The 72,089-nt window shown below is 39.9% G+C and overlaps 3 protein-coding genes and 1 long non-coding RNA gene across 9 annotated transcripts; 1 reads left to right on the plus strand and 3 right to left on the minus strand.

Annotated features, from left to right (window-relative positions):
- Positions 1-4,036: 4,036 nt before the first annotated feature.
- On the plus strand, positions 4,037-5,996 carry LOC120104417. Of its 2 annotated transcripts, XR_005506849.1 has the most exons (3): positions 4,037-4,728; positions 5,249-5,491; positions 5,577-5,996. It is a non-coding gene; the product is annotated as an uncharacterized LOC120104417 (long non-coding RNA). The 2 variants fall into 2 exon arrangements; XR_005506846.1 differs by having other exon boundaries at positions 4,037-5,491.
- A 2,808-nt stretch (positions 5,997-8,804) lies between these two features.
- On the minus strand, positions 8,805-17,054 carry LOC120103915 (poly(A)-specific ribonuclease PARN-like). 3 transcript variants are annotated; one of them, XM_039130290.1, is made up of 7 exons: positions 16,604-17,054; positions 14,468-14,598; positions 13,779-14,107; positions 12,417-12,530; positions 11,571-11,694; positions 11,109-11,373; positions 8,805-10,148 (listed from the first exon to the last, which is right to left on the minus strand). In XM_039130290.1, exons 1-7 carry the CDS (start codon positions 16,981-16,983, stop codon positions 9,320-9,322), a joined length of 2,172 nt encoding a protein of 723 aa, XP_038986218.1. In that variant the 5' UTR covers positions 16,984-17,054; the 3' UTR covers positions 8,805-9,319. The 3 variants fall into 3 exon arrangements, with proteins under 3 accessions (XP_038986218.1, XP_038986214.1, XP_038986220.1); XM_039130286.1 differs by having other exon boundaries at positions 11,571-11,697; XM_039130292.1 differs by lacking the exon at positions 16,604-17,054 and having other exon boundaries at positions 11,571-11,697; positions 13,779-14,088; positions 14,468-14,597.
- A 1,261-nt stretch (positions 17,055-18,315) lies between these two features.
- Positions 18,316-50,371, minus strand: LOC120111926 (probable ribosomal RNA small subunit methyltransferase B). 3 transcript variants are annotated; one of them, XM_039130295.1, is made up of 19 exons: positions 50,159-50,371; positions 49,962-50,045; positions 49,716-49,870; positions 42,215-42,328; positions 41,871-41,936; positions 41,274-41,357; positions 41,091-41,177; positions 40,882-40,973; positions 40,731-40,791; positions 38,229-38,288; positions 26,347-26,407; positions 22,762-22,869; positions 21,774-21,892; positions 21,105-21,176; positions 20,778-20,863; positions 20,499-20,595; positions 19,607-19,757; positions 19,166-19,266; positions 18,316-19,083 (listed from the first exon to the last, which is right to left on the minus strand). In XM_039130295.1, exons 1-17 carry the CDS (start codon positions 50,343-50,345, stop codon positions 19,614-19,616), a joined length of 1,677 nt encoding a protein of 558 aa, XP_038986223.1. In that variant the 5' UTR covers positions 50,346-50,371; the 3' UTR covers positions 18,316-19,083; positions 19,166-19,266; positions 19,607-19,613. The 3 variants fall into 3 exon arrangements, with proteins under 3 accessions (XP_038986223.1, XP_038986221.1, XP_038986224.1); XM_039130293.1 differs by having other exon boundaries at positions 41,091-41,357; XM_039130296.1 differs by lacking the exon at positions 42,215-42,328 and having other exon boundaries at positions 41,091-41,357.
- Positions 50,372-54,359: 3,988 nt separating this feature from the next.
- On the minus strand, positions 54,360-57,296 carry LOC103712872 (disease resistance protein RPM1-like). Its single transcript, XM_008799564.2, has one exon. The coding sequence runs from the start codon at positions 57,294-57,296 to the stop codon at positions 54,528-54,530; it is 2,769 nt and encodes a 922-aa protein (XP_008797786.2). The 3' UTR covers positions 54,360-54,527.
- Positions 57,297-72,089: the final 14,793 nt, after the last annotated feature.

A 72,089-nucleotide genomic window follows, 5' to 3' on the forward strand; every position in this document is an offset into this window, starting at 1 on the left:
ATCTTTCAATATACTTATGAAGTAAGATTTATAAAAAGCATGATATGATTTATGAACTCTCATATTGCTATGTATGACCTCCGCCAGCGGGTAACAGTAGCTCGGTATATGACCCCCGCCAGTGGATAATAATAACTTGGCATACGACCCCTGCCAATGGGTAATAATAGCTCGGCATATGACCCCACCAATGGATAATAATAGTTGGTAAAGGCCTTGCCGTGGAAATAAGAGCGGCCATAGTTGCACTACCATCTGAGAGCACGGATTTTAAAGTATGGAATAATGGTAAAGTTTTATGATGCATAGCTATATTTATGAACTCGCGTGATTGGACATACATTGCTTTATGACCGTTTTGAGTATATCATCTATGAAATACTTTATTTTGCTATAATTGTTATCTTTTTTAAATGATGCATTGGCATATGTATTATTATACTTGATCCAATAAGATAGTACATGGTTACTTACTGAGCCGCATAGCTCATATAATCTCTGTTGTTTTTTTTCAGATATATAGGGTTGCTACGAGCAGAGAGCCCCTAGATTTTTAGTTTGGAAAATTTATTTTGAATGTATAAATTTAGATCTCTGTACGGTTCTATTTTAGAAAAATACTTTATAAATGAAATGTTACTTCTATATGAATTATTAATGAGGCTTTGTGTTACTATGGGAAGTAGCTGGCGGTAGCACGGCTGTGTCACAAGCCTGATCCGGGGCGTGACAACTAGTGAGACCATTCATTTTGCCATAAGTCTGGATTAGTGTGTGAGTTGAATTTTGGATAAATATAAATTATCATATTGAAGAGGTACCCAAAGTCCTGATAGTGATCTTCATACTTCGTATTCAACATTATTGCCAAACTAGACAAGCCTACATCACATTCACAACCCCACAGAAGAAACTTTTAGAAAATTTTATTTCAACCCTAATGCCACTGATAACATTTAAAAATTAAATTAAGATTCTCAGTGCATGTCAACATTGCTAATGGAACAAGGATATTATGTATCTTGCTAATTCATGGAATAATTATAAAAATGCTTATGCTGCCAAATTTTGGGTAAGAAATTTGGTTTATCCTATTATATATCTTTCAAAATCAAACTTCATTAAGATACTTTTCTCCCTACTTCCATGAGAATTGTAAAATAATACTGTGATGTTATTATCAATTATTTTTTATAACAATAGCTATTAATAGTCATTGTGTCTTTATTTAATATTAGATAAACCTAATATAGCTAGAGTAGATATTGATAAGTATCCGGTACTATTTCCATTTCAATAGAAAATAATGACTATGGAGCCAGTTTGTTATTGAAATCTTGCAAAAAAAGAAAAAAGAAAATGAATGGCCATCATCATTTAATCTTGAGACAAACATTGATAGTGATCTTCACACTTCATGTTCAACATTGCTGCCAAACTATTCAAGCCTACATCGCTTTCACACCCCCCGCCAAAAAAAAAAAAACTTTTGGAAAATTTCACTTATTGTACCATAATGCCATTGATGACATTAGGGGGGCATTTAGTAACCCCAACAGGATCACCACAATGATCTAAGATCCCCGGTGGTTTGAATATTGGGGTGATTTGATCCCTGGTGATCTAAGATCAATGTATTTGGTAGATCATGGTCCAGTGATTAAAAATTTCTGGATATCCATGAGTAACTTGTTTGGTATGGTACGGGGATCCAAGATCACTGATTACATAATACCACAAATACCCTTGATATATCTTAGATGGATTTTTTAAGTATTTTTAATTCTCATGAATTAAAAATGTAAGTCAATATACTAATTCCTGTAATAGCTCCATAATTTTGTCACATATTCTACTTTTAGTAACCCTTATCATATATTTATTAATCATATAAAATATATTATAATAAAATTTTAGTATATTTATCAATATATTAATTATTGGTATATTCTATAAAAATATATTTATTACTCCGATAAATTATTAATCTTATAAAAATATGTTATTTTCATTATAGAATTAATATTTTTATTTATACTTATAATAGATTTTTTTAATACTAATAATTATTTTGATTAAAAAATAAGGTAAATAGGAGTAATATAGTAATATATTAAATATTTTCATTATATAAATATAAAATATAATAATATATTTATACTAGAATTTAAAATTATCCTTCAATAATAATAGGATAATAATATGATTAGTAATATATTATAATATAATATATATCATTAATATAATATATAATATCAACATAATAATATATATATATATATAACATTGACATAATATATTGATGGTATATTGATATATCAATTTTTTTGCTAACTTGAGGGGTATTTTTGTCTTTAACTTTCAACCCAGGATCACTGCCCTGGGGTGATCTTGGATTTCCGACCTCAAGGACGGGTATCCCATCACCGAGTTGGGGGGTGATTTGAGGAGTGGAGGTGATTTAAGATCACTGCCACGTAGGATCACCGTGGTACAACCAAACGTGGTGATCTCATCACCTTCACCCATATCACCCTTGATCTTAGGACAATCACCCCATACTAAATGCCCCCTAGAAAATAAAAATTAAGATTATAAATTCATGTCAATGTTGCTGACAGAATAAGATGGTGTTATCCACAAAATATGAATATATCTAGCTAATTCTTGGAATAATAAAAATGTTTATGGTGCGATATTTTTGGTAAGAAATCAAACTTAATGAAGATACTTTTCTCCCTATTTCCATGAAAGTTGTTAGATGATATTGTTCTGTTATTATTAACTATTTTTATTATTATGTTACCTATTGATAGTCATTATAAGTCTTTATTTTAATCCTAGATAAACCCAATTTAGCTACAGCAGAACTGGATAAGTAACAACTAATACTATTTCCATTACAATCTTTCACCAATGATTATATAGCGAGTCTTCTAGTGAAATCTTTTGAAATAAGAGAAAAGAAAACAAAAGGTGGCCACCATTAAATTTTTTGGTAAACATAAATGATCGCCCAATATGATAGATATCTTGCATGACTTGGCATTCAATATTGCTTCCAAATTATTCAAGCCTACATCACTTTCACACACACTCCCCAGCCCCAAGAAAAAAGGTTTTGGAAACTTTCATTTGAACGCTAATGTCATTGATAACATAAAATAATAAAATTAGGATTCTCAATTCATGTTGATATCGTTAATAGAATAAGATGGTATGATCCGCAAAATATGAATACATCTAGCTAATTCATAGAAAAATAAAAAACGTGTATGCTGTCATATATTTTTTCAAAATAAGATTTCATGAAGATACTTTTTTTCCTATTTACATGATAATTGTAAAATAATATCATTCTAAGATTATTTATTACCTTTTATTTTTTAAGTATCTATCTTAACCCTAGATAATCCAATTTAGCTAGAGACAAATAAGGAGGCATTATTTCCATTATGCTGTCGTTATTAAAATCTTGTGAAAAAGGAGAAAGAAAACCAATGGCCACCTCAATCCAAATGTGAGGGTCACGAATTTTGTTACATGGAAGTTGGCCCATGATGCAACATCTGACTGCTTCCTCGTGGAGTCCGAACAGGGTCCCCCACCTGGCAACCTGCGACAATCGGTCACCATCACAACCTCTAATTTTAGCCCACCATTAATGGCCTCCTTCCCCTCCCTGCCTTCTAATTAAACCCCCCCTCTGGCCAAAAAGGCCGTTTCGGGAGCGCATTTAAAGGCTGCCAACCCATAACCGTAACCAATTCCGGATGGTCTCTCTCTCTCTCTCTCTCCCCCCACGGCTGCCACTGCCCACCTGCGACCAAAAACGAGTCAGTTGCATTCTTTTAGCACCCTGGGCAGGACCACCACTTGACCGGTTTTAGCCGGTTATTTTCTGACTGTAAACCGTCACCACCTCTCATCAGAATGTCTATATAAGAAGGGCCTCCTATATGGCCATTTTAAATTGTAAACCAGTTCTAGCCTCTCATCAAATTGTCTATATAAGCATCTCTATCTCTCTCTCTCTCTCTGTATGGTTCATGTGACTTGCTTGTCTATTTGGCTGTTTCTTTGGTTCTTTCTTATTCTTCCTCTCTTTCTACTTTTCTGTTCATTTTGAATAGTATGGTGGTGGTGTTTATTTGTTTTTCAGGTTTTTCGTTCAAAACATCATTGTTTGATTTTATGTAGTTTTATTAAATTCCTTGTTGATACATACAATCAAAATAAGAATGTTTTTGTTTTTTGAGAAAATGGTTCTAACCACTTCAAAACAACCAGTTTTCACTTTCATGTCTTTAATTAGTTTTCCATACTTTAAAACGTTTCTTTCTTTAGTTTATATATATATATATATATATAGCTAGCATCTCATAGGTTAATCTGTATAAACATGGAAAGATCTTTCAGTACATGCAAACGATTGGGTACTTCGAAACAATATTTCTTTCTGTTAATCTTTTACTTGCAGCTATTATGATTAATCTATATGAACATGGAATGATCGAACGTTTCAGTATAGAAAAATGGTTGCATACTTCCTTTTGTGAGCAGAATGATGGCATCGTCTTCAAAACTAATTTTCTGGAATATTCTCTATTTCCTCCTCTCTGGTTTGGAAATTTTAAAGATTATGATGTAATGGTATGTTACTTGTTGGTTTTAGTCTAAACCTTAAGAAGTCAACAATCGCAGGGGAGTTTCCGCAGCATTCACAAGGTAAACAAAAGTTTTCACTAGTAGATTAGTTTCATTCATATTTATTGGCATCCATGCATGCATGTATACATACATAACAAGCATATAGTTTCCTCTTTTTCTTTTTCTTTTTGATAAAGAGCACATGGTTTTACATCAAACGTTTAGATGAATAGAAAACTAATGTAAAGAAAAATAAATATACACATGCATAACATGAAATTCATGTTCATATTATAAGCATGAACAATATATATATAATAGAGATACGTGGATTCCTGCACTTAACCCTGACTTTTCCATAAAAAAAAAAAAAACAAAACAACTTTGACTGTGGATATCTTTCCCTTGGTTGTGGTGATGTGTGGGAATAGGATGGGTTTGTTTCATGGTCTCTATGCATTAACCTGATGGCTGCTTCAATGAATGTACTTTAAATGCCTTTGATGTCAACTCTTAATTCAATATGTGTCATGCATTCCACATGGATGCATGCATGTCATTTTCCATATTTTGATGGTGGTATAACTTTCTAATACAGGATGCAAAAGGGTGGAACCCTAGATGAAAGAAGATGACAGAAGAGAGAGAGCACAGCCTGACATTGGCGAAAGAAGCGGGTTCGCTCTTGGGGGGATTGTGCTCTCTTCTCTTTCTGTCATCACCGTCTCTAGAGTTTTTGCCTGCGCTTTTTCTGAAGCCTTAGTCTTCTTTTGGTGCATATCACTTCCTGATATCAGCTGCTTTGCTCTTGCATTCGCAGTCATCCGATCAAGGACTCGAGGTGAGGATTTCATCAAATCAGTCCCTATTTTTGTTTATTGCAGTGGGTTTTCTCCGGAAACGTGTATTAACTCTATTTGGGATAGTCTTGGGCAGGTGGAAAGGAAGCCTCCATGGCTGCAGTCCCATGCGATAAGTTGGTGGTGGTCGTGTTTGCTTGTTGTTTGTTCTTCTTCTTTTTTTCCCTCTCTCTTATTTTTAATGAAAACAAAAATAAAATTAATATTTGCTATCTTGCTTTGATAGAAACTTTTGTTTCTATAATTTATTGATCTTCTCTTTATTTCTCTGTAAAAGCTGAACTGAGCAAGGTGTATTAATTTGTTAAAGATGGATCTGTGAAGGTGAAAATGGGAAGCATCTACCAATGGAGACATGGAGTTGGTCGTGTAGTTTTAAGTTTTTATCAGTAGCGAGTTAAATTCCTCGGATTGGGGTTATTCTCAGGTGAACTTGTGCATGTCCAACTTTTTATATATCTTATTGCCAGATTAATGTCTCCCAAAGAAAAAAAAAATAGAAATCATGTAAAACTGCAAGTACCGTACATACATATGTACGTATATACATATATGCAGATGTACAAACCCATGCATACGCGCACATATGCACATACCTACTACATTTATACGTAATATATATATATATATAGCTTATGATGCTACATCGACTTTAATATAGAGAAATTTGATTCATTTTCTATGTTGTACTAGATTAGGCCTGGTTGACATCATGGAAGATCTCGATCCGACCACAAATAGAATTTGAATGCAGACTTTAGATCCAAACCAACTGTTTATATTAGGTTATGATGAAATTTCAGGGGCACTAAACCTATTTCCATCCCCTAAACAAGATTTATTTCAGTCAAACAGGCTTAGTTTGACTTCATGGCCCAGTTTAGAGCCATTTATGTTCGCCACCTCAACTTGGTTGGCGTCCAAGTTGAGGATAGTCACAATTTGTTAGACTGGGGTAATTTAAATAACTGGCACAAGCCTTTGGTTTATTAATATATGCATTTGTGAACTTGTATACCGCGATGTGTAACATTTAAAAACTTTATGTTTGGCTATATCATGCAATTATCATCGCTAGGATCGATCATTTGTTGTGAACTGTTTCAGAAAATCCAAATGATCATTTTGCTAACTATATCTAACAGTGGATGAAGGTGATGTATAAAGTTTCGTCCAACACTACCATGGTAGATTCCAGATGGAAAACAAGACATTTTAATGAACTAGGTTGAAATCTTGAACGGCCAGTAGCAAAACACAGATCGCAGTTGAAACTACAAATAACCATCAGCAACTATTTGTGGTCTGCTTTAAATATACTAGTCGACATTATGGTGATTATTTATATGTTACATCAACATGCTATCTACTGCAGGAATTTTGGACTTCGGCATTATTAGAAAAAATGTTATGCAGCTGCTTGTGGTATTAGTACTTCAATATTCTAAGGTGATTCGTAAATATAATTGTTGCATGTTTTTTATTGCTACGCGCTTCAGAAAGTATGAACTACTATCACAAATGCATCTCCATAAGGATCAATGCTTGGAACTGAAGATCTGAAAACTAATTTGCGGCCATATGGAGATCCCTGTATATCAATGGCATGACTGCAATACTGCTTTTATGTGCCATGGAAAGCTAGTTCAGTTGCTGACTTGCTGTAAGCTTCGCAATGCAGAAAATCTGATCGCACTCTTTGCACTAGATCATGCATGGTCACGCGTTTTAAAGCATGTTTGGGCGGTCCTCTGCATGCAAAAGACTCAGATGGTCTTTCAGGCAAAAGATCCAACACAATCCCCATTGCGAGAAGGGGAAAATATTTTGGCTTCTAATCGAGCTTAAGATGGACATGATGGCATCTTAAACCCACCGAGTCATGGAGGATTGTAGCTAGGACTACTTGATTTGGGCAGGACTTAGAGAGCAAATGACTTTAATCTCGAGAATAGAAGTCGATTATTTACCTATTCACCTTCATCATTTTCTGAACAATATCATCTGTTACACAATCCACTATATATACTGATGTCAGCACACATGCAAATAACAATAAATTTTGTTAAATTTCTATGAAAACGTTAACTAGAAATGTTGATTCAAATCCTATAGGCTGCAACTGTTGTACACGAAGATCAGATTTGTTTCATCCTTGACAATCCAAACTGCACTTAGAAATGTATGTCAGAAACCAGAATGACCACTCAATTAAGATGAAAGGCTCTTATACAGTGTTCTTGAGCTCATCCCTAGTCCTTGAATAGCATAATATGCCCAGTACCTATGCAGGTTTCATCAACTTCCTATTCCACATAACTCTACTAACCAAGAAAACCACCCTCATGCTCCTCAGCCTGGCACTAAGCAGTTAAACCGGCAGTCATATCATCCTCTCCTTTCAGTCCAGCAGCACCATCCTGTAGCTCTGTCATATGGACAAATTTGGTACATCTCACCAGTACAGTGGTGTTGAGGAATTTGAGCATGCTGCTTTTGAAAGTATCCAACATCTGTACAATTAGCTGCTCATGTTCAAGCAAAGCATCATGTGCATTGGAACAAGCTTAATACTAGTCTCTGCAATAGTAAATGATATTTCCCGCATGGTGCAGCAGCATTCACATTACCGCATTTCGTAGATTGTTGATTGAAGTCCCGAAAGCGCTCCTTTTGGGTCTCTAACTTGAGAAAGCCACAAGTACATATAATGAAAAATAGTGCAATTTTAAGGCCTCCAAGCACATCATCATAAAAAGGCAGAGTACAAATACACGAAATGAAAAATAGTGCACTTGTAAACCCTCCAAGCACATCATCATTAAAAGGCAAAGTCTCATATCTGATCTGAACATTAAACACATGATATCAAAATATTGCACCAGTTCTATCTAAATATAAATAGTGCATCCCCATATTTACAGAATTTTTTGCAGCAAAAATACAGCACATACCTTGCCGGCAGCTACTCTTTCAATTGTACAGGTCCCCATTTAATAGCACAAAACAAATTATCTAACCGGGAAAAACTTTTGAGGCTTCCTCGTTTCATTGACATTCATGCATGGAAGATTCTATCCTAACCAGCCTTTATGTTCATGATTCGTATGAATAATGGTGGAGATTAAAAAAAAAAAAAAGAAAAGAAAGGGGAACAAGCCAATTACATTCCCATCATAATATGAGCAAAGGTAGAAAATTTAATTCACCAAAATAAAAGGTACAAAATTATGATTGCCAGAAAACTTATTGACTGTAAGGTAGACAATGAGCAATTACATTCCCATCATAATATGAGCAAAGGTAGAAAATTTAATTCACCAAAATAAAAGGTACAAAATTATGATTGCCAGAAAACTTATTGACTGTAAGGTAGAAAATGAGCAATTACATTCCCATCATAATATAAGCAAAGGTAGAAAATTTAATTCACCAAAATAAAAGGTACAAAATTATGATTGCCAGAAAACTTATTGACTGTAAGGTGACTCTAGTTGTAGGGCAACTTTTCAACATTGTTGCAGAAGGATAGAGATTCAAGAGACTGACGAACTGTGAAAAATGAAGCTCCAAAAGATAAAACCTACATATCTGAAATTCCACTTACAAATACAATGCCATAGTTGATAGAGATCTTTGGTGAATGCAGCAAAAACCAGCACCACCTTAGAGAGTAAAGGCAATCAATCAAGAGTGACATTTCCATTCTACAAATGTCGCCCTCAATTTGTTTGATAGTAATACAGTAGACAATCAGATAATCACTGGCAAATGGGACCAAAAATGTACTGCAGCCTGTCTATGCGATATTACCGTGTACTTCTGACCTGCTTTTCAAATAATAATTTGGAAGCATGTAAAGAATCTAAAATATCTTCACATGAAACTTGGTGATGAGATTGCCTTTTGGGATCATTTTTCTTTCCAATAACCTGTTTCACAGCAGGTGAATTGTCTCCTGGTGTAATTTCACTACTACTGGCAAATTTCTGGGTTTCCCCACTCCCATTTTCCACTTTGGTCTTCCATCTAATGCCAACTGCTTCAGCTTGATCCACAAACAAAACCTTTGATATAGAAGAGCCACAAATGTCCCTATAAGTCTCATAATTGGCAGCATGGGTGTTGCCACCTTCCAACAGCTTTGCAAGAGGGTGCAACACTGATATCGGGTCATCATTGCTCTCCAAGTTATCCTTCAAAATCAAAAACTCATTCACTAAGTCCTCCTTGCTGAACTGAATAAGCGCAGCAGTTGAATCCACAAAAAAAATCAATGTGATGGAATCTGGACCAAAAACTTTACACACGCATTCCTTCAAATCCTTGGGCTTGATATTGGATGGAAATCCCCAGACAAGGACAATGTTTGAAAACACTATCTGAGGATATCTACGCTTGTAACTTGAATCAGGATTCTCAATTCCTGTACTCAGATCAATGACTGTTCCACTGTTCCAGCTGGGGTATAGAAGATTCATATAGTTCTGGATCTTATCATTTTTGGAAAAATCGATTGATGGTGAGTGGAGTTCAAATTTCATGCCCAAGTGACTGCATGCCTGAGCAAAGACACATCCGGTCATAAAAGCATCATACCCTGCTTCATGCTTGGCACCTGAGTTAAAGCAAGATGACCTGCAGGAGATACACAAACAGAAACCCAGAATTTTTACTTTTTCAATTTTGATTGATGAACTCAGGAAATGGGGCAATCAGAATATTATGATTACAAGTTGACTGAGCTGTACAACTAATCAGAAACCTGGAGAAAAGCTATCAAGTAGGCTGGTTAGCTACAGAATTAAGAGCACAACACAGGTAGGTCATTGGGCTATTTTATCTTTTCCTGTTGCATTTTGCATGACTAGTCAAAAGCACTACAAGAAAAGACATTTAACTAACAACTCACCTGTTAATAATATAAAAGCAAATAGAAAAACAGACACTATGCCTGCATCACTAGGCAACTAGATTCCTTCAAAACTATAAGCACAGGCTTCTCAGTGAAGCACTGTGGAACAAAAAATTTTGTGTCTGCTATGTCTTATAAAGTAGTAACTGTTCAATCTCAACAAGTTAAAAAAATGATCTCCTGCAGGTATTGTTTTAACTTTTTCCATTTGGCTGAAAAGAGAGCAAGACCGCATAACACAAGGCAAGCCTGTGAAAATCCGATTTGCAGCCATACAACTAAGTTTTCTACAGAAATCCAGAAACAAAATTTTCTTTTTCCCCTACAATGAAGAATTGTAACAAGTAGATGCAAGAATGGTATTTTAATATATATTTTTAAACTGTTATTTTTGGTAAACATTGACTTGAAGCTATGGCCAAATGAAGGTCATTGTTACTTTGGGTCAAAATGAGATGACAGGGCTGAGTGTGTGCACTTTATGCCTTTTCAGATTCAGATTCAATGTGAATAAGAACGAAAGAGGGGGAAAAGAGTAGAACAAATACCAAATTCATAAATGCCAACATGCACTAAGGATCTAGAAGTAAGTACCATCAATAATATAAGCAGTTACATGGAACTTGTGCAACGGCTCTCATAGAATGAGAAATATTTCCACAAAGTGAGCATGAAAAGTATACCCGGTTTCATCTGCTTGCACCTCAACTTTCACATATGAATTAGAAGCAACATGCAGGGATGGAGAGGAAATCCTTGGGCACAACAGCGAAAAAATGGAAGAGAGTGATTTGCTACTCCTTTTCATCAGGTACTGAATTACATGGCTGGAGTTCACGAGATGCCTGGTATCAATTATGCGTGGGAAATTTTTGTGCACAGCTAATGCAAATTCGACCATTGATGAAGGGAGAGGACCAAAAAATTTGCAATATATATGTGCAATATCTGTTTCATGTGAAAGAAGCGACTGAGAAAGACATGGTAGATACATGTTTATATATAAAAATAATTTGAGAAAAACGGTAACAATGCTACCACACATGGGACCATCCCCCAGCTTACATGCTGATGAGAGGTGGCAACCAACCGAACCCAGTATTGTTGGCAACAGGTGCAAAAACAGTTATATAAAAGAGACGTACCTAAAAAACAATTGTGGCCAACAATCAGTTTTTCTTCTGATGTGAGAAGATCTATAACATGGCGAAATCCCACAGCTGACCTAACCCGTGCTTCTGTATTCCTGAGTAGATCTTCTTGGACCTCCTTCTGTGACATAGGAATGCCAAGTTTTACTATATTTGTTATGCAGAAACAAAGAAACAGATTTAGAAGATGGGGTTCCTAAAAGCAGTTGCCTTCCTTGTCCTACATAAAGGAAACAACTAACAATATCACCATTAAACAACTACTTGAAATAATTGGGCTTTTCTTTAAATTAATAGTTTCAATTTTCTTATACCATCCAAAATAAGTATAGCAATCTTTAGATTAAGGTAGTATAATGTTCAGCATATGAGAACACTAGCTCTTAGTTTTCAAGACCATAAGGTTCTTGCTGGGCCTTATTTTTACTTTTTGCAAGGACTACATTGGCAACATCAACAAACATGCTCAATTCACAGGGGGTCTAGTAGAGTATTTGTTTTGTATCAATTTCATAAAAACAATCATTGTGACACACAACGAAAGAAAATCTGACACCAATTTCTTTTCAATGATGAAATAATAGAGCTTCCAGAGTCCAGAACATATAGAAATTTCATTATCTAGAAGAGTAAATTTATAATTTTTCATGGATTTTTTTTTTTCCAGCCAAGTTCTCTACCATGCAAAAACAGAAATTTAACTGTGGAACAACTAAAACCATATAACCTGATACTGGCTGATCGATTTGGGAATTTGGGACTAGAGATGGAATGGGAACAGATGTAGTTTGCCAGCTTATAATAAAAGCCAACTACTTTGCATTCTTTTTTGTATCATACCCTAAGAGATGCCTTGTCCTCCTCAGAGTCTGTGTATACTACTATCTTTTTCCACATGGCATTTTCATCAACAGAACGGACGTATACAAGGTCTTTGAAGTGCTTTCTTAAAACCTGTGGACTCAGAAACAAATAGTCAGCAGAATACATGATAATACATATCAGAATATAAACTTAACCTGCTATGATGTTACAAAGAAAGGAAAAACAAAATTTCTGCAATCCATAGCTGGTGAAAATGAATAGTTGATTAAGTAAAGAATTCATAGGATTTTAACTGTTGCTCAATATCTTGGTATCAGCATATTTCTTGAATTTCAGGTTATTCATTGATATCTGGTTTTACATCCATCAATCACCTAAAAAACCTCAGTGATTGGAATGATTGTAATAAATGATAGGGCAGGTAGAAATCTTTGTGAGTTAATAACATCTACCATCAGCTTTTACCTCAACAACCACCATGCCCTGTATTATGTCGCTTTCCTTCCATATTTAATGCAGTAGTGAATATGATGCACATGCTTGCAGCGAATGAGTTGGGAAAAGTTCATAACATATCCTGCACTTCTGCAAAAATAGCTGCAGGCCCATTTGAGTTTGATATCTAATCTTGTGATTGGAGTTGGAAAGATGAACCTCATTTTTTAAAATTGGAGATGAATCATGAATTATGCATCAAGGATTGTAATCAAATGGGCATAACTTAAAAAATTCTGAAGCCTATTGCCATCTTTCATCAGCATAATTCAAATCACAAATTAAATCATAAACATCACCAGATATTGTATTGGTGAAGATATGAACCTGATGGATTCCAATTTTATTTGGATCAAAATCAGATTACAGAACTATGATTTTGTTTTTCTGGATGTGATAGAATAGGCTGAAATGAAGACCCAAATTCATCAAGCCAACAAACGAAAAGAGCCCAGCACATATAGCAATTTAATCTAGATGCAAAATTACATCACTGAAATACTTGGCATGCAATCTTGGGAACATATCATGTTTGAAATTAGGATGAACTGGCCATCCTAAAACCTGGACCTTGAAATTAACAGCCAAATTGATATCATAATCAAGAAAGAAATGCAAAATTTAATTTTGATGGAAATATTAAAATTGAAGAGAGAAGTGCAAGTAGGGTAAGTCAGAGAGTGCTGGAGAATGGAGATGCATCATATAGTGGGTAGCACTAGAAAGACTATTCGGTAACAAGTTTTGAAGATTAACATCTGGACTAGAGGGATAAGAAGTTCTCAACAGAACTAGAAGAAAATAAGAATCACAGAGACCTGTTCAATTCTTAAAGCCATGTTGATCATCAAAGTAAATAAAATGTAAAACAAAATTCATTACCAGCCGAATCAACTTCAGTTGGTGGGAGCTGAAGCCATCCAGCAAAACTGCCGGACGCATCTTAAAGAAAACTGTCTGAAATTGCATTTTATTGCTATCAGAATTTTCTTCCAAACGATAGTTCTTGGCTGGACTCTTTATTAATTCATCACACCATTGGTGGAATCTGTTCTTCATCCGTTCAGTGAAAATAAGATCAGCAGTTCTCAATAATGGTATTTCTACATGCTCTTCCAGGTTATATAAGGAATTATTGAATTCATCCTTGTATGCTGAAGATAAGGTCTGGAGAGCTTCTGCCTCTTGTGCTCTGGATAAATAAGATATTCCTGAGATTATCCAAATGTTGTAAATACATGAAGAACATAACCATTTAACAGTATCTTGGTAATGAAGACTGATCAGGTGTATGACCATAAGAACAATATAATAATTAACTACAATTGGGTCAGAAAGATCAACTAATACATATATGGCACTAGCACACTCGGAAATAGGTGCTTCCAAGCCACTGGACACTCTGATGGTAGACCACATATCATTAGCCTCCCCAGTAACAATGACAGAAACTTGAAGATGCAGAATGCAAGCAAAGATGAGCATCATTAATATATACTCTTAATTGAGACCGTTATGCTAGCAATGCATACTAAAAACTATCTAAGAGCATGGAGCAAAGTATTCCAGACCTTCATGTATGCATGCATTGAAATCAAATTGATATTTGGCGAGAAAGTCTATTGAAGTTGTCTGGCAGAGAAATTCATATGATGGTCCATCGACTGGAAGTTCCTTCCGAGGAAATACATAGAAATTGTGCCTGCCAAGTAAAACAAGGGAGAATGGTAATCATAAAAGAAAAAATGCCATCATAAAGATACATACGTACAAAACATTAAAAAAATGGTAGCAATCAGAAAATTTATTTCATCACCAATCAGTTAACTTCCTAATGAAGGCTATCAACCTAGTAACCAAACATGCCTATTGATGATCAATAAATAAGTCACCACTGACTAGAATAATCCTTATGCGAATCATGTGGGGGAAAAGAAAGTAAAAGATCCTCTAAAGAACAGAAGCATAACAAGACAGAAAAAAAAAGAAGATAAAGTATAAATTCGCACATAAAAGTAAAAAAATGTAACTCTACATAGCCGACCTAATTCGTCAAAAGCACTTCACGAGGAGTGATGTAAGACGGTCATCCAAAGAAAACAAATACTAGGAAAAAGCAGAGCTGAGAATGCTTAAAAACAAAACAATTTTGGTTATAGATTATTGAATTATAGCGTAGAATTCGCTAGATATCCCCTTGGAATGTTTCCAGCCATGGAGAATAAGGAGACTCTACCAAATGATAGCAAACTTTTAAGCTGCCCGCAAAATGTACCTATGTTCCTGAGTTGCATCAGCTGGTGAATAAGGAGATTGAACAAAATAATAAGATTCATAAAAAAGTTGTTGAATGTTGTGCTTTAGGTTTGCATTTTGGCTTATAAATTGGTGCCTCAAAGATAAAAATATGTTGGTATGTCAAGAAATGCCTTCTTTCCTCTTCATCTAGCCATCTTGACTCATCCCAATAATACAGAAACCTAGAAAGGTTGCTCCTTGGTAATTTAAGCTCAAACTGAGTGACCAAGTAGCATTCATGGCAGGCCCCACATTTTGTGTTAAAAGATTCCTTGGTTCAAAATATCAACACCAATTCAAACGGTTGAAAACATATTTTGAGCCAGTTGCAATGTCGAACTTTGCCGGGCTAATTGTTGATCCATAAGCCATCCATTAAACGAAACAATAATTGCTGCTTAAGATTTAAACTAAGCCTTAAAGCTAACCTGTGAAATTATAACAATTTAAAATTACAAGAAGTCCTCAAAGATATGCCTACCATAATCCATGAGTCCCTAACATGCTGACATAATCAATAACCCCCCCGATCCTGTGAATTGGATCAGATGGTCTTTCCCTCCCTCCCTCTCTATGTCTGTGCATTTTCATGCGTGTGTGCATTATTGTATTTGTCTCCCTCCCTTCTTGCATTCAGCCCAACAACTAACAATTATTATCCCAATTGTTTGACATGCCAATCAACAATAAGTATTAGAATATGAGCAGCACTTAGAACGGTTGACATATGATGTGACAGTACTTCCATTACAACGTCCTTCAGTAAGAGAAATCAAATATACATGCAAAATTTCGAACATTCCATTGATGTGACTATGACATTCTATCCGAACTGTGTAGTGTCATGTTCAAATCTCACAAATGCCAAAATAAATTTACAATGGTATTGATTCCGTGATGGAGGATGTCTGAGCAGATGTAAAAGGTTTTCAAAAGCAATGCTAAAGGGACCTGCATCGCAAAATAGCAATTTCTATCACTAAATAATTTATAATTGTCTTGAAATTTCCTACCTACATTTTAAAAAGGTTTTTAACTGTTAAAGAACAGATAATTTTTTATGCAATGCAAGAAACAACGAAAAGAACTACTCTTTGGTTTCACATCAGCAACAACACAGGGATTACCATTCCGCTTATGGGCTAATAGCAACAGTAGCCACCGGAATAGCCTCTAAATCCGTCAATTAAAGCTTCCAGCAGTTTATTTGCTGTTAAACAATATCCAAAGCTTTTTTTTTAAAAAAAAAAGAAAGAACTTTTTGAATAACAAGCAAAATGCTCCTTCCTACCCGCAAATCCCAGTTTTCTCTTGGTTGCAGTTGTACCGCCAAATAAAGTTACACTCCAAACCCTACCTTACTAAAAGCCAAAACCCTAGCACTTGGATTCAAGGAGAAAATAACTCACGGGTGCGCGATGAAGGAGCCCTTGGCCCCGTCCCACCGAAAGGGGCAGACCCCGAACTGCACCACGGCAAACTTCTCCGCCGAATCCTTCACCTTGAGGTACCGGACGTCGGAGCGGTCGAACTCAAACGCGTCCCTCCACGGGGCGCTCGTGATGCCGGTCATCTCGAGATCGATGGCGACAAAGTCCGCCTCCCGGACCCGGAGCCGGAGGTCCTCCAGCGCCGGCTCGAAGTTGGACTTCGTCACTTTCTTCACGGCCACAGCGGTGGTGGCGGCGGCGGCGGTGGCGGAGGAGGAGAAGCGGCGGCAATGCACCGGGTGGGAGCAAGCTAGGGTTAGGGTTCTCGAGAAAGCCGAGATCAGCCATCGGCTCCTCATTTCCGCTGCATTTCTCTTCCAAACGCGGGAGAGAGAGGGGGAGGGTAGGGAGAAGAAGCAATCCGGGGACAGCCGTCGTCTAATTATAGGGTTTGACTCCGGTGTTTTTCTTATTTTATTTTATTCTATTATAATTTAATTTAACTTATTTTATCTTATTTGAATTTTTGGAATATTTCTTTTAGTACATATATAAAGATTAGCAACCATTTGAGTAATTTAAGAGAGAGAGAGAGACATGGTAAAGTCCAGTTTATTTCGAAGTCAGAATCCAAGAGGGAGACAAATTAGAAAGAAAGATATAGATTCTAATTTATTTTGGGGTTTTTATGAAAAAAATACTATGTGCAATAATTAAAGATGAAAAAGATAGTGAGGTAATTATATTTTTAAGATACATAACATAGGAATTTTGATATAAAATTAGATAGATGGAATCAAAATAGAATATGTTTTAATTTCAAAACTATCATTTTTATACATAGTATAGCCATACAAATTAAAAAGAAAAGGAGCATGGCCATAAATCTGGTATTCAAGTTTATACAGGCAATGAATAATCTCAGTGTTGAAAAGTTTGATCATTTTTTTCGGTCAAATCAAATTACATAAAACTCCTGCTACAGATGATCATGTTAAACATGCTAAAGATTAAGCAAATTCTTATAAAACAAATAAAATACAATGCTAGTTCTGCTATAATTGCATTCTTATGAAAAAAATATATATACATACTATAAAACATACATACTTCTTTTTCATATTCAAATCCTTTTACATACATACGGAGCCATAATTAACACTCTAGCATAGGTATGATTGGGGCATTTAAATATATAGAGAACTAGATCTCCATAAAATCTAAGATTTTAAAATATGATGCAAATATAACTAAGGGTTTCCATGGCCAATATTACTGCTACTTAGTGGATGACATGATACAAGATGAATCAACATTTTGATTTATCTTGGCCGAGATGTGAGGGCCAAAGAAAAATTTAAAGAAACAAAGAGAGATTAGAATTTAACTAGTACATGATGATTGACATGTTGAACTGTCCTTTATCGCCAACCATCATTGAATTGGTTTCAACATTTAACAAGGAACTCATGTAACTTAGCATTGGAGGATCGAATGCATCCTCTGTACTTTTTTAAATGTCAAACCCCTAGGTGGAATTTTATACACAGAAGGTCAGGGATATGTGAAGCACCAAAACTGATGTCAGATTTCTTTGGCCATCGTTTGGTTGCAGAGTTCGTGTTTCAGAAACAGAATGTCATGCTCGTACCAAGGAGATCAAAAGGATTGAGACATGAAACAGATACGCATCACCTGAACAAAAGCATGTTTTTTTGTAAAAAACAACAGTTTTACAGAATGCGCTCAAACATTAACCGAGGAAAATAATCTGCAAAAACTCATTTCTAGCAGACTTGACATCACTAGACACTAGGACAAACAAGAATCTTAGTCAAAGAGTGGCTACAGTGGTCAGATCATCCAAGAAATGTGGGGTTCCGAAGGAATCAAATCTTCGCACAAGGGCTAAAGCACAATGGGGCACCAAATTAGTGATAGTACCCTTCGAGCTGGAAACATCACCCATCAATTCCAACAGTGTTTTGCCATTCAATCAGGTTTTTGGTCTTTTCTATTGATAATAACATCATCTCATGAATTTTACAAATGTATGGCATCTTAGTCTTAATGGCAAAGCTGGTGTCTTGCTCACAAACAACTTTGTAGAACATCATGAACAGAGTTGATGCTTCCTGGACTTGTTATTTGACTAACTTTCATAGGTTATCTTAGTGAAACTGTTGCTTTCGCATCAAGAGATTTTAGAGATGAAAGCCTCTCATAATTTCAAGGGCCTTAAGTAGCTGTCAAAGAATTTTGTGAAAGAATCATCAATGTCATCTTCAACAGCTGTCATTGCTGGCACATATGCACCTCTTCTGATCTCTTTCTTGATACATGGCAGATCAAGATATTCCAATGCTTCAGTTTTCCAAATGCCTGTTTGCCAATCATGAAGTGATGGAGCATGCATTCATGACATTGATGGGGCATTACTCACCGGAAAAGGTCTATACCTGAAAATATTAGGCAATGGTGAGATGATCATTTAAGTTCTTATATTTTAAAAGAGATCAAAATGAACATAGCTATCAGCACCTGGTTGCTTTGTTTATTTTTGGCCGTCTCCACTCCAATAATTGAGCACATTTATCCTCCCAAAACATGATGATTTGGGGATTCTGGAAAATTTCGCTTACCTGAAGTGGAAAACAAATAAAAGCTCAATAAAGACTAGCAGTAGCGACGGAGCTGCTGCCTAAAATGACTATGAGATGCTTCAAAGTTTCAAACACATTAAGAAATATCAGCAAAGCTGAAAAAATAATTGGAGGTCAGGCTTAACTAATGGATGTGAAATTCTACATGAAATTTCATCATGTGGAGATGACCACTGAGCGACCTATGTCAAAGAGACATATGCTGGAATCTTAATCAATCATGTATCACTCATGTATTAAGATTTCAGGGGAAAATATAAGGTATCTTCTTGCTTAGTAACCAAGAACCATAGGAAATATTCAGGTACGTGGCTCTTACAGGGAGCTTAGCATGGGTAGTCCAAGGATCGAACTAGCCGCGCTGCAAATGACCCATCCATCCTATGCTTGACTGGATTTGAGAAAAGGAAACCTTTATCCGTAATGAAATCTGGAGGCACATATGGATGGACAGGATGCACAACAAATTCCTGGAAAATAGGTATGCAAAAAATGACCAATCAGCAATGATATGATATAAATTCTGAAGTCATACATCAAACCTCAATCACTTGCAGGATTGGGAAGAAAGGGGAAAAACACTTTGATTATTTCGAAAAGAACATAAATGATGACAGGAAATATAAACTATAGTTAAACTAAAACCAAATACTGGATAATGGATATAACCATGATCAAATAATTGCCAGCAATAGCGCCAAACTCCATCTAAAACTCATAGATTAAAACCATTTTCCAACATGACATTAACAAAAGCCTTACATTAATCAGCAATCAGATGGTCAGACAACGATCAAATGTTTTTAACAGGTGAATGTACTCAGAGCCACCTAAATTTGCTGCTTACATTACTAACATAAAATACAAGTATAGTCAGCCGTGTTTTTTCAATTAAAATGTTCAGTAAGAAACAAACCTCAAATCTGATCCAACTTCAGAAAGTTGCCAAATCAATTATAATTCTCCAAAAGAAAAAAAAAAAGAAATGTTTTTTGCATAGACCCTAACACATATGTTCCGCACAAAGAAATTGGCATTGAAAAAAGTAAAGCTCAATACATCCTGCAGGGTCAAGTTGGAATAAAGGCAAAACTCAGTATTCAGAAGATACAAACAGAAGTTTGTACAAAACTAAAAATGCATTTATGAAGTTGTTGACTATTGATGCTACAACAAAAGATACTCCAAGTGGTGCAGTTAAGAGCCCATACGGGATGCCTCTGAAGAAATGCTGCAACCCGCTCCTCATTTTCTTCAGGATCAATGGAGCAAGTACTGTACACAAGTATCCCACCCGGCTTCACCAACCTATGCATGCACAATGTGATGTTAACAATGTATAAGAGGAGTTGCTTCCATTGGAACTACTCCAAAAATGTCAAACAAGTAATAGACTGGGCGCATCAACTGCTTAAAAGATGCAGCGCACAATAGAATCTTTAATCATATGCCAATTTCAAATATAGAAGTTTAAAGCCAAGGATCCTCACATGGAAGCTGCATCAAGAAGCTCGTCTTGCAAATGCTTCAACTGCTCTAAATCTTCTAATTGTCTATTCCAACGTAAATCCGCTCTCTTCACAAAAAAGGCAGGGAAATCTCATCAAAATTCACCAAATGATATATATATATATATATATATATATATAGAGAGAGAGAGAGAGAGAGAGAGAGAGGTTACTGAGACTGGACACTTCTAAGAAAACAACCTACCACGTCTTTTATCTACTTTTGTCTCATTGGAAAAATAAACTGCTTTGGAAGATGACAGTGCATTAGTGTTGCCAAAAAGGAGAGCTGATAATCAAAATAACTACCTTGGAAAGAACACCTGTTCCAGAGCAGGGAGCATCCAAAAGGACTTTATCAACCTTTACATTATGCTTTTCCTATAAAAGAGGAAATTATCCATGCTAAAAACTAAAGGAAAAAAATAAAAAGAGAATGGCAATCACATCACATCATCCTAGATGGTTTACTCACAAGAAGAAACAGGAAAGAAGATAGAACAATAGTTTTTGAATTTTCTCATTTAGCAAAATCATATTCTGCATTGGATTGGGTGGCATATAGGTGTCAAAGGTGATGTGAAATAAAGTATTTGAACATAACATGTTAATAAAATGGCTGTTTGCTGTTAGAATCAGCAAAAAAAAGCAATAACCCTTTGTCCACTTGTGAAATAATTGAAACAAAATATAACATGTAGAGCAATTATAACAGTGAAAAGGATGGCAGGATGTCAAAGCAAATGATTGTCAACTTAAAGATGGACCATCGAAAAATTATACCAGTACTTGAAGAAATTAGAAGATGAAGCCAAGCTTCCAATCAAATCACTCAAAATAAGATAGATAAAACTTCATATTACAGCATTAAATGTCATAATCCTTTGATACAACAAGCAACTAATTCTGGAATTGAGATTATAATTAGCTCTTTCAACTTGTTTGTCTAAAGTCTAAACTCTGACAACCATTACTTACAGCATATAATCGAAGGTCAGCATGGGTTGTAGTGACCACATTAGTGACATTGAGTAACTTGCATGCCTCTTTGAGAATCCTTAAGCGACCTCTATTTATGTCAATTGCCATTACCGTACCTGCACCACACAAGGTGTCTCTGAAAATCAAGTTACTTCACTCCACGGTAAGACCATATGCATAAAAACCTAATGTAGAAGATCAACATGGCTGCAAGAGGAGGCAAGCTATATGTCAGATTAAAGGTGATCCACCATCAACAAAGAGTGAAGAAATATCCAACAGAAGAGTAAGATACTAATATAGTTAAATAGCTTGGCACATATTCTTCTTCCTGTTATAAGGGCATCTAGATATAACAAAGAGGTAAACAGTAAGGATTTTGAGATTTCATGTTTCATGTTTGCTCTGACTTCAGTTCTACTTGAATGGCTTAAACCATTACTAAAATAATATCAATGTGTCAGTTCATCTCCAATTGAATAACAGTTTCCCTCAGTCTCCCTCTTTTTATATTTTGGATGCATCACCACATTACAATATGTCTAGTAAAATCTTTCACTACATTCTCTTGTCAGAGATGAATATAGCAGAAATGGGGAAAGCATGTGATTTTCAATGTGTCATAAATATGTGGAATAAACTCTCTAGCTCAAATACAAATCCCATTGGCTGCTTTCCTATGAACATTATAGATCTTGAATTAAGTCACTTAATTTTTCACAAGATATCAAATTTAAATATCAAATGAATATAGCTGTTTTCAAAATGCTGATTATTCCTAAGTGAAAAACAGGAAACTGCAGAAGGATACAGAGCTAACAAAACTTAGATAAATACACTAAACACAGGAGCAGAATAAGCAAGGAATTTAAACTCATACAACAAATTACTATTTTTTGTCATTCCAGCAGAATGCACTTTATTTATCTAGACAGACAGCAACATGAGCACTTGCTAAACCAAAACATTTCCAGTTGAAGTTAACCTTTGCCTCTCAGACATGACGCCATGAAAAGAGTCTTTCCACCAGGTGCTGCACAGCAATCAATGATGGCATCTCCTGGTTGTGGGCCTACCACAGACACCACCAGACCTGCATTAAGTAGTTGATCATTAACAGAAGGAATCTGACTATATCCCCGAACAGGTCCTGAAGCTTCATGGAAAGTTTTGAAATATCAAAATTCATACGAGACAATCATGTACATGCAAATTTGCCACTCCACCATTCAGGCATCAATCACCATACAAAAAATGAGAAGAAAAATCATAAATCGGTATTTTGTGTTCATCTCAATCTCCAACAGAGTCAATCAAAATCAAAGCCAGCCTTCGCAAGAAATATGGCCCTACAAAAACTGTAAAGTGTGATAAAATAGATGGTATGGTTGTAAATACAACATACTTAATCCCATTAGTTGTGGTAAACTTTAAATTCCTGACCATACATTGCTATAGAGGCCACATCATCTGGATGCGGTTTAGCCTACAGTTCCTGTGAGCCTGTGAATCAAATATGACCGTCTGATAGACCATTCAGAGGTCCATGTGAATCCCATCTGCCTCAACTCCCATGCAGATGCAAGTTGAGGCACTGACATTATTCATGTAGGACTGTTGGATATGATCCTAGACCCCTTCCAGCCACCATGTTGAGTTCACAGGTTTGCAGGAACCTGCAGGCTAAGCTGCAGCCACATCATGGACCAATGCAAGCTATTTCAGGTTTAAGACAATTTATTTAAATATTCTGGAACCAGACTGCAAATCTGATGTGTCTAATATAAAGAGTTCAGCAAAAATTTTGAGAATTTGCAGGAGACTTATATAAATAGAAGAAGAGATCTATAATTTAAATTCTCTCTCAGAAAACTATACTAGTACAAAATTATATAGTAATAAATAAGTTAACTCTAGATGAATCTCAGCAGCAGCTTTAATTGGCAACTTGAGGCATCACACATAAAGTCCTGAATTAGAATTCAGCATCTCTTAGTTTCCAGGTTAAAAACTTCAACAGTCTATTCACTCTTCAAAACCTGGGTGTGCACCAAAAGATCAAGAAACTAGATAAGTTTTTTCTCAAAATAAAGTTTCTTCAGAACACTCCTCAGAGGGATGATAAAATGCAGTGATGAAGGACTCATTTCCAATCTAAAAATAAGGGTAATAAAAAAATAAGGCGTCTCAAAGCATGAGGCCCCTGCCAATGTGGGGTCTAGAGAGAATCAGATGTGTGCAGTCTTATCCCAATGCAAGAGGCTGTTTTCATGTTTCAAACCCGTGACACTCGTGTCATAATGTAGCGACCTTACTATTGCGCCAAGGCCCACCCTCAAACTAAATATAGGCTTTAATAAGAAATCTTATTGGTACGAAAGCTTAATTTCAAAAGGCCATATAATGCCCACAACAGATTTTACATATATTTAAGCCCGGATGTCGGGGAACATATGTCAACCAGGTCCATTCAAGTTTTAAGATCCACAGCTTACTGATTCTCAAAGACATATAGCAGACACATTGGGTTTCCAAAAAAAAGATGTCAGCTACTCAATTCTCAATGGAAAGATCATAGTTCACTGTAGATGTGGGAATCAATAATCATGCTAGATATGGTACACTTCCTCCTGCAAGCTGGTAACATGGGGATCTCAATATAAGGTACCACCTTGTTTGCCATTGAAAATAAGACAGATGACAGCCATAAAGGCATTCACAAGCCCTCACCTTGCACCAGATAAGAAGGTGCCAACCTTTTTGCCATGAAAAAGATCACAGGTGGGAATCTACAGTTTTCTAGGTGAGAGTACACTTCTTTATCTCATTGGGAAAATGTAAGTGCTGCAGGATGGAAAGATGTGGAACTCAACAGAAGGTACCAATTTGTTTTCCATGGAAAATATGCCAGATAATTACCATATAGGTAAGCACAACCACTCACCTCAGACATCCACCCACCAGCACATATGCAAAGCTATTTGGATGTTGTAGTGCACAGACATGCACAAAGTAGAATATCAGAATTGCTACAGATTCCTTTCAATTCAACAACCTCTAAAGATGCCATGCAACATGGACTTTTTAACTCCTTTAAATTGTATAGTAAAGCATACTATGGGCCATATCTCGTAAGTTTACTAAAACAAGGTGAGAATTAATGCTCTAATTACTCAGAAATTTCAGAATGCCCACCACATCACCCTTTTGGGGGCATTTGGTATGGGGTGATCGTCCTAGGATCAAGGGTGATGTGGATGGAGGTGATGAGATCACCGTATTTGGTTGCACCACGGTGATCCTACGTGGCGGTGATCTTAAATCACCTCCACTCCTCAAATCACCCCCCAACTCGGTGATGGGATACCCGTCCTTGAGGTCGGAAATCCAAGATCACCCCAGGGCAGTGATCCTGGGTTGAAAATTAAAGACAAAAATACCCCTCAAGTTAGCAGAAAAATTGATATATCAATATACCATCAATATATTATGTCAATATATATATATATTATGTTGATATTATATATTAGATTAATGATATATATTATATTATAATATATTACTAATCATATTATTATCCCATTGTTATTGAAGAATAATTTTAAATTCTAGTAGAAATATATTATTATTTTTTATATTTATACAATGAAAATATTTAATATATTACTATATTACTTCTATTTATCTTACTTTTCAAAATAATTATTAGTATTAAAAAAATCTGTTATAAGTATAAATAAAAATATTAATTCTATAATGAAAAATAACATATTTTTATAAGATTAATAATTTATAGGAGTAATAAATATATTTTTATAGAATATATTAATAATTAATATATTGATAAATATATTAATATTTTATTATAATATATTTTATATGATTAATAAATATATGATAAGGGCTACTAAAAGTAGAATATGTGACAAAATTATAGAGTTATTATAGGAATTAGTATATTGACTTACATTTTTAATTCATGAGAATTAAAAATACATTAAAAAAAATCCATCTAAGATATATCAAGGGTATTTGTGGTATTATGTGGTTAGTGATCTGGGATCCCCTTACCATACCAAACAAGTTACTCATGAATATCCAGGGATTTTTAATCACTGAACCATGGCCTACCAAACACATTGATCTTAGATCCCCGAGCATTCGGATCACCGGAGATCTTAGATCACTATGATGATCCTGTTGGGGTTACCAAACCCCCCCTTTCTGTTTATATCTTCATTAGACTATCAAAGTTGAACCAGAATTGCAAGATAACATGGTAAAGAATTGACTAAGATGGTATTAGTATTTGTCAGTAATCCAATTAAGAATTCAGATTTGTGTTGGCATGTCAACATAAAGAAGAGAAAGACACGAGATAAACCATATCGGAATTATGACTGGGAAATTGAAAAGGACTGTTAATAGTGAATATAGTTTTTGTGGCTTTTTTTTATGGGTTTGTACTATACAAATTACAAAACATTCTGCAAAATTGCAAAGAATAAAAGCTTTTATGTTGTAACCATTTTTTCACAATATATAGGATCTTATTAGGGAAAGCACTGACCAGCACTCTCATCCTGAACCGAACATATTCCGTCTTTTAGCAAGCCAGCTTGTATTACAATCTGAGCAGAAGTAAATGAAAAGAACTCAGAACCCACAATGAACTTGCAAAGCCAGATCCAAGCTGAAAAAACAATTAGAACTATATGATTATATGGGAACTATCCGTACAGTGTCCAACGGAAGTATAGAAGCATACATGCATTGTTGCCCAAGGTGACAAGCCAAGAGGGGGGGGGGGTGAATTGGTTTCTTCTTAACTTTAGTGCTTTTAAAACTTTCTTAGTTAAATGCGATGGATGCTTACTTAGGTTATTAGAGTGAGTTAAACTAATGCAAGAATAGAAAGTAAAGCAAGAGAGAATGAAAGCACAAACACAATCCAAACACAACAATATATAGTGGTTCGGTGCTCTCCTTAGCACCTACGTCCACTCCCCAAGCGTACCCTTGGGAATTCACTATAATCTCGCGGATTACAGTTGGATTGTTTTCCGGGCTCACAATCCAAAAACCTTGTTGGTTTTACGGGATCACCAACGAACCTATACAACTTTGGTTTTCCGGGTTCACCAAAAACCTTGTTGGTTTTGCGGGCTCACCAACGAACCTTTACAACTTTGGTTTTCCGGGTTTACCAAAAACCTTTGTTGGTTTTGCGGGCTCACCAACGAACCTTTACAAAGTATTCAAACAAATGAAAAGAAAAGATTTAAACTCCTAAATGAGCATATAGAACAATATGAGCAATGAAGAAGAGTTAGAAAGAAATTATCGCTTTGAAGTCGCTTGGCTCTTCTTTGTCAAGGAAGCTTCACTCTTCAATGGGGGAAGGAGCTCTTGATGCCTCTTTGAATCTGCTCAATCCCTTTCTTTGATTTTTGAATGAAGCTCTTGATGAAGAAGATTAGGGCACTTTTGTATTCTTGTGTATTCTTTGATAGACCTCTCAAAAGATATTACTCTCTGATGAATAGTGCCCCTTTAAATAGCCTCCCACCTTCTTTGGTCAAGCCCCAATGGTTAGAATTCAAAAACTAGCCGTTACTGACCTTGGGAAGGACAAAAAGTACATCTGCAGAACTATCCGTTACTGTTCAGACCGTGTTTGGGTCGGCTCAACCTGTCCTTGGGTCGACCCAACTTGGCCTTGGGTCGACTCAAACATTCCTTGGGTCGACCCTCTCAGAGAACACAGAAACATGAATTTCAAACTTCCTTCACTTGGGTCGACCCAACCATTCTTTGGGTCGACTCAAAGTTCACTTGGGTCGACTCAACTTCTTCTTGGGTCGACCCTCTCAGTAATTCCAGAGAGCCATTTTCTGTCTGTCTTTCTGTCTTCCATTTGGGTCGACCCTCTCAGGGTTTGGGTCGACTCAAAGTTCACTTGGGTCGACTCAACTTCTTCTTGGGTCGACCCTCTCAGTAATTCCAGAGAACCATTTTCTGTCTGTCTTTCTGTCTTGCCTTTGGGTCGACCCTCTCAGGGTTTGGGTCGACTCAAGCTTGGGTCGACTCAACCACTGTGTGGGTCGACCCTCTCAGTAAATCCAGAGAGCATTTTTCCTTTGCATTTTGAGGTTCTTTGGAGGTTGGGTCAACTCATGCCTACCTTGGGTCGACCCAACTCACTGTTCATTTGTGCTGTTTTTGCAGGAGTGTGCCAGATGATTCCTTTAAGTCCCGGGGTCGACCCAATCAACCTATGGGTCGACTCAATTCACACTTTGCTGCATTCTCAAGATTAGATCCATCCAAATGAACAAGACCATATATATATTTTCAATTAAGCATATGTACTGAGAGTAATGAACTTATAAATGAAGTATCAATTTAACTTATAGCATGCTTTGGATAATTGTTTGTTAATCATCAAAATAACACTATCATCCTCAATCTCCCCCTTTTTGATGATTACAAAATAAAGAGTATAAGCCTATTGATACTTGTCTTTAAAATCAGTTTATAAGAGGGATTAAATTTCTGAATTTCAGCTTTTCATATATACTTGTGAAATCTCCCCCTTTATCATCCAAAAGTTGCCAATTTGACTTTTTGAATGGCTCCCCCTTTCATTTATAATTCATTAGCAATGAAACTTCAAAAATTTATGAGTTTCAGCTTATGTATCGGGGTGCGAGAGGAGCGTGCCAAATTCTGAATTTATATGTGCCAAATTCTGAAACTTGATAGAAATTTTTGATTTTGTGATTTTCATTGTTGCAAATTGCTCCCCCTTAGATATATAAGCTTTCTTATATGATTTTCAATTTATTTGGCCATTTATTTCTCTTTTCTTTTCATAACTTCTTTACTCACTCTTTCTCACAAAAGTAATACTCTTTCTTCTCAAATGAAATACTCTTTCTTTTCTTAGAGTGAATACTTTATCTTTTCGTCTCCCCCTTTATATACTCTTTCCTCTTCTCCCTTTATATACCCTTTCCTTCATAACTTCTTTTATATACTCTTTCCTCTTCTCTTCTCCCCCTTTTTGTCATCATCAAAAACATAGATATGGGAAAAGATGCAATAACGAACAAACTTCAAACTTCATTGATCAAAATAGGAACATTTTCATATATTAATGCTCAAAACGATGAAAAGTACAATGTTCCACAATCAAGATTTAAAGGTATAAGGGAAAGATAAGATACATAAGGGAAAAAGCAAGATACATATAAGAAAAGGCAAGATACATACGAGAACTAGATTTCTAGCCTAGGCTCTAAACATAAATGCTAAAATCAGCCTAGGGAGAATCTAATGGCTGGGATCTAGTCCTCATCCGCCTAGCATAAGTGGCGAGGGGAGGTCGAGCCTGGTGAGACTGGGTCTGGCGTGGAGCACGTCGAGCTGGATGACTCTGTGCCGATATCTCTGACTCAGCAGCCTGTGGCACAGAAGGTCCATGTGTCTCTCTCTCTCCTGAGTGCTCCAATCTGCTGCCTCAGATCACTGATATCAGCAGACATGACATCCAAGCGGGCGTCCAATCGGCTCGTGAGCCCGTCAGTAATAGTCCTCGCCTGAGCTGACATGAGCTCTGTCATCCTGCTCCAGAAGTCATCCGTATCTGTCGGAGGAGCAGATGACGATGGTCCAGCCTCTGAGGGTGCAGTAGGATGATCCATAGGCTCCTCATCCTCACCCTCTGGTGCCTCTCCCTCTGGTGCTTCACCCTGAATGCCTGCACCAGTATGTATCCACTGCCCGTTCACTTTCTCATAACCCATGCGTATGAGTGACCGTGCAGTGTACGTGTCTGTGGGTTGCAGATTCTTGAATGCTTCCTCCTCGAGAGGTAACCCATGCTGACGGAAGATCAATGTAAGTATCATGCCATAAGGCAATGATACCCTGTTGCTGCTTATTACCTTTCTCATTTGCCTCAATATCATGGCCGGAAGATTTAGGGGAATCCCCCTAATCATGCACTCCATAACTGCAAGATCTCGTTCTGAGATGAGATCGAATCTCCCGGTCTTCAGAAATAAAATTCTATTTATCATATTAAGCAACAACCTCATCTCGGCGGAAAGAGAACTAGCTATTACCTTCTGAGAGAAATCGAAGTTCTCATTTTCCATGATCAGCTGAAGAGCTCTCATTTTGTTATCTGATCTTTCCGGAATAGCTCCCGTGCAAGGTAGGTGTAGAAGCTCACTCAAGCTCTCCTCGGATACACGGATCCGAACCCCTCTAACATCTGAAACAAGCCCTCCCATACCAGTCTTGAGGAAGGCGTAGAACTCTTGGACTAACCCGGGGTATATCACCACATCAAGGGAGCAAAGATACTCCCATCCTTGTCTTTGGATCCATTCCCAAATTCGAAATCCTTCTTGGTTGAAAAACTCCGAATGGATCCTTCTTCCGGTAGTAACCGGCCTCCCCGCAAATCTTGCAAGGAGCACTGAGGGGGAAGGAGGAGGGACCTCCGCACGTGCCTCACGTGGTGGAGACACGGGAGAAGGCTCGGTAGGGCGCCTTTCCTCTTGTTGGACTCGGCTCACTCTTCCGGATCTTTTGGCTACGGCTCGTTTGGGACCCATTTCTCCAAGATCTTAAAGAAATCTACTGTTTGGAGGAGTCTAGTGGAGATTGGAGAGTAGGGACAAGGATTTTCGGAAGAAGACAAAGGGCGAACAGTGCCCTAGATGAGCTCTCGGGCCCCCTTTTAACAGTGGGGTCCCGACGTTGGGTCGACTCAAGAATTTTCTTGGGTCGACTCAACGTTGGGTCGACCCTTGTTCTGGGTTGGGTCGACCCAAGTGCAGAACTTGGTTTTCTCTCCCTTTTTGCTTCTAAAAAGTTTTCCTCGCTTTTAATCCTTATAAGCTCCTTATGGGACATTGATACATGAGTAAGAAATTTATAGACAATAAATTTGACTCATGTTTCATGGGATTTTTGAAGTTAGAAGAATGTATCATGAGACTACTAACTTCCTTTCATATTCATTCAATAAAAGGATCACATATACCTAATTCCCTTCTGAGCATACAGAATCTATCTTCACTCAGTGATTTTGTGAATATATCGGCCAATTGTTTTTCCGTGCATATATGCTCAATGCATACATTTCCATTTTGCACATGATCCCTAATGAAATGGTACCTTATTTCTATGTGTTTGGCCTTAGAGTGCTGAACTGGATTTTTAGTGAGATTGATAGCACTCGTATTGTCACACTTAATAGGAATATTTTCTAGTTTAACACCATAGTCCTCTAGTTGTTGCTTGAGCCATAATACTTGAGCACAACAACTACCAGCAGCTATGTATTCAGCTTCGGCTGTGGATAGTGCTACTGAATTCTGCTTTTTACTAAACCATGATACTAAATTGTTTCCTAAGAATTGGCATGTGCCACTTGTGCTCTTTCTATCTAATTTGCATCCGGCAAAATCTGCATCTGAGTATGCAAGCAAATCTAGACATGAGTCTCTCGAGTACCATAATCCAATGGTGGTGGTTCCTCTTAAATATCTAAGGATCCTCTTAACTGCACTTAAATGTGACTCCTTAGGATCCGATTGATATCTAGCACATATCCCTACACTAAATACAATGTCGGGTCTACTAGCCGTAAGATAGAGCAAGGATCCAATTAGTCCTCTATAGAGCTTAATATCTACACTTTTCCCTTTTTCATCCTTGTCTAGCTTATTAGTGGGATTCATTGGAGTGCCAATTCCCTTATGATTTTCATTACCAAACTTCTTCAGTATTTCCCTTGTATACTTAGTTTGATGAATGAAAATACCTTCTTTGGTTTGTTTGATTTGTAATCCTAAAAAGAAGCTTAATTCTTCCATCAAACTCATCTCAAATTCTCCATGCATTAAATCAGCAAATTCTTTGCATAGAGTATCGTTAGTGGCACCAAAGATTATGTCATCTACATATATTTGTACCACTAGTAGATTTTTGTCCTTTCTTTTGAGAAATAGAGTTTTATCTACATTTCCTCTACAAAAGTCATTATCAATGAGAAACTTACTTAGTCTATCATACCAAGCCCTAGGTGCTTGCTTTAATCCATATAATGCCTTATGCAATTTAAACACATGATTTGGTAATTCATGATTTTCAAATCCTGGAGGTTGTTCTACATATACTTCCTCTTCAATAATACCATTTAAAAATGCACTCTTCACATCCATTTGATATAATTTAAAGTCCATAAAGCATGCAAATGCTAGAAGTAATCTTATAGCTTCTAATCTAGCTACAGGAGCAAATGTCTCATCATAATCTATTCCTTCTTCCTGATTGTATCCTTTAGCTACAAGTCTAGCCTTATTTCTTATAACTACTCCATTTTCATCTAATTTATTTCTAAATACCCATTTTGTTCCAATTACTGAATTATGCTTTGGTCTTTCAGTTAATGTCCATACATTACTTCTTTTAAATTGATTTAATTCCTCTTGCATGGCATTTATCCAGTTAGTATCTTTTTCAGCTTCTTCATAAGTTTTAGGTTCTAATTGTGAAACAAAAGCAAGATAATCATTTAAATTCCTAAGAGAAGATCGAGTTCTTACCCCTTGAGATGGATCACCAATAATTAAGTCTTTGGGATGTCCATGTGCATACCTCCATTCTTTTGGCACGTCTTGGGGTTGTGGTGGCACGCAATCTTCTCCCTTATCTTGATTTGGCACGTCATCTATATTCAACTTTTCAAAGTCTATAATTCCTGTATCATCATCAACAATACTTTCTTTCCTAGCAGACTCACTATCAGACTCATCAAATATAATATTGACCGACTCTTCCACTACTAAGGTTCTTTTGTTGAATACTCTGTATGCCTTGCTAGATGTGGAGTATCCTAAGAAGATACCTTCATCTGACTTGGCATCAAATTTACTTAAGTCCTCCTTGCCATTATTTAAGATAAAACATCTACATCCAAATACTTTAAAATATTTTACAGTTGGTTTCCTATTGTTCCAAAGTTCATAAGGAGTTTTCTTAGTTATAGGTCGTATTAAGACTCGATTTAGAATATGGCAAGAAGTGTTTATAGCTTCAGCCCAAAAGTACTTTGGAAGATTTGACTCGCACAACATTGTGCGTGCCATTTCTGCCAATGTCCTATTTTTCCTTTCAACAACCCCATTTTGTTGAGGCGTTCTAGGTGCTGAAAATTGATGTGATATTCCATTTTTAGTGCAGAATTCCTCGAAGTGTTGATTTTCAAATTCCGTGCCATGATCACTTCGAATTGCTACCAATGTGAGTTTCTTTTCATTTATGATTTTATTGTATAGTTTCAAAAATTCTGAAAATGCTTCATTCTTATGTGCCAAAAATAAAACCCATGTGTACCTTGAAAAATCATCTACAATAACTAGTCCATACTTCTTCCCTCCTAGACTTGTAGTTCTAGTAGGTCCAAATAAATCCATATGTATGAGTTCAAATGGTCTAGTTGTTGAGACTACATTTTTCGATTTGAAGGATGACTTAGTTTGTTTTCCCAATGAACAAGGTCCACATATTTTGTCTTTTTCAAAAGTCAATTTTGGCACATCTTTTATTAACTCCTTCTTAACTAGTTTTGATATTAATTCCATACTAGCATGTCCTAGTCTTCGATGCCAAAGCCAACTAGTTTCATTTTTCTTTTCTTCATTAGTAATTAAGCATAAACCATTTTTCTTGCCTAATTCTTGAAGATCTACTAAATAAATATTCCTTTGCCTTTGTCCTACAAGTACAATACTATTATCTTTAGGATTTGTGATTATACATACAGATGCTTCAAATGTAACTTTAAATCCTTTATCACAAAACTGACTTATGCTAAGAAGATTATGTTTCAAACCTTTAACTAATAAGACATTTTCTATAAAAACAGATGGAGCAATGAAAATTTTACCCTTTCCAATGATATACCCTTTACCATTGTCTCCATAGGTTACTACTCCACCATTCTTTGGTTCCAAGGTGACAAATTGATCTTCGTCACCAGTCATGTGTCTTGAACAGCCGCTATCTAGATACCAACGTTTTTCAACTTTGTCAGCTGCAAGACACACCTGCAATCAAAATCAAGAAGAAACTTTAGGTACCCAAACTAAGTTGGGTCCTTTAGGGTTAGTACTCCATGTTCCTTTTGGAACCCAAACTTTTTTGAATTTTATCTTTTGATTATTACTTGATTTGTTTTGACTAGACTTTCTAAAGTTACATTCATATGCTCTATGTCCTAACTTATTGCAATAATAACAAGTAATATTTTCATTTTTAGCTTTTACAAAAATATTCTTTAATAATTTTTGTTTCCTATTTGTTTTATATCCTAAACCGGCCTTATCATATACAGCTTTTTGGCTATCAAGAATCAAATTTAATTTGGTAGAACTAAGAGTAAATTTATCTACCAAAGTTTTATATTTTTCAGCATCTTCTTTTAACTTAATATTTTCAGCAATTAAGTTCTTGGTTTCATTTTCAAGTTTCCTACTTAATGTTTCGTAGTTATGAGACAGTTTTATCTTATCTTTAATGAGAGATTGATTTTCTTCTTTTAGAGCTTTGTTTTTATTAATTACTTTCTTATGTTCTTCCATGAGTTCTAAAAATGCATCATGTAATTCATCAACAGTAAAATCACAGTCAAGTTCAGAATCTACCTCATCGTCATTGGCCATATGACATATTTGGGCCGTGTCTTGATGATCTTCGTCCTCCGAACTTGATTCCTCACTCTCACTCCAATCGGCCATAAAATTCTTCTTTTTCAATTTTCTTGCCATCCACTTCAAATCTGGGTAATCTATTTTATAATGCCCGGGTTTGTTACACTCATAGCAAATGGGAGTTTCTTTCTCCTTTTCTTTGTCCTTACCCTTTTCTTTGCTTGAGTTACCTTTAATGAAGGGCTTCTTTTTATGGAATCTATTCTTACCTCTCATGAATTTTCTGAATTTTCTCCCAAGCACTGCCATCCCTTCTTCATCAATATCTTCATCATCATTTGAATCTTCCGATTCAGTTTGTTGTCTAGGGGTGGTAGTCTTTAGGGCAATAGGCTTTCTCCTCTTGACCTCATCTTCTGAATTTTGCCTCATTGTCAACTCATAGGTCATGAGTGATCCTAGAAGCTCCTCTAACTGCAGTGTGTTGAGGTCCTTTGCTTCTTGAATAGCGGTTACCTTGGCCTCCCAATTCCTTGGTAGAGACCTGAGAATTTTACGCACCAAATCAGAGTTAGAATAAGACTTTCCTAAACTCTTAAGCTCATTTATAATATCAGTAAAACGAGTAAACATATCAGTTATGGACTCAGTAGATTCCATTTTAAACAGTTCATACTTGTGTACTAATATGTTTATCTTAGACTCCTTAACTTGATTGGTCCCTTCATGTGTGACCTCAAGTCTATCCCAAATTTCTTTGGCGGTGGTGCAAGTGGATATTCTATTAAATTCATTTACATCTAAAGAGCAGTAAAGTATATTTACAGCTTTTGCATTTAACTGTGCTAATCTTCTATCATTTTCATTCCAATCCATTTCTGGTTTGGGTATGATAGTGCCCTCTATGTTAAGTGTGGGTGTGTGAGGTCCTCTAGTGATGATTTGCCATAGTTCATAATCTGAAGCTTGAATGAATATCCTCATTCTGGCTTTCCAATATGTGTAGTTTGTGCCATTAAATAGAGGAGGTCTATTTGTGGATTGTCCCTCACTCATTGCACATCCCACTTGGGTTGTCATGATCTTTAACTCTTGATTGTTAGATCAATGAGTACTATTAGAGCACCTTGCTCTGATACCACTTGTTGCCCAAGGTGACAAGCCAAGAGGGGGGGGGTGAATTGGTTTCTTCTTAACTTTAGTGCTTTTAAAACTTTCTTAGTTAAATGCGATGGATGCTTACTTAGGTTATTAGAGTGAGTTAAACTAATGCAAGAATAGAAAGTAAAGCAAGAGAGAATGAAAGCACAAACACAATCCAAACACAACAATATATAGTGGTTCGGTGCTCTCCTTAGCACCTACGTCCACTCCCCAAGCGTACCCTTGGGAATTCACTATAATCTCGCGGATTACAGTTGGATTGTTTTCCGGGCTCACAATCCAAAAACCTTGTTGGTTTTACGGGATCACCAACGAACATATACAACTTTGGTTTTCCGGGTTCACCAAAAACCTTGTTGGTTTTGCGGGCTCACCAACGAACCTTTACAACTTTGGTTTTCCGGGTTTACCAAAAACCTTTGTTGGTTTTGCGGGCTCACCAACGAACCTTTACAAAGTATTCAAACAAATGAAAAGAAAAGATTTAAACTCCTAAATGAGCATATAGAACAATATGAGCAATGAAGAAGAGTTAGAAAGAAATTATCGCTTTGAAGTCGCTTGGCTCTTCTTTGTCAAGGAAGCTTCACTCTTCAATGGGGGAAGGAGCTCTTGATGCCTCTTTGAATCTGCTCAATCCCTTTCTTTGATTTTTGAATGAAGCTCTTGATGAAGAAGATTAGGGCACTTTTGTATTCTTGTGTATTCTTTGATAGACCTCTCAAAAGATATTACTCTCTGATGAATAGTGCCCCTTTAAATAGCCTCCCACCTTCTTTGGTCAAGCCCCAATGGTTAGAATTCAAAAACTAGCCGTTACTGACCTTGGAAAGGACAAAAAGTACATCTGCAGAACTATCCGTTACTGTTCAGCCCGTGTTTGGGTCGGCTCAACCTGTCCTTGGGTCGACCCAACTTGGCCTTGGGTCGACTCAAACATTCCTTGGGTCGACCCTCTCAGAGAACACAGAAACATGAATTTCAAACTTCCTTCACTTGGGTCGACCCAACCATTCTTTGGGTCGACTCAAAGTTCACTTGGGTCGACTCAACTTCTTCTTGGGTCGACCCTCTCAGTAATTCCAGAGAGCCATTTTCTGTCTGTCTTTCTGTCTTCCATTTGGGTCGACCCTCTCAGGGTTTGGGTCGACTCAAAGTTCACTTGGGTCGACTCAACTTCTTCTTGGGTCGACCCTCTCAGTAATTCCAGAGAACCATTTTCTGTCTGTCTTTCTGTCTTGCCTTTGGGTCGACCCTCTCAGGGTTTGGGTCGACTCAACCACTGTGTGGGTCGACCCTCTCAGTAAATCCAGAGAGCATTTTTCCTTTGCATTTTGAGGTTCTTTGGAGGTTGGGTCGACTCATGCCTACCTTGGGTCGACCCAACTCACTGTTCATTTGTGCTGTTTTTGCAGGAGTGTGCCAGATGATTCCTTTAAGTCCCGGGGTCGACCCAATCAACCTATGGGTCGACTCAATTCACACTTTGCTGCATTCTCAAGATTAGATCCATCCAAATGAACAAGACCATATATATATTTTCAATTAAACATATGTACTGAGAGTAATGAACTTATAAATGAAGTATCAATTTAACTTATAGCATGCTTTGGATAATTGTTTGTTAATCATCAAAATAACACTATCATCCTCATGCATGTTTGAGAGCATGCACTGGGTATGTGTGCATCATGTGGGAACATGTGTGCATGTTTGCTGTGTCTGCAAGGTATTATATCTCAAAAGCCTTCAAAAGTTGCATTTCAGTTTGACAATTCAACTTGGAATTTCAAGGGAAATTTAGATTAAATAAATGTATTGCTAGTTTATCCATAGTGCCTGTATAAGTTACTACCAAGTGTATATCAAATTTCATGACTATAACTAGTGCAAGCTAGTTATCCACTAAAACAGGCAATTGATTAGAATGCATTAGAATTCCTAAATTTTTCATGGAACCAAAGTTCTACATGCAACTGAAAATCACAAAATCCAAGTTTGTTCTAGAAAAAATGCTTCTAGAAGGCCTGACCTATCACACACAAGTAAGACTCACTTCTCTGCCCTCAAAAAAATAAAGATATGACCCAGAATAAAGCCAAGTGGACTTGTACACAACTTTTAGCTGAAACTGATCTAAAACTCAAGTTTAATGAAACTGAACAAAACCTTAAAAATGGAGTCCATTCCAAAAAGGTTCCAGCTGAAACTTTCAAAATGACTTGATTTCCAACCTAACAATCAGATAGTACTTCTCGCTTATGATGTTATAACAATATAACTAAGTCTTGGTGATGTACACTTATCAAGGCACGAAAACATGGCTTCAGGATTTGCAGGTGCATACACATTAACTGCATGGCATTTAGTGTTCTAATCATACTTGGTACACAATATAGCAATAAAGTCTCCTACTATGCAGCTTATTGTGCATTGACATAGATTGCTGCAAAAATAGGTTCTACCATTAAACTTCATTTGTGGTTTCTTGAGAACACAAAATACTCTGCAAATGGAGAAGAAGAAACGCATTGTGAAGACCTTTTGCCAAGTATACCTGCATGCCAGTATGGATGCGAACAAAGTCATCCATGCATGAAGACAGCTCATATGGAACCTGATATTACCAAAGAACCAAATATTAATCACCATAAAAAGGCAAGATGCTGTGCAAAACCTACCTGATTCAGAAATTTTACAGGCAGAACAAATTTCCTACATCAATAAGTATGTATTGAAATAGGAAAGCTTTGTTAAACCCCAACAAGCTCAAATTTATAGATAGATTACTTTTATGATATTTATAAGACCATATCTTTAACCATCAAGCCTTGTCCCGATTATTTGGGACTGGCTTAAAACCCCTAACAAGCAACAAATTAGCCCTCAAATAAAGCTTTGAATAAGCTGATGCAAAATGCCATGAATACATATGGAACACCTGGTTCCAAAATGGTTACAGCTTGGCATGGCAATTTTGCCTTTAATCTTTGCAAAAGACAGTGTTAGCTCCTTCCATCTTATATATTTATTGGTACAAGGAGGTGATGGTTCTCATTTGGCGTTATTAAGCAAGTTCACCAATGGTAATTGGCTGCAAAAGAAGCTTCATAACAGTGGAATGCAAAAGACCACACCACAAGCCTTTTTAATAATCCTAAGGTCCTGCTAATTCATGAATAAACCTTGGTACATTGAACAAAGTCCACTTATCCAACTTTATTCAGCCATCCTCCCCAGGCCCCTCAGTGGTGGGAGCACCATGCGCTGGGATGCCTTTTTTTTTATTAAAGCTATGCAGGAAGGAAACAAGGCCAAAAAGTACTACCACATATATGGAAGATTCCCAATAAATGAAACCAGAAACTAGGAAACTTGCTTCATTGAACAATTGACACAACCTAGGATGCTGCAAAAATGCAGGATCTCATAATTAAATTATTTAACTAAATCTGTCATCAGCATCTCCAGAATCTTGCAAACTGAACCCTCTTTATTTTCAATAATGACTTCAAGATAACATTTAACATGCATCAATGTTTATGATTCAAGTATCTTGAATTTGCCTCTAGCACTTTCAGGGCAGGCACTATACACTGAACACAATAACAAAAAGATGAAAATCATCAAACCTAATATAAATGTATCTATGTTACATGGGTTCGAGTAATGTAGCTAAATGTATCTAGGGGTTAGATCCATCCTACCCCCAAATGTTAGTATATGAGAACTTTGCTAAAAAAGGATCCAAAGTTGGGTGCTCGTACATGGACACAATATCCTGACCATGTTTTTGGTGCATGGTGCATATATTATACACAGTTATTCCTTGTAATTTACATTTTACAAAGTAACGTATATCACACAAATTTATCCTCCTTGTTTATACAAATGATAATTGACTGAAAGTCAAATTGTAATCAGGACCAGTGACAGGATTATGTTGTTGTATCAATAAGCCACTTCCACATTGTGTCACCAAAGAGAAGCTTGTTCACAACTTCTTTTAAAGCCACCTATTCTCTGTCTATCAAGTCATACAAATCAAGATGCTACTCTAGCCATTTAATTTTAGTTAAAAAAGAACATACAATAATGAAGATTGCATTTCTATATGCATTTCATTTTGTATCCCACCGAAGCTGTATCATGGCCATCATGCCTTTCTTACAAAATATTTTTGTGAGCTTATATGGCTTTGCATATTTCCCTAGGAAGCGTCCCTAGTGATTTGTCATGTTGTGCATAAGTATTTCCTCCTTCAAAGTTTTTCCCCTAATAGTCTGTGGTTCATCATCGCCATTGGGCTTCATAGAAGGTTCAATTGATGAGAAATTGAGATTGTAATGCTTCAAATCTCCAAAGAAGTGACCAATCTACAGCACTGAATTCTTGAATATGTTCGGTAGGTCTTTCAACATGCTGTGCTTCCAGAAGCCTACAACAAAACTCCTATAATTTCCAGGTCATAAAGATGACTCAAATCATCATTGTGATGCAAAAGGAGTCCAAAACTGATCCTAGAAAATATTTGATTATCCAATGTAGGGTCGCAGGAATTTTGAGGCATAAATTGCTGAATTGTGGGTTGATCAAAGGTTTCTGGAAGTTATTTAAGGTAGAAAATGAACCTATATGTTTACTTTTTTATTCTAGTTAGCAAAGTTCAGTGACTAATATTTTACTAGTATGCTTGCAAGTTTGCCACATGAAATTTCACATCAACTAGCTTCTAGATGCAAGTCACATCTCTGTCCTAATCCACTATGACATGCATTGCCCCTCATAGGCACTAGAATGAATAAAATAATAAAAACAATTTGTAGAGAGGAAAGGTAAAATCCATCTATAAGAACTAAAATGAACTCTAGATCCAGGTTATAAATCTAGTAATAAAGAGTAAAACAAGCTATAAATCCAGCATAAGAATTTATGCAACTAACAAAGTTCTCTTTGCCTGGTTAAGAGTTGCCTCCCAAACGTAATTAAGCACTTTCATATCTAATCACAGATTATATTACAAAGAAATGTGCAAAGAAAATGAAGATAAATAAAGCACCATCAAATCTTCCAGTCGGTTAACAAGATCAACTCTCTTAAAGCCTTTTGCAGTGTTCACCCTAGAGCAAGAAGGAACCAACAGATTAGTCGCTCAGATAAGTAATAAATGAAAAATTGTTAACCTGAAGGAATAACATGCTATTCAAAACCTTAGGCTGAAACAGGGATCACTGTTGTTCCAGTTCATTAGCCTCACAGCTTCTTCTTGCCCCAGAAATTTTGTCCATCTTCTAACCATCCACTGAACAGCAGAAAAATGCCATGAATTCTGAGGGTTGCTTGAATCCTTCTGAATATACTATTACTAAGTGCAACCATGTAGCATATGTAACAACAAATAATATAATTGTAGACTCACAACTGGATGGGAATGAATAACAGCAAGAGCACGTGCTTGCGCACGGTCATCACCTTCTAGAGTTGGCAGGGGAAGCGAATCTTTTTCCTGAAACAGAAAAAAGGGGGAAAAAAGGAAGGCACAGAAGTAAAAGTATAGCACAGTGATTAGCGCAAAAGCAGTATGTAACATACAATCTCGGACCTTCAGTGAGACAAGTTTCCGTAAAACTGCATTTACTAAATTCCCTGCACCAGGCCTTAGAGCAGCTTTTGCAAGTTTTACATTCTAGAATTTCAGGAAAAGAAGCTACAGTCAGATATAATATTGCGGATTGAACAAAATCACTTAGATTATGCTCAAAACATATATGGTTCCACATTAAATACAGAAACCTGATGATGAAGAGCAGAAGAAACAGGAGATGAATATGATCTGCCTCAAATGTATTTATGTTTGTCCATAAATGGGCAGGACATGTAAATTCTACAAGATAAGGAGATTACTAGGCCCTTCACTAACATATGGGCTTACAAAATGAAAAATAGCAGGAGACGCAACTTGAACACCATCAAAATGAAATATCTAGAACTAATACCTCAGTAACCATTAGAAATAATAAAGATCAAAAGAAAAGCCACTTCTAAAATATGTTAATCAACCAAGATTTATTTATTTATTTTTTAAACTAAGGGCATCTCATAGCTCTATTGAAATTTTAACTGCACCAAAGCGACTAAAGTTACTAATCATTTACTTCTACAAACACTGACATGGAAATGTAGAGAGAAGTCTGAGTACCTCATCAACAACAGCATATGGTGGCATGCCTAGCTTCAAGATCTCGAAGAACCCAATGCGGAGAATCTAAAAAAAGAAAAACAATGATTTTAGATACATTACAAAGATAACAAAAGAAAAGAAATACTGACAGTAGAATCATATGTTATAGCAAATCATGATAAATATAAGGAGAAACATAGCAATATGATAACCCACCAAACAAAATAACAGACCAGAAATGAGAATAAACAGTGTCATTATAATAGGTCTAGACATCGACATCTTCTAAGTTTCTCAAAGATAAGATCATACTGTCAAAACTCGTTGCATATTCTGTAATAGGTAAGTATAAAGCTTTATACTTGCAGTAGAAGTGGTTCCATGTCTGTAAACATTCTCTCCTTGTTACAGAGAGACATGATAAGATGATCGAGGTAGCGTCTCCAACGAACACTTCCTCCAACAACATCTGTCACCTATAAAAGAGTGGATAATATAAGCCGGTGTCCAAGAACAAAGAACTCATGTAGAGTTAAAGTGAGACCCGACTTTCACAAAGCAGGAGCAAAAGGAGGACTTAGATGCACCTCTCAATAAGCCATAATAACAGCAATGCAGTTCTACACCATATCAAGCAGTTTTTATAGCTACAACTGCATTATGAAAAGAGATACAATTTGCAGAGGTAACTGATCTTTATTCAGTAGATCAAAATATCCCAAATCAAAGCATGCATTACTGTAGTATCTGAAATTCAGGTCAAGAATGCCCCTGAAGTATGATTAGGGTGGATGAAACCACGTTTGATTGGATAATTCAGAGAAGGGCAAAGATCCACCTTGTTTTATTGAAAGACAACAAGGATCATATGGCCCATAGCACATTGCCAGATAAGCCATAGTGGTTACAGGTATGATTTACATGATTTATAAAATAAAGCCAGAGATAAATAAATATAATGAGCATCATAAAATAACTTTCCTTGCTTTTTTTTTGAAAAAAAAAAGCTGGCAAGGCAAGAATCACCTACTTTGCAAGTTGCCAGTTATAAGATTAATTACAGCCAACCAACCAAAAAACTTGAAAGTGCCAACAAACAGCATAAATGATATATGCCAATGAAGTTGAAGATCAGCCGCCTAAGATGACAAACAACAGAAATGGAAGAACAGGTTGGTAGTTAGATGCTAGGATTTTGCAGGTGTTCTTTTATAGTTAACTTCTAGGATTCTACTTTAAGTTGAAGTTGATACAAATTAGGAGCTTGATTTGTGTCGCAGCAAAACAAACCATGAGATTTTAACTTGTATTTAAGAGATAGAGGAAGAGACTTTGCATCCTTAAACTGAGGCTTTTAATGTATGTCACCATATGGAAGGGCGCCACCTCCGTATTTTATCACTTATTGAAGTTGCTTGCTGTATGTAGTTATGCAATACATGCAGGCTCACTGTAAATTGCTTGCTTTTTCAAGAAGGAGAGGACCTTATCTCCCATTTTAAATAGTTTTGATCATAACGCATGTGCAAGTGCACATGCCTTCTACTAAATATTCTATGATAGAGGATAAAGTTTAAAAAGATTTTGGCATAGATTAGATGCTAATATGTCGTCTATTGCACATATTATGTTCTTAATCTAGATAAGTTTAACTTATGCTAGAACCGGCAAATCACTGTGAATTTCAATTTTGGAGGTTCCGGGGCTCTTGTTATGCATAGAATTATAGAAATCCTTTCCCATTTGGACTCCCTCTTCAGAGTCTAGCAAACTTAGGATACCTCCTTGTAGAAGTTTAACATAATCTAAGCTTCTAAGGATAAGATCTGATTAGGGTTACTATGGGAATTGAAAGTTGGAAGTATAGCTTCTTATATAGAGTATAAGGATGAAAAAAGAAAAGAAGATCAGATTAACTATTGTTTTCTTTAAAGATTGGAGATTCTAAACTCAAACTGATCCAGCACTCAAAAGTTAGTCACCTCCCAACAATAGAATGCTGGAGAGCACATATTTTTTTTAGAGATTGGAGAGTCTCAAACTATTCCAAGTCCCAAAAATTAGCCATCTCCCTCCCTATATGACAAACAGTAGTCATCCCTTCTAATGTAGATCCACCTACATGTCGTTTTGTTCTTGTGTCAATTTTATGCAACATACCAAGGGAAGCAAGGATTTTGTACCTTCTACATTAATAAGAGCTATTCAACAACACTCATTTTTATCTAACTACCTGTTGCTGGAAATTGGACCCGGGGGCTGCCGCGAACCAAGGAGGGGAGGAGCTCCGCTGCCGGGACGGTGGATGGCGGTGTGTCGACTGGTGGCGTCCTCCTGGAGAGTCCTGCAAAAAAGCCGGTGGCCGGGCTTTCCGGCGCCGGCCCTCCGAAGCTTAAGTCAGAGGGGGCTAATATGTGGGGGGCATAGAGGAGGAGGAATGTTTGTTCTTTTGTGTGTATGTTTGTGTCTGTTTTCTCTCCTTCTTTCCTTCTCCCTCCCAGGTTCCCTTTTATAAGAAGATATTATGTTACCTGGGAGGTGACAGGAGGATTTGTCCTCTTTTGTGATAATTGGGCACGATTTTGTTCATTAATGGCGTAGTGGAGAATAAAGCCGGATTAGACCGGAGTCAGGGAGTTGTCGCGGTTGATCGGACCCGTTGGGGTGGTTGAACCGCCGGCCGTGGTGGGCCTAGGGTTCGTAGATGGTAAGTGCATTGATTGCTAAGTGAACCGGTGGTCAGAAAGAGCCATACGCTTTGATGGTTCAGTGATCCGGAGATCATCTTGAGCCGTGTTCATTTAATGACTGAGTGCATCGGAGGCCTGAGGGGGTCTCATGCATTAATGATAGGGTGTGCCGAATGCCTGCGGAGATCTTGTGCCTTGATGACTTGGGGATGGTGGCAGATTGAAGTGGAGTCATGTATTTAGTTGTCAGATCCTTTAGAGGGTTAGGCGGAGATTGGATATTTGGCTAAGGCACGGGTCCGGCACAGGTGCCGAGCCGAGCTGGTTGCTTAGCGGAGTGTCCCGTGGCGGGGTTGCCTCTCTGCTCGGCGCTTTTTAGTCGAGCGCCTCTCTGGTCGGCGCTTTCTGGTCTCGGTCTGCTGTGCTCGGCCTTCTGGTCTCGGCCTTCTGTGCTCGGCTCTCTGGTCTTGGCCTTCTGTGCTCGCTTCTCTGGTCTCGGCCTCCTGATCTCGGCCTTCTGTGCTCGTTTCTCTGGTCTCGGCCTCCTGGTCTCGGCCTTCTGTGCTCGGCTCGCTGGTCTCGGCCTCCTGGTCTCGGCCTTCTGTGCTCGGCCTGCTGTGCTCGGCTCGCTGGTCTCGGCCTTCTGGGCTCGAGAGCGGAAGAGCCCGATCACTTGGATGAGCTCGAGAGCGGAAGAGCCCGATCACTTGATGAGTTGCATTTGTGGGGTGGTCCATTTTTCCACCAACACTACCCCCCGACTTCCGAGTTCGAGCTGCCTTTTGGCTCGGACGAAGGAAGTAGTCCAGTCGTCGATCGTCCTGTAATATAGCCAAATATGTATAGAGATGTACATGCCAAGTAGGGTGTATCTTTCATGCAGTTGGAGTTAAAGTGCTCCAGGTTGACTCAGCGGCCTTCTTTGGCCTTGTCTGTTGGCGATCAAGCCGAAATCGAGCCGAGCTCGATAGTCGATCGAGATCGAGCCGAGCTCGATTAGTCGATGGAGATCGAGCCGAGCTCGATTAGTCGATGGAGATCGAGCCGAGCTCGATTAGTCGATGGAGATCGAGCCGAGCTCGATAGTCATGTAGCATGACGTTAATCCTTTAACTGGGGGATCCGAGCTTGGTCAGAAATCCGATCTTGGAGACATACAGAAGGTGGACTTCACCTGGCAACTGAAAACGCTTTTCTGCTCGGAGTCCGTTCTTTGGGGACGCCGGCAGAGAAGAATCCAAGCAAAAATAAATGAGATAATGTAAAAACATTAATTGAACGGGTACCTGGTACCGTGAGCGTTCTTATGCCGAGGCCGTGAACTTCACCTGGCAACTAAAAACGCTTTTCTGCTCGGAGTCCGTTCTTTGGGGACGCCGGTAGAGAAGAATCCAAGCAAAAATAAATGAGATAATGTAAAAACATTAATTGAACGGGTACCTGGTACCGTGAGCGTTCTTATGCCGAGGCCGTGAACTTCACCTGGCAACTAAAAACGCTTTTCTGCTCGGAGTCCGTTCTTTGGGGACGCCGGCAGAGAAGAATCCAAGCGAAAATAAATGAGATAATGTAAAAACATTAATTGAACGGGTACCTGGTACCGTGAGCGTTCTTATGCCGAGGCCGTGAACTTCACCTGGCAACTAAAAACGCTTTTCTGCTCGGAGTCCGTTCTTTGGGGACGCCGGCAGAGAAGAATCCAAGCAAAAATAAATGAGATAATGTAAAAACATTAATTGAACGGGTACCTGGTACCGTGAGCGTTCTTATGCCGAGGCCGTGAATTTCACCTGGCAACTGAAAACGCTTTTCTGCTCGGAGTCCGTTCTTTGGGGACGCCGGCAGAGAAGAATCCAAGTAAAAATAAATGAGATAATGTAAAAACATTAATTGAACGGGTACCTGGTACCGTGAGCGTTCTTATGCCGAGGCCGTGAATTTCACCTGGCAACTGAAAACGCTTTTCTGCTCGGAGTCCGTTCTTTGGGGACGCCGGCAGAGAAGAATCCAAGTAAAAATAAATGAGATAATGTAAAAACATTAATTGAACGGGTACCTGGTACCGTGAGCGTTCTTATGCCGAGGCCGTGAACTTCACCTGGCAACTAAAAACGCTTTTCTGCTCGGAGTCCGTTCTTTGGGGACGCCGGCAGAGAAGAATCCAAGCAAAAATAAATGAGATAATGTAAAAACATTAATTGAACGGGTACCTGGTACCGTGAGCGTTCTTATGCCGAGGCCGTGAATTTCACCTGGCAACTGAAAATGCTTTTCTGCTCGGAGTCCGTTCTTTGGGGACGCCGGCAGAGAAGAATCCAACTTGTTGCCAATCACGGACTTTTCGCTAATCAGGAACAGGAGAACGAGCCGAACTCGCTGGTCGATGAAGACCGCATCCCGAAGTATCGGGGCATCCCGACCGTGGTCGGGGTAGGAGAACGAGCCTGGTACCATAAGACAATTAGGAGAATTGGTGAGTTCGAATAAGTACACAAGCCATCACAAGTCATCATAAAATGAAATATATGGTTGAATAGCAGGGGACCCCTTGGGGTCCTACTGGTGATACACGCGGAGATTTTCAGAACTCCAGCTTCGTGGAATGGAAGTCCCATCAGGGGTGTAAGCCTTGGACAGCGGTAGCCAAAGCTTGCACCTGTTGCATCAGGGCATCAAACTGTTCCGGCCGAACTTGAGGAGTTGACTCGGCCGGAGGTGGTGAGTTCTGGACAGAGTGTCCAGGACTAGGTGGAAGACGTCGAGAGGCATTGGAAGCCCCTTTACTTCTTAGTTTCATGGCAGCAACTCGGACCCTTCCTCTAGCGCCAACTGTTGCTGGAAATTGGACCCGGGGGCTGCGCGAACCAAGGAGGGGAGGAGCTCCACTGCCGGGACGGTGGATGACGGTGTGTCGACTGGTGGCGTCCTCCTGGAGAGTCCTGCAAAAAAGCCGGTGGCCGGGCTTTCCGGCGCCGGCCCTCCGAAGCTTAAGTCAGAGGGGGCTAATATGTGGAGGGCGTAGAGGAGGAGGAATGTTTGTTCTTTTGTGTGTATGTTTGTGTCCGTTTTCTCTCCTTCTTTCCTTCTCCCTCCCAGGTTCTCTTTTATAGGAAAATATTATGTTACCTGGGAGGTGACAGGGGGATTTGTCCTCTTTTGTGATAATTGGACAAGATTTTGTTCATTAATGGCGTAGTGGAGAATAAAGCCGGATCAGACCGGAGTCAGGGAGTTGTCGCGGTTGATCGGACCCGTTGGGGTGGTTGAACCGCCGGCCGTGGTGGGCCTAGGGTTCGTAGATGGTAAGTGCATTGATTGCTGAGTGAACCGGTGGTCAGAAAGAGCCATACGCTTTGATGGTTCAGTGATCCGGAGATCATCTTGAGCCGTGTTCATTTAATGACTGAGTGCATCGGGGGCCTGAGGGGGTCTCATGCATTAATGATAGGGTGTGCCGAATGCCTGCGGAGATCTTGTGCCTTGATGACTTGGGGATGGTGGCAGATTGAAGTGGAGTCATGTATTTAGTTGTCAGATCCTTTAGAGGGTTAGGCGGAGATTGGATATTTGGCTAAGGCACGGGTCCGGCACGGGTGCCGAGCCGAGCTGGTTGCTTAGCGGAGTGTCCTGTGGCGGGGTTGCCTCTCTGGTCGGCGCTTTTTAGTCGAGCGCCTCTCTGGTCGGCGCTTTCTGGTCTCGGCCTGCTGTGCTCGGCCTTCTGGTCTCGGCCTTCTGTGCTCGGCTCTCTGGTCTCGGCCTTCTGTGCTCGCTTCTCTGGTCTCGGCCTCCTGGTCTCGGCCTTCTGTGCTCGCTTCTCTGGTCTCGGCCTTCTGTGCTCAGCCTGCTGTGCTCGGCTCGCTGGTCTCGGCCTCCTGGTCTCGGCCTTCTGTGCTCGGCCTGCTGTGCTCGGCTCGCTGGTCTCGGCCTTCTGGGCTCGAGAGCGGAAGAGCCCGATCACTTGGATGAGCTCGAGAGCGGAAGAGCCCGATCACTTGGATGAGCTCGAGAGCGGAAGGATTTGGATGCTATAATTGCATTTGTGGGGTGGTCCATTTTTCCACCAACACTACCCATCCCTTAAATGTCCAACTTCAGGATCTATAAGATCTTTGGTTAATCCCCATAAATTTTGGGCAACCTACATTAGCAGATATTTAGATTTATACTCTGTTCCGTGATTTCAAAACCCAGTGAGAAGTCCCATGGGATGTTGAGATCGGGTACCATCCCAAGTGTTGGAATAGGACCATCAGCCATCGGCCTAGCATCCCAATCAATGTGTCCTAGGACATCCCCTGCCCCAAGTGTCAGGAAGGTAGCAGCATGTCCCATCCCATGAGATTTAAAATCTGGTTCCCCTCTATTACTTTCAAACTTCACCCGTTTCAATCTCACTTATGGTTTAGAGAAGCTAATAAGTCTACAAGGAACTTATTCGCATTCTTCATGAAATTCTTCAACTCATTTCAAACTACTTTCTGCATGATGTGATCTCATCAGAATCTATTTCCTCATCTGTTAGTGCAGCCAAATCTTGCATTATTAGCTCTGTTCTCCCGACAACCAAAAGAACCATTACATTCATTTAACCAAAACCTCCCCCAAGCTCTAAGAAATTTTGGTTACATCAGAACTTGTAGAATAAAGACAATTAAGTGCATGACCTTCACATTTATTTCTGTAAGATTCCTCCGCTGACTGAAGGACTATAGCTGGATGCTTCACTCTCCCTATGAATCCTCATGCAATACACAAGTAAATCTTTTATATGGAACATGTAAACTTGCTTAACTACAAGCGCATGTTGACTATGCAGTCAAAAATACTTGATTTTCCAAACAAATTAAGTTTCTTACCATGAAAATATTTCCATGTCCATTGATTTAATACATATGAAAAATCTCAATGAGTACTTCTACCTCATTGTGCTTTACTATTTGCTTTGTATTTCAGCACTTCATAATAACACCACAGTAACAATGTCGTCAGGCTACTCTTGCCAGTGATGCATGCAAACTTACTCTATCATCAATTTTTGGGTGCATGCATATATCCAGATTAGAACACACTTTCAGTATAATTTCCCAACTAAAAATTAGAATTAGCACAAACTAACAACAAACAAGAACAAAAGGGGAGGAGAGGGGAAAATATATGAACTCTTTAGCAATACCAGTCTAATATCTCTGTCGTCCAAATCCCGTGTGCGGAACCCAAGTGTCCTCTCGACATAACTCATCTCATTCTCGGCAGCTTTCCTCCCCTTCTCATTCAAAAGGTCCGCAAAAGCGCCACCTTGCTCAATCCTCAGCAGCCTCACCGCAGAAACTATACCCCACCAAAAACAAATTTTAACAGTTAACCAGAAAAAAGAAACATAATATGTTATCAAGATCGTATCTCTTTTCTCCTTCAGTACCTGCTCTGTGAGGAGAAACCTCAGCATTTAGCTTCTGGATATTTATCTTCTCGGAATCAAGAGGCCGAGAAATTCGACTCCTCTCTTTCGAATTCGACGCAAAGAAGAGTAAGTAAATGAGATGAAGATAATGGAGAGTATGATGGAAGAGTTGCACTTGTGAGAGAGATGGTGAAGCAAGGAGTTGAGTCCTTTACCTGCGGTCTTGGGAGAAATCCGGACATCGGGTTTACGGGTTCTCTTCGAGGACCTGGCCAGAGGCGATACCTTGGGAATTGAGGCTCGGGAAGAGGAGAATTGGGAGAGAGGTTTCTTTGGAAGACAGAGGTTGGAGCGATTGGAAGAGAACGGAGAAGGGGAGAAGAAAGAGAGGGCTCCTTCCATTTGCCTTCCGTTTCTTGTCCCCCCTCGGGAGGAGATAGAGCTGCTATAACTCAACGTATCACGTGCTAGGCACGTGCCTAAGTTCGATAATATCAGCGCGGTGCAGAAGTACGTGCAAGGTGTTTTGGAGTTTAAATTAATCTCGGCTTTAACATGTTTTTTTCTAAATAAAAAAATTAACAACATTCTACTATAAATATATCTGTGGGGATCAAAATATAAAATATTCAAAAATTGAGATAAAACATCAGGTGTAGAAATCTAAAAGATCGATCCTGTATAATTTTTGCTACTTAAAATGCCATTCAATCTACTACTTTGTCAGCTTTTATGTATATATGCCACATTTTAAAAGAAAATAATATACTAAAATTTTACATATAAGCTTCATAATTATGTAAATATTGCACATAAGTTCTCTATATAAACTATCTAAAAAAAAAACTTGGCCACTTTAAGAGGTATTTAGATGGCATGTGCTACAATGTATGCAAGAAATCTTTAGCCAGTAATGGCCAGCTAAAGGCTGAGAAATTGCTCGAGAGAGCAGAAAATTTCAGTTAGGCTTTATCCATGATATCCTGGTTTGATTTTTATTTCTTATATCTCATTTAACCTCGTTTTTCTCATTAGCTGCTTGATATTTAGTTGGAGACTGCTCAACCAAGACATGTTTAATGCAAATTCCCGCCTCTTCATTTTCTAGTTCATGTATGCAATCAAAAATTTAGTGCTAATCAAGTATATCTCTTAAAGAACTAAGAGTTCACTTGGTTGCTTTACAGAGGTTTAAACCCACATTACCAGTCATATGCATTTTTTTTTCTTTCTCTCTTTTTTTCAGACAAAAATATTGCTAGCTCTGCAGTTTAACCTGTCTATTCATTCACAAACACAATGATGCACTTGAAACATTTTTTTTTTTTAAATACAAACATTCTTCTATAGGCTATACACAAGATGGAACAAAGTGCCCCTTGATTTTTTCCCTTGTGAGAAGTAATGGAGGAAGTGAGACAGTTCCCCGTAGATATTATTAATCAAGAACAAATGTAAAGGACACACACACACACACACACACACACACACACACACACACACACAGAGAGAGAGAGAGAGAGAGAGAGAGAGAGAGATGTCGTTGTTGTTGTTATACCAGAATAATCATAAAGACTGCATGAGCTATCAAGAGATTGTCTCGCGTTGAGGTAATCATAATACATAAATATTACCGAAGGAATTGCTCTATAAAGTTGAATGTCTTAAACAGATGCTAAATATATGCAGTGAAGAGCAGGCCAGAATATTATTGTTCGTTCTCAATTAGTAGAACATTGCTAAAATAAAAATAAAAGAGGAATTGCTATTATAGATTTTGCCTCTGATATCTGCAGTCTAATAGCTAATAGAAAACACAACCAAAGTGCAAAAAAAAAAAAGAACAAACGGGTAGGAGGGTGTGTGGAAGAATTATAACAGGAACATGGACATGGTGAGCGGGCGATTAAAGGGTAAAAATCTTGTGATCATGGGAAAACTAAACTCGTGAATAAAGCCTCAGCCCAGTTTATGTGCCCAATTTACCATCTCAAATTGGCAGATATTTGGTACCAATAGTATCTATATAACTTGATAAGATTTTTTTCATAAAATATAGAATTGGAATAAAGAAACCGAGTACGGAAATTTGATTTTTCTCTCCTATCTTTGTATTCTATATCAAGATTTCACGAAGATTTGGGAGGGCTAGACTTGAACTGATAAAATACCATTTCATTTATTGTTGGTTTGCATGGATGCTGCTAGTTTCCTTTGTTTCTGCCAGGGCTCCATCTTGCATATAATTCGAAATGATTATATCCCTAAGTCCTATTTAAGGATATTAACAGGGATGAATACTTGATTATTGTATCCGCCTCGAAACTGAATGGGGCGGTTTGAATCGAAATTAAATGTGATAATTTTGGTGGTGGTTTTAAAAATTAAAAATCATTCAGTTTCAAGTTCGATTTTGGTTTCAGTGAGTTTCTCAATCCGAACCCAACCTGATACCGGATCCGAGACCAAATCTGAATCCAAAACCGAAAATATCCGATGATTAATATTCTTAATACACTTTTTATTCAATATGAAGTCAAATTAGGAACTTCATGAAATAATCTGGACTATTCCATATTCCACCCACTGAAAAAATTGGACCGTACATTATTTTTGGACATGTTTATTGGATAAGTTGGTACGGATTATATTATTGAAATTATGTATGATATCTTTAATTTTATCATTTATATGTGAAAATTTTGAAATGACTAAAAAAGTTAAATAGTTTTCGATTTTACTATTTTTTCTTGGCTGTTATGGGTTTTGATTTTAAAAACCGTTCAAGTTCAATTTCGATTTTTGGACAGCGGTGATAAATTTTGAGTTCGGTTTTGGTTTTTCCACTAACCGCACTGAATCCATCCCATTGACATCCCTACTCCTATTTTTATGATAACAAAATCTATACTTTGCAGAGGATCATTTCCAATTGTCAGGGATACTAATTAATTAGTATTAATTAGTTTTTTTAAAGATGAGGTGGGGTTAATCCTAATCTTTTATCCTATATCCAAACCATCCCTAACTCCAATTAGATTTGAATCTCCAATCTCTTGCATGACAGATATGAGGTGATGTCATCCAAGCTATAATGCTTGATAATGCTATAATTAATTTTTGTTCTCCAAAGATGCAGCTGTATAATTTAATGCGAAATTAGCTAAAGATAGCTGAAACCTTGACCATGCCAGAAACAAAAGCTTTAGCTAGCACTAACCTCATGATCACATCAAGGGACTTGCTGCGCAGATGTCATTCTTGGTGACGCTATCAAAGTTATGAGGATATTGTGTAAAGCCAATGTTGTGACATTTCTTTTCATCCAAGAAGAAGCACAATGCAAGTCTAACGAGCTCCATGTTGACACCCTTAGGGCTCGTTTGGTTCGCAGGAAAACGAGGGGGGAAAGTGTGGTCAACGGGAAAGTAATGAAATGCCTCTTGTTTGGTTGGAGTTTTCAAAGGAGAGAAATGGGAAAGTGGTATTCCCATGGGAATATGATTCCCACATTTCATGGGAAAGTCTTTCCCATGAGAAACATGGGAAAGTTACTTTCCCATGAGGTGGGAATCACTCCTTTTTTATTTTTTCCCAAAAAGACCCTTCAGCATTAAAGAAGCATTAAAGAGGCATTAAAGACCTAATTTTTATTAAGGGCATAATAGGAATTATACATAACTTTCCTAAGAAAGTGGATGGTCAACCAAACATAAGCACTTTGGAAATTAGTCACTTTCCCATGGTTAACCAAACATGTCAAAAGTACTTTCCTAGGTATTCTCTTCCTAGGAATCTGATTCCTGGGAATCAGATTCCTAGGAGGGAAAATACTTCCCGCGAACCAAACGAGCCCTTATTTGCAAGGGCACAGCGCACCTTGCATGCACCGGCTTTTGCAAGAAAGCCAAGCTTTCGAACCAACATGATGAGCCGAGAGTAATTTAATTAGTTCGACCACCATTCCGGCCGCCTCCACTTCACTGGCCCTCTCTGCTTCCTACTTCCACCTAGCAGGCCCAACCTCCTCCATGGTCCTTCTACTCCCCTTTTCCACCTTCTGTGTCATGGCAGTGGGTGGGAGGAGGAGGGGGTGGAAATTAAGTTTGGTCAGCTGTTCAACTCGGCCAGCTGCATCATTCAAGGTTTTACATGGTCAACCGTTGGTCACAATTCAGACACAACGTATGCATTCCATGCACTTACGTCCATTTCTAACAGCGCATGCAATTTTTTTTTCAAACCTTAGCATCATTATGATCCAAGCCTTCTAAATTTTCGTTGTTGCTTGACAAAATATATTTAAAAAATTAAAAATAAGCATCATAGTAGGAACATGTTAATTAAAATTAAGCATCATATTAATTATCAATTGGTATATATCATTAATCATAAACATGCATACAATATCTGCCGGCACCAAACACGTACGATAAATAGGGTGGCATGCAATGCCTTGTTACATTCCCACGAAATAAGAAGTAAATCCTCTGCAGACCAGAAAACAACAAAGAGTTTCTACACCCACTTGGGTGGCTTGGAGCCATCGGCCTTGGCCTCTCCCACTTCCTCGGTCACTGCACATCACGCGCGGTCGATGTCGATGAGGCTCTCGCGGCGCCCTTCCATCCGGAGATCGACACGGCCCGCGGTAGGCCATCCTTTCCCGCATCCCTTGATCCTTAGGCTCTCCACAATGGGCATCGCCTCTACTTTCACTGTCACCACCTCCAGCTCGCCGAGGTCCATGAGATGCATTGTTCTAAGCCTCGAGAACCCTCTCCTAGAGTGCAGCTCCTTCCCCACGTACGCATCCTTGTGAAGCCGGAGCTCCGACAAGCTTGGAAGTGACTGAAGGAGAGGGAAAGGGTCGGCCGCTAATTTGGTTCCACTAAGGACCATCTTGGCCAGGTGTTTCAACGACTCAAGGTGGCCGGGCAATTTCTCCATAACGAGTCCATGCAACTTGAGGCTTCGTAGCAGCGACGGCAGCTGGCCCAAGGATCCTATAGAGCTCATCAGATTGTCCTCTTTCGAGTCGGCTGTTAGCGAACGGAGGCGGCTCAGCTTCTGAATGGCATCCCAGAAACGGGGTTCATTCTCCATGGTGAGCCGCGCCACGCCCAGCCTTCGCAGTTGTTGCATGCCCTCCAGCTCCTCTATGAAGCCCGGTTCGGCATTGGCCAGAACAAGAGTGCAAAGCTCTCCCAGTCCACCAATTCCTTTGGGCATCGGTGCGCCTTGCCTTCTCGGAGCCCCCATTGTTGCAGTGATTCTTTGTGAGGAATAAACAGCAAGATACCGCAGCCGTCGAAGCTTGACGATTCCAGCAGGCAGCTCGTAGATGGATGAGTCTCGGAGATCTAGCATTTCGAGGCTTTGCAGCATACTCAGGGCCTCTGGGAGCTGAGCACGCCGAGTGCCCCTCAGGTTTAGGTACCTCAAATGCTGCAATTGACTGCCGTGCGGCATAAAACGATGGCCTATATCTTGGCGCTCCACATCCAGCACCCTTAGCAATTTGGCAGATTTCAAACTGGACGACACAAAAACACCAAACAAGATCAGCGACCGAAGATGAGCTAAGCTTACATTTAGTGGCTGGTTCACATCACACTGGGTTGTTAGCCGACGGACTTTATCAATTCTTGGCCTTGGTGAGCTTGGACCAACGATTGAGTAGAAGAAGTCCTCCTCCCTGGACTTTGAAATTATGACCTCGCGCATTATATCATGAACTTTGCAGCTCCTTGCCCTTCCTGAAGGGTCGGTTTCCGTCACTTGGATAATGCTCCTTTTGACAAGCTCGTCGAAGTATTCATCTGCCATGTCCTCCACCGTTATCTCATGCGTCGCATTGACGAACCCTTCACCCATCCACAGCCTTTCCAGACGACTGCGCCTGATGGTGTAGTCCTCTGGAAATATGCTAAGGTACAAGAAACACAATTTGAGATGGTAGGGCAGATCTTCATAGCTAAGGCTCAGTATCTTTTTCATTACTGCAAGGGTGGGTTCGGTCTCCATTTCAGACCCAAGACGGTCATGCAATTTCCTCCATTGTTCGACAGTCTTAGGCTTGGTTGCCAGTAGGCCACTGATTGTCACAATGGCAAGCGGCAACCCCCCGCACTTCTTCACAATTTGTTCAGTCAGATCCTTCAACGTTGGGGGGCAATTATCTTTTGATCCGAAGGATCTCATGCAAAACAGAGTCCAAGAATCGTGTAGGGTCAAAGGTGGGAGATTGTACACAAGAGCATCATCTTGTGTACAATAAAGAGAAGAGGCAGTAGCAGCAATATCTGTATGCCGTGTTGTTATCACAACCCGGCTACCAAATTTATTATCAGGCAATGCAAGTTTTATACTCTCCCATGTTTCTTTGCTCCATAATTCATCAAAAACAATCACGTACCTCTTATTTTTGAGATGGTCTCGGAGCATTTGGATGAGGCGAGACTCGTTTGCTGCCTCTATCTCCATCCGTTTCTGCATTTCTCTTCTTTCTCTGATAGAAATATAAGGTTCCAGGAGGGAAGGAGGGCCTCGGCGGACCTCAACGACAGTTGTTGGGTCTTCCTCTACTTGAGCGGAGAGTTGTTTGATCATGTCTCTTAGCAGGATTTTGAAATCCCAATTTTGCGACAAAGTGATCCAGACATGGCAATCAAAGGATCCATGGATCCTCACCGCCGGGCTATCATAAACCTTCTTGACAAGGGCAGTCTTGCCCATGCCACCCATGGCGACCACCGAGATCACTCTCAGGGACTTGCTTCCTTCCAGCAACCACCGGATCAAATGATTTCTTGGCTCGTCGATGCCCACGAGTTCTCTTTCCTCGACGAAGAGAGCTTGTAGCTGTCCTAGAACATGTGGCTCCTCTGTGGTGCTTGTGCTGGGAGGGACTTGAGGGACTGGGTGGAGACCGAAGTGTGTAGGACCTTCCTGGGCACGTTTAATTTTTTCCTTGATGAGTTGTAGGTGGTTGTGAATCTCGTGCAGCTCTCTCCATTTCTTGATCAGCTGAATGATATTATAAAAAAAGCCCCTGACGCCACGGCGGCGAGGCCGGGCTATGTGAACTTTGAATTCATCGATGAGGTCCTCGGTGTCATAGGCCAATTCATTCACTTGTTTGACCCATGCTTTCACCTCAGCATTGGTCGCCACCTTTGCATCCGCACTCCACAGGAAGGCTTTCATTTTACTGAGCTCAGCTTCGATGACCCGGACATCTTGACGGACCATTCCGGGCATGTTGATCTCTGACGAGACAACGTCTGACAGTTTTTTCGAGAGGGCACCGATGGCAGTCGTCGCCATCCCTGTCACAATGGCCTCCGCCATCTCTCTTCTCTCTCTCTCTATCTCTCTCTCTCCACCCTGGTGAAGGTAGGAGATGGTTAAGATCTTGATAAGAATTAATTCTGCTATAGAGATGGGCACCTGCTAATATATAAGAATAACTTTTGCTTTCAATCCTAAAGAGCAAAGGGAAGAGATGGATGTCTTTTTTTATTCCCCCAATACTAAAACCAAAGAAAGATGGATGGATGCCTGGCTTGCCTGTCTCATCCAGCATAGCAGGCTAAAGATATACCATGACCCCAGCATATGCTATTAAAGTCGTGCTTAGACTCTTTATACCATTATTCTCAGGATTACAACAACATAGCGAAGGAAAGAACATTCTGTACGATGGATGTGAGGCTATGCAAGGACCACACAAGCAGTTACTTAACCACTTTATGTATAACCATTACAACAGTAGAGTTATTTACACATCCTCTTTTTTGTTTTAATGCTGGAATTTTGATACAAGTGATTTATGCTATAGTTAGCAGAGATGCCAACATTGCAAAACCAAGGGAGAGAAATGTGACAGAGAGGAGGATGTGAAAAAGGGCTCCATAGATGGGCAAAAGGATGGCTGCATGCAACCAGCTCACAAAGAAGACTTTAAATGAACAATGGCTGCTCGATCGAGACCCTTAACTCGCCCATCTACCACCAACCTGTTGAGTCCATCCACCAAGCAGACGAACCCCATCCTAGAAATTTTCAGCAACTTTAGGATGGTCGCTGTGATGCCATAGAGGTATGAGATGGTCCTCTGCAAGTGCCACCATCACTATAAGAAAAAGGAGCTTTGGCGACGCTTTTTGAGGCTTTTACCGACGCTTATAAGCGTCGGTAATTTTCTTCCCGACGCTTTTCAAAGCGTCACCAAAGCGTCGGCTATGTCGGAGTGGAAAAAAAATTGCTGACGCATTTGAAAAGCGTCGCTAAAGGTAATTTTTAGCGACGCTTTTAAGCGTCTCTAAAATTCCTCAACCAATTCAATTAGCGACGCTTTAAAGCGTCGTCATAAATTTTTTTACAGAAAAAAAAATATAAAAATACCCAAGAAAACCGCCGCCGAAGCCATCGCCGTGGCCGTCGTCGCCTCCTCATGATCCCCGCCATCTCCGCCTCTGCCGCTTCTGGATTGTCCGCCGCCGAAGCACTCTGCACACAGCCCTCGCAAATGCCCGGTGCGACATTGTTGTTCACAGCCACCACATCCCCCGGATCTCTCTCGATACACTCATCATACTCCCTCGCCGCCGACGCAAAGTCCTTCGCCACCAAGAACCCCAGCGCCCGGTTCCTCCCCACCAAATTCTCGAACTCTACCCCCATTTCCTCACTCCTCAACCCCTCCACCTTCGCAAACGTAGCGTTGGCTCCATCGAGGTCCCCAATTTGGAGCTGGATGTAGGCCAGTCTCGAGAGGAGCACCGGATCGGAGGGCGATCGGAGCAGCAAATCGCAGATCAGCACCAGGGCGACGTCGAACTCGCGGTGGCAGAAGTGGTTGCAGATGAGAGAGCTCATCACCAGCACCTCCCTCCTCCGCCACCGATCGGCGGCGAAGGAGGAGTCTTTCTCCTCCGACGGCCGTTGGTGGCCGCGGTTCTTGGAGCGGACGAAATTGAGGATGGAATAGAGACAATCTAGGGTTTCGGGGCGATCACCGAGGGACTGGGGGAGGCTGGCGTAGAGGAGGCGGAGGGAGAATGGGAGCATGGAGCCCTGGCGGCCGGGGTAGAGATGGGGGTAGGACTCGAAGAGGAAGCGGGGGGAGCCGAAGGGGTCGGGGGAGGTGGGGAGGGGTTGAAGGGAGTCGAGCTCGGCGAGGGCGTCGGCAGGGCGGCGAAGCTTGAGGAGGGCAAGGGCGGAGAAGGTGAGGTAGACGAGGTGGTCATGGGGGCGAGAGAGGAGTGAGAGGGAGCGGGCGCGGGCGACCTTGTCGAGGGATCGGGAGAGGGGAGGGGATTTGTAGAGAGGAGGGGGGAGGGGGCGAGCGGCGGAGAGAGAAGGGGAGGGGGGCGGCTGGATGGGTTCGGGATCGGGAGGAATTTGCAGGGAGGAGGGGAGGGGGATAATGGCCTCCGACGACGCTTTCTAAAGCGTCGTTGGGAGGAAAAAAATAAAAAAAAAGGAATTTTTGCTTCCGCCGACGCTTAAAAGCGTCGGCCCAAGCTACGGGTTGCGACGACGCTTATAAGCGTCGCGGAAGCCAAACTTCCTAAAAAATTACCGACGCTTCTACTTAGCGTCGGCAGACAAAAGTCGGAAAAGATAGCTTTTCTTGTAGTGCATCCAGTTAGTATGCTACCACATTGCAGTGATTCGACGAGCCCATACCCATTTGAACCATGGGCCTATGATGACATAAGTGAAGGGCATGAACCATCGGCTAGTGATCTAATTCGAACACTAGGATCGATGTTTGTGTTAGGACTGGTTCAAACGTGCTTGCTGGAGGGGAAAAAGGCCGGCATATCCATTACTTTAGGAATAAGCAGATGCCTTCGGTGAGGCAAAAGTAAAGGGATCGCTAGGTAATAGAGTGTAGGAAGCGAGTGAGGAGCCCACAAGCCATTAAAAAAAAATAGCTGCTACTTTTATGATAGCTGTTGGGGGGGAAAATGGACCACCCCACAAATACAATTAAAGCACCCAAATCCGACAGCAAGGCCGAGCTCATCCAGGCCGAGCCGAGCTCAGAAGGCCGAGCTCATCATCCACATGCTGCAGCCACGACCTGCAGCAGTCTCATCCAGGCCGAGCTCAGAAGGCCAAGACCAGAAGGCTGCCGAGCACAGAAGGCTGCCAAGCTCAGAAGGCTGCGGAGCACAGAAGGCTGCCGAGCTTATTCAGGCCGAGCTCATGCAGGCTGCCGCGCTCAGAAAGCTGCCGAGCTCATGCAGGCTGCCGAGCTCAGAAAGCCGAGCACAGAAGGCTGCCAAGTTCATTCAGGCCGAGCTTATGCAGGCTGCCGAGCTCAGAAGGCTGCCGAGCTCCGCAGGCCGAGCCCAGAATGCCGAGCTCATCGTCCACATGCTGCGGCCATGCCCTGCAGTAGCCCACCGCATCATGCTTTACTTGCCGGCCACGCCACGACATATCAACTAGGGACTATACCCTGCTACGACTGTCAACGCCTCACCATTCCCAAGAATGGACTGCACTGTGCGCCACAAGCAAGCTCTGGCTGCACGCCATCTCCTCCCATGATGGGAACGGGCCATCCACGGCAACTCATTACTTCCACGCCCACGTCGAATCGTGACGATAACCCATTAATTCGCCCAATTACATCACAGGTAATCCTGGCACTCCCTCTATAAAAGGGGAGCTTCTCCCTCTAAAAAGGGGCTTCTTCCTCCTAAGGGAGGCTTCGGACTCTACATACGGTCCATCTCCTTCTCCAAAATTAAGCCTCCCTCTGACTTAAGCATCGGAGGGCCGGCGCCGGAATCCCCGACCATCGGTATTTTGCAGGTCCCCCGAAGAATGCTGCCCGCCGACGTACCGCTATCCGCCACTCTCGCCGGAGCTCCTCCTCCTCGGTCCGCGGCCACCCTCGGGTCCAATTTCCAGCAACAGTTGGCGCTAGAGGAAGGGACCGAGTTGCAACCATGAAACTAAGGAGCATAGGAGCCTTTAATGCCTCTCGGCATCATGCTCCAAGTCCTGAACGCTCAGTCCAAAATTCACCACCAAGATCTCCGGTAGATCAAGTTCCACAAGTCCAACCCGAGCACTTCGATGCGCTAGTGCATCAAGTCCAAGCGCTAGCCATTGCAGCCCAAAGCCTGCAACAAGTGGAGGCCCCTCCTGTGCCGCCTCCAGGGGTTCATGTCAAGCGGAGGAAGAAACTTTCATCCGAGTCATCTCAAATCAGGCACGGCTCCCGCTGCAACGACGTAGGACGTGGGGGGAACTAGTAAGAAGGAGTAGCCCGAGTCTCACGCTAATGAGTTGGAGGGGAAGAAAAATAAAAGCTGAAGTCTGGAGGAGGAGAGTTATGGAGCTTTAAAATGGAATTATAAGCCTCTATGGTAAAGGATACAGCCCCATTAAATCCCATTGCCCTTCAAACTCTTCTGTCTTCCGGCAGCAAGTAAGAAATCAGCATGTACTCCCTCCTCATGGGTGTAAGTCCTCAGGACGGCGCCTGCGACGTTGCTCTCCTTCAGAGCGTCGCCATCACCGAAGCCCCCGCCGAGCTCATGCAAGCCGAGCCGAGCTCAGAAGGCCGAGCTCGTTATCCCCATGCTGCAGCCACGACCTGCAGCAGTCTCATCCAGGCCGAGCTTAGAAGGCCGAGACCAGAAGGCTGCTGAGCTCATAAGCCCGAGCTCAGAAGTCCGAGCGCAGAACACCTCTCCTAGAAAATCGAGCCAAAGAAGGCCGATGTTGAGCCAAGTCCTGAGGGACTTCGAAGCTCGAGAGCCATCAAAATATCCCCCAAAAGGTACAGGATGCCACTTTGGCTTCAAATAATTTTAATATTTTATCTATTTCCAGGTCGGAGAATCCAAAAAACGACCTCCGGATATCTCTATATCCAACATCGCCCCGCTCCGAATAAGGGCACACGATCGCCAACGAACGAAGTCCATCTCCTATATGTGTCTCCAATGATGCTCCGACCAAGCTCGGGACGCCTATTCGACGCCCTTCGACGATATTCGACACCATTCGACGACATTCGACGCCATTCGACGCCATTCGATGCCCTTCGACGACATTCGACGCCATTCGACGACATTCGACGCCATTCGACGACATTCGATGCCATTCGATGCCTTTCAACGACCTTCGACGTCATTCGACGTCCTTCGACGATATTCGACGACATTCGACGCCTTTCGACAACATTCGACGACATTAGACGCCATTCGACGATATTCGACGCCTTTCGACGCCATTCGACGCCATTCGACGCCTTTTGACGATATTCGACGCCATTCGACGCCCTTCGACGCCATTCGACGCCATTCGACGACATTCGATGCCATTCGACGCCCTTTGACGACATCCGACGCCATGTCAATGCCGTTCGACGCCCTTCAACGCCATTCGATGCCTCCTACGATGGCACACCCCGATCTGAGTGGGGGCACCCTGCTGAGTCGACCACAAGCCAAGGAAGGCTGCTGAGTCGACCTGAAGCATTTAACTCCAACTGCATGAGAGATACACCCTACTTGGCACACACATCTCCATATATATTTGGCTATATTACAGAATAATCGACGACTGGACTACTTCCTTCGCTCGAGCCAAAAAGCGGCTCGAACTCGAAAGTCAGGGGATAGTGTTGGGGGAAAAAATGGACCACCCCACAAATACAATTAAAGCACCCAAATCCGACAGCAAGGCCGAGCTCATGCAGGCCGAGCCGAGCTCAGAAGGTCGAGCTCGTCATCCACATGCTGCAGCCACGACCTGCAGCAGTCTCATCCAGGCCGAGCTCATGTAGGCCGAGCCGAGCTCAGAAGGCCGAGACCAGAAGGCTGCCGAGCATAGAAGGCTGCCGAGCTCAGAAGGCTGCCGAGCATAGAAGGCTGCCGAGCTCATTCAGGTCGAGCTCATGCAGGCTGCCGAGCTCAGAAGGCCGAGATCAGAAGGCCGAGCACAGAAGGCTGCTGAGCTCAGAAGGCTGCCGAGCTCATTCAGGCCGAGCTCATGTAGGCTGCCGAGCTCAGAAGGCTGCCGAACTCAGAAGGTCGAGCACAGAAGGCCGAGCACAGCAGGACGAGCTCAGAAGGCCGAGCTCGTCGTCCACATGCTGCGGCCATGCTCTGCAGTAGCCTCACCGCACCATGCTTTACTTGCCGGCCATGCCACGACATATCAACCAGGGACCATACCCTGCTACGACTGTCAACGCCTCACCATTCCCAAGAATGGACTGCACTGCGCGCTACAAGCAAGCTCTAGCTGCACGCCATCTCCTCCCATGATGGGAACGGGCCATCCATGACAACTCATTACTTCCACGCCCACGTCGAATCGTGACGGTAATCCATTAATTCGTCCAGTCACATCACAGGTAACCCTGGCACTCCCCCTATAAAAGGGGAGCTTCTCCCTCTAAAAAGGGGCTTCTTCCTCCCAAAGGAGGCTTCGGACTTCTACATACGGTCCATCTCCTTCTCCAAAATTAAGCCTCCCTCTGACTTAAGCATCGGAGGGCCGGCGCCGGAAACTCCGGCCATCGGCATTTTGCAGGTCCCCCGGAGAACGCCGCCCGCCGACGTACCGCCATCCGCCACTCTCGTCGGAGCTTCTCCTCCTCGGTCCGCGGCCGCCTCCGGGTCCAATTTCCAGCAACAATAGCAATTATCCACATCAATTGCTTAATTCGTATTATATTCTCTATATTAATCAGATTATGTTGGTTTTGAGGATGTATTATTGTAACTCACCACAAGAGCAAATATAGCTGGAATCTCAATTGGGGTAGATTTTTAGCAAGTGTGTACTGATAAAAAGCATATTCTAAAAATTATGCACCGATTTACTTAGAAGTGTGTATCGGATTAGTGCTGGGTCTATATCAACTAAGCTTGCAGTATGTATCAGGAGTAAATATATAAGTGTATATCATCGACCATGTAGTATGCATTAGTCAATATAATGTTCTAGAAACTGTATATCAATTTGCTTAGAAGTGTGTATTGGGATGTTAGATGACTAATATGCTAAATATATTTCGTTTAATTATATACTGTGTACTGATGAACACCATGTTTTTGAAACTATATATAGATTTATCTAGATGAATGTATTGGCTTGCTAAAGGATTAATTTGCTTGTTGTGTATCATTTGGTCATATAATATGTGCCACGATTTTCTTTCTTTTTTGATTTTTTTAATCACGAGACCGATAACTCCATTAGTAGAAGGAGTTTATAACTTTTGGATTTTTTTTTTAAGATAGGTAAAAATAGGAAGTTCATCCCATATTTTATTCTCTAGTGCCTGCCCCATGTGATTTTTGTTTGATCGGTTTCGGCTCATTATTGGTTCCTTTCTTATTAAGGCCCGACCTGCTAGGAGGGATGAACTGGGAGTCCGACCGGACCGGTCATCGCCATGGATCATTGAACCAGGAGGATACATGCTTCATACAAATTAAAACTTGCACCTATTACTCATATTTCTAGTGATAAAAGATTTGATAGATACTATTCATCAACTATTAATTACTGATGAAATATAAATAAATAAATAAATCAAATATAGATAAATCAAATTACCAGTGATTTTTTTTGAGGAAAATCAAATCACCATTGATGAAACTACTTACAGGGATTTTATGTTTCCAATGCTTCTTCCTATTACAAAGAATTGCATCCAATACCTAAGTTACTGCATTGTGTTTCTACTGCAAAACATGGACATTAATATATGTGAACATGAGACAAACAATGAAAGGATCAATGTCCTGAGAATGCAGCCCAAACAATATACAAAAAACAAGTTATGCAACACTATCTGAATCTTTGGATAACAAAGTAAACCATAATTCTATCAGATGGTGCCCAAAAAGTCAGTATGTCACCAGATAGGCGATTGTGGTATCAAATAATCCCGCTAATAGAATCAGACACGTTTGAAATTAGTTAAGGATGCAGAATATTGGATTTATCATGTCATCATCAACATGATTAAGAGCTATCTTCACAGTGCTGGGTCAGGTCTGGGACTTAAATAAGACAGTCCTGCACCAGGGTGGCGATATGGTACTCGTCCTGCCGCGGTGCAACAAGATTTAGTTTATTTTCTCAACAGGAGGTGACAAGAAAGCATGCTTACCTTAAGCTGTTACATCATTAACAACGTTCAGATTGGTATCCTTAAGTTTACAGAAATGCTTTACAGGCTTTATCTCATCCTCTCTGAATCCTTTCACGACGGATTAACTGGACTTGCTGAAGACACTCCTCACATATTCAGCACGCGCCTGTCTACCTCTTTCATATCCTTCTGCTCCCGGAAGTAAAAGTTTTATATTGTCGGAAATCTCTCCAGCTCCATTGCATGGTTGTTTCTGCAAGTAAGGCGACACGCGTTCGTTAATCAACAATTATAGGTAGTCCACAAGAAAGTTATGTATGAGAGACAATCTTCATTCAACCAAGTTGAATATTTTGGAAAAAAAAAAGTTGAAAATCCAATTTATGGACAAGATAAGGACATAAAATATAAGAATTACCTCTGCAGATACAGAACACTGCTTTTCATTAACAAACCATGACCTGCAAAGAGTCAGCATATGTAGTTAAAGCATCCAAATACGCATTTGCAGATAATATCTGTAGAACTTTTAAATCGACGAATCGATGCATATGAGAGTTGAAAGAATAAGGTAAAGCATGTCTGTGAGAACCCATGCAGACGTGTGTTTAGTCTCAAATCGGTTACTCGCTGAGAAGATCTTGGGTACTTATATAGGACTAAGGAGCCCAAAAAAATACCTTCCGGTTAGCCATTCCAAATGAGTTCCTAGGTTGTTACAAATTATATTAGAGCGAACTCAGTCCATAGCCTATGTGGATTAGGGGACACTGCAGCATGAGTTCATGAAGACTGACCACGAGCCGATCGTGGTGCTTGTGCCGATCGTGGTGCTTGTGAATTCTTAGCCTAATGAAGACATCAATACTTAAATGGGGAGAGTATATGAGGGCCTGTATGGGCATGCATCGATTATTCGTCGAGAAGATCTTAGATACTTATACAAGACTAAAAAGTCAAAAAAAAAATTCTGGCTAGCTATTTTGGGTGAAATTCTAGGTTGTTACAATGTCTGCCAAAGAAAAAGACACATTACACCCATTGCAACCTACTAGTTTGGATATTGGTAGCCTTACAATGATCTTATAATCCTTGTCAACATAAAGATCTTTGGTCATGAGGAGAACAAACAAACTACGGTAAAGAAACAGGCGAAGTATCAGCTTTTCCAAGGTTTTCTTGACAAATATCCTAGGTTTGGGTGGTCTAGCCTCGCTTTTCCTCGAAAAAGACAAATGTCTTAGGTTTCAAAGGTTCGGGTTCACGAGACTTCGTGGAAGTGAATTGATATCGAGAATCAGTAAAAATACCATGCACACTCCAACTTAATATAAAGAAAATAAATAGAGATAAAATAATATGAGCGAACACACAAGATTTACATGGTTAAGCAAAGCCCTACCTACGTTCATAGAGAGAATAAATCAGCTGTTCACTATTAAAAGAATAACCGGTACAAGAATATGATAATCAAGATTCTATCCCAACTCAAAGAATACTCTCACCCTTGCCGCTTGTATCTCTCATACTCTCAATACACATATATTTGTAGCCACCAATTACTTGTGCACTAAGTTAATTGCTTGCTGACCAAGTCTATGCCTTACCATGTCTATTGAGAATATGAACCACCCACAGAATAGTCTCCACCTTGATGAATAATCTTGCCATCTTGAAGATTACTTGTCACTCCACCTGCTTGCTAATGCTGCAAATAGATGATAGGAATGATTGACATTCAAATCTACTGCTCAATATTACTCGAACGAGCAGAAGGGCTTGACTCGATATAATTTGAAAAAATGGCCAATATACATTTACAGTTGCTCTAAGTCAACTTTTAATTCCACACAGGGACCTCCATCCATCCTATCTCTTATTAGAAAATTCTTGTGAGGACCTGTGCAAGCATGTGTTTAGTCCCATATCGGTTATTTGTTAGGTAGATCTTGGGTACTTATACAGGATCAAGGAACCCAAATAATACGTTCCGACTAACCATTTTGAGTGAGGTCCTGAGTTATTACAAATGGTATCAGAGCGGACCCGGGCCATAACCTATGTGGAATAGGGGATACTGCAGCACAGATCTATTGAAGCTGACTAGGGCGATCGTGGTGTTTGTAATTATTGACGAGGACGTCAGAGTTTGAACGAGAAAAGTATGTGAGGACCCATGCAGATGTGTGTTTAGTCTTATATTGATTATTTGCTGGGTAGATCTTATGTACTTATACAGGATCAAGAAATCTAAATAATATTTTCCACCTAGCCATTTTAGTTGAAGTCCTGAATTGTTATAATTTTTTCTCATAATAATTGAATTCTAGAAATGCATTACTTCTATGTCTGCATCAACCATAAAAGAAACTCACTGTCGGTACCTACTATCTTGTGCACTCCAATTCTAGTCACCCGTTGAGGACTTAATCATTGTTCTTTCAAGCAGATGATATAAACCATCATACTTACTCCCCTTCATCTGAACCGTGCGGCCAAATATGATTTTCAAGGCTCCACTTATAGTGCAATGCCATTATTCCTTGGAGTTAGCTTAACAGGCTATAGATTCATACGTCATCTTTGGGACATACGCCACACCACCCAGAGTGTGAACTACTATAAAAAATTTAGGCTTTTTACCATCCCAAAACCAATAACGTCACAAATAGACCCGTAACTGAGGACACTGCACTGCCCATTCTCCCTAGAGTATATCAAAATATTTACTCCAGAGCACAGAACAAAAAAAAAAAAAGCAGAACCTAATATGGAATTATCATGAAAAATGTGAAAATCCGTATGGACATATATTTAGTCCTATATTGATTATTCATTAGAATTTTGGATACTTATATAAAAATAATAAATTTAAATAATATTTTTCGGCTAGCTATTTTGGATGATGTACTAGGTTGTTACAAATGATATCAAAGTGGACCCAGCCCATAACCTAGCATGGATCCATTAGAGCTGACCACAGGCCCATCATGATGCTTATGATTAGATTTGAATAGTTTTTAACTCTTAGCCCAATGAGGACGTTAGAGCTTAATCGAAGAGAGTATGTGAGGATCCGTGTGGGCGTGTGTTTAGTTCCACATTGGTTATTCAGCTTATAACCTATGTGGCCTAGGAGACACTGCAGCAAGGATCCATTGAAGCTGACAATGGGCCAATCATTTTGCTTATGATTAAATTTGAATGGTTTTGAACCCTTAGCTTGACAAAAACGTCAAGGCTTAAACAAGAGAGGAGTATGTGAAGACCTGTGCAGGCGTGTGTTTAGATCCACATTGGTTATTCATTGGGTAGATCTTGGGTACTTATATAAAATCAAGAAAACCAAATGATACCTTCCGGCTAGCCATTTTGGATGAGGTCATGGGTTGTTATAACGGGCTGTTGGAGCTGACCACGAGTCGATCATCGTACTTATGATTAGATTTGAATGAATTTGAACTCTTAGCCTGACGAGGACGTCAGGGTTTAAACGAGGGGAGTATGTGGAGACCTGTACGGGCATGTATTTAGTTCCACATCAGTGCCAAATCATATCCCTCTCCTTTGTTTGACTTTTTTGAATATCATAAAAGAAAAGCATAACCTGTACTTGATTTAGATTCACTATATCCTTACTATATATTAAAGTAGTCGCCAAACCACGATATGAATCAAGAAGCGAGGTAAAAAGTAGAAGGGCCTTGCCTTCTTCCTCAATATTATCATCAACTTTCCATAGTTGATCTAGCATTCCATAAAGCATGTTCATGCGTTCCATGAGATTCTTGACTTCATCTTAGCCGATAAAGTCGCCGCTTTAGATGTAACTTATTGGTCAAACTCTTAGCCATGGAGTTTTTCCAATTTTTCCCATATTGCAGGTCATCCATAACATTGTCGATACTAATATTAGCAATACAGAGTCGAATCGTGCTAGCATACCTCGATTCCAACTCCTCCCACTTGCTGTCACTCTTCTTTGGCTTGCCATCCTTTCCATTCAGTACTCTAGCCAAGCCCCGTTGAACAAGGATGTCCTTCATCATTCTCTACCGAAGAGTGAAATTAACTAGCTATTCTCAAAGCAAACCTTATAACTCTAATGCCACTTTGTTAGGGTTTACAGGTCCATGCAGAAGTGATCCGATACCAAGATTCAATAAAGAACATCATACACACTCCACTTTGATAAACAAGAAAAAGAATAGAAATAAAATAATACAAATGAATGCACAACATTCACGTGATTTGGCAAAACCTTTCCTACGTCCATAGACAGAATAAGCATGTTCTTCACTATGAGAGAATAATCAGTACAAAAAATATAACAATTAAAATCCTTGTCCACCTCTCTCTAAATCCAAGTACCATTCTCTCACCCTGGCCACCTATGCATACCTTTCTTACTTTCACCATACATATTTATAGTACTCAATTACTTACCCATCATGGGTTGGGTCGAGTCGGGTCGGGTCATGAGTGACCCTAACCCAAACTAGTTTCTTGTTTGGGTCCTAATTTTGGACCCAGACCCGATAGAAGATTGGGTCGGATCGGATCGGATCTACCGCTACAATTTTTGACCCAACGAGTCATTTAGATCGTGTTAGATCCATATACAACCCAAAAAATTCAGGTCCGGTTAGGATCCGAGTTGGGTCTGGTTCAGGTCATTTCATCCATGACTTCAGAACTTGTATTCGCACCCAGCAGGCTGTAGCCCGCGGACCCAAATAATTTTACAGATTTGGATCAGATCAGATCGGATCGTAGGATTGAAAATCCAAAATTATCCAAATTTCAAATGGGCCGGATCGGGGTGGGTCTAAATTCAGTAAACCCAAATCTGACTTGGAAAATAGAATGGGTTCAATTTTAGAATCCAACCCAACCTCACGGATCCTTAAAAACGGGTCAGGTGGGGTCTAAGCAGGTCGGGTCACAGGTCAACGGTCAACTTAGCCCATTTGCAGCCTTACATGCTAGCTAGCCAAGCCAAACGCCTACCGATTATGTCACGCCCCCGTCCCGAGATCGCGAGCCGGGGGTCGCGCCAACCGCCGCACACCCGTAGAAAACTCTCCTCACGAGCATGCAAGGCATCTTAACCAAATATCTCAATATATAAAATAATTCAACTAAATAAATGCAATCTTATTCCATTGACTAACTCAAGTCATAAAGTCTCACAATTCTAAATACGCAGCGGAATAATAAATTGACCAACATGCAGAAACCTAGTTCTTAAAATAACAAAAGTCCAGCAATCATAATAAATGTCCAAGATAACAAATCAACTTAAATAACCCTAATCTAAGATAACTTGAGCCACAATCCTTCTAGTCGCTCTCCCATTTTGTAACCCCAATAGACTAGTTCTCGGAATCTGTAAAACAACAAGAAATTGTATAATGAGCTAAACAGCCCAGTAAGTAATGAACACTCTAGCTACATAAATCAAGCAATAATATGTAGAAAATAAATATATATGCAGTTCCAAGGTACAAGTCAAATATTTCTTAAAATCTGAAGATTCTTTTCACATGTTCAATTCATCTTGTCGATCCTGGGCTATGACCACATGTTTCCTGTGGTAGGGTCATCAACATCGACTAATCTTCTTGCGATGAGTCCTTCAGGACAGTCAATTGCCAACGTATCTGCCCCCATTGGCGGGGTCCTCAACATAGCCAGGTCGAAGTTCAATTAGTTCTCCATTTCATATTTCAGTCATGAAAACATGCAGTGTCAAAACCAAACCTCGTTCATATCTTAATTTCTTTCAATTTATCAGATTCAACTCAACAGCCAGGAACTATGACCACATGTTCCCTATGGCAGGGTCATATCACCAACTATTCTTCTTGCGGTACCAATGTATTAGCCCCCATTGGCAGGGTCCTCAACATAGCCCGACTGCAAGTCTGAATCCATTTCAAGTCATTATTTTTTCTTATATTATATTCAGTGTTCCAAGCCGAAAGGCACAATGTTAGAACAATTAAATACAATTCAAATCAGAAGCAAATACGTTCAATCAGAGTCATACAATATCCTAAAAATATACATAAAATCTATGCATCAAATTCGAAATCACGAATAATTTGATTTGTAAAACATATATATAGTTTGCCAATAAATCTAGGAAATAGGTTACATCACTTACCTTGCGAACGCGATCCACAAGAAATCCAATTAATTCCGCAAATCCTCGCAGAACCTAATATTCAAAAACCATATTTTCTTTTAAAATTCATTACAATATATATATAAAACCTAAATTTTAACATTCTCCCAGGGCCGACCCTGCCGAAGTGTCTAGCACCCCGGGTTCGGGTTCGGATCCGGGTTCATACCCGTAAACCACCCACCTTTTATTATTTTTTTTCTTTCTTTTCTTTTCTTTTCTTTTTCTTTTCTTTTCCTTTTCTTCTTTCTTCTTTTCTCTTTATTCTTTCTTCTTTTCCCTCCCGACTCCCTTCTTCTCCTTCGGTGAAACAGGGGACCCCATGACCCCCTGTCGCCGCCCCCTCTTCTCTCCTCTCGATCGAACCCAAGGCGGCCGCGGTGGCCGGCCTTGGCAGCGGCAGGAGGTGGCGGAGCAAGCCCGGCCACCCCCGGCGACTGGCGGCGGCGAACACGCCGATGGCTAGGGCAAGCCGTTTTGGACCCAAATCCGGCGATCAGCCGGCCCCAACCCACAACACATCATGGCCAAGCATCAGAAGAGGAGGAGAAGAAAGCGAGGGACTCTTACCTCAGCCCCGACGAAGACCGGCGCCTCCCCCTCTCCGACGGCAATGAAGAGGAAGAAGACCCCCCGTACAAACCCAATAGCCCTCTCTCTCCCTCTCACTTTCGGCGGCAACGCGAAGAAGACCCTCCCCCTTTGCGGCAGCTCTCCTTCGGTGGGCTCAAAGGAGAAGGAGAAGGAGAAGGAAGCCCTAAAAAAGGGCTCTTCCTTTTTCTTCGGGATGGAAAGAATCCATCCCGTT

This window comes from Phoenix dactylifera, chromosome 1 (genome assembly GCF_009389715.1).
Source record: "Phoenix dactylifera cultivar Barhee BC4 chromosome 1, palm_55x_up_171113_PBpolish2nd_filt_p, whole genome shotgun sequence".
Classification (NCBI taxonomy): domain Eukaryota; kingdom Viridiplantae; phylum Streptophyta; class Magnoliopsida; order Arecales; family Arecaceae; genus Phoenix; species Phoenix dactylifera.

Excerpts from the sequence above, each read along its gene's own strand:
- LOC120103915 (XM_039130286.1), bottom strand. The coding sequence starts at position 16,983 with ATGAGGAGCCGATGGCTGATCTCGGCTTTCTCGAGAACCCTAACCCTA. Across the intron at positions 14,599-16,603 it reads GGCTCCTTCATCGCGCACCC|GCACAATTTCTATGTATTTC; the intron begins GTGAGTTATTTT and ends TTTACTTGGCAG. Across the intron at positions 11,698-12,416 it reads AGGACAAGGCATCTCTTAGG|AAGGAGGTCCAAGAAGATCT; the intron begins GTATGATACAAA and ends CCTATGTCACAG.
- LOC120111926 (XM_039130293.1), bottom strand. The coding sequence starts at position 50,345 with ATGGAAGGAGCCCTCTCTTTCTTCTCCCCTTCTCCGTTCTCTTCCAAT. Across the intron at positions 40,974-41,090 it reads TTATTCATTCCCATCCAGTT|TGGATGGTTAGAAGATGGAC; the intron begins GTGAGTCTACAA and ends TCTGCTGTTCAG. Across the intron at positions 40,792-40,881 it reads GATCCCTGTTTCAGCCTAAG|GGTGAACACTGCAAAAGGCT; the intron begins GTTTTGAATAGC and ends TTCTTGCTCTAG.
- LOC103712872 (XM_008799564.2), bottom strand. The coding sequence starts at position 57,296 with ATGGCGGAGGCCATTGTGACAGGGATGGCGACGACTGCCATCGGTGCC.